This window comes from Vicugna pacos, chromosome 11 (genome assembly GCF_048564905.1).
Source record: "Vicugna pacos chromosome 11, VicPac4, whole genome shotgun sequence".
Taxonomy (NCBI): Eukaryota; Metazoa; Chordata; class Mammalia; order Artiodactyla; family Camelidae; genus Vicugna; species Vicugna pacos.
Window position 1 is genome coordinate 102,095,471 of NC_132997.1, and position 51,810 is coordinate 102,147,280.

A 51,810-nucleotide genomic window follows, 5' to 3' on the forward strand; every position below is an offset into this window, starting at 1 on the left:
GGAAAACTAAAATCTCCCAGACACCTCCTGGCTTCCCCAGGAGAGTGAATCAAAGAAGAAGAATATACAGCTGGGGGCAACACAGGGCGAGAAGGGGTCCTGTCCGAGAGGAAGATCCCAACAGAAAGACCACTTGCTCAGATTGGAGTTCACCCTTCACCCTGCCCACCCTACGCCGCAGGGAACAGGCGGCCACAGGAAGTCCACGGAGGCAGCAGGCGATGGCTCAGAGCTGCAGCGCCCAGGTGTGGCAGAGAAGGAACGATGTGCCACGGGGAGGCCTGGTAACCCTTTTAACAGAAGGCAGGAGCCTTCTAATCCCAGCAAAGCCGTAGGAGGACCTGTCGGGAACTAGAGGAATTCTCCGGAAACTCTGCACGCTTGTATGTGCCTCCCTCTCCTGGGGCCAGAGTGGGTCAGGGAGACACGTTTCTCCACTTACCCTTTATCTTGTCCTTTATGCGTCCTGTGTGTTTGAGACATGTGACTGCATACATTCACATACATACATACGCATACGCAGAGAGCAGTGGCGTCGCCGGTAGGCTATGTCCCCGCCCGGCTCTGACGCCTCCGTACCCACCGGACCCGCGCTGGGACTTCCGTCCACGAGCTCCGCCGGTCCGGAGGTGAAGGCGTTCGGCCGCCCATCTCAGGCAGGAGGGAGGCGCCTCCTCCGCCTTCTGGTCACCCTTTCCACGTCTCCTTTGGAAGGAGACACGACCCGCCAGGCCAGCCGGCCGGCCCGATTCTGTGTGGGGACGCTCGCCCACACCGCCCGGCAGCAGGGGACACACACCGACCCCTCCACGCTCGCCCTCGTCCTCCCGGGAGGCCGTCTGCCACAACCCCAGGCCGTGGGCCAGACCTCCAGGCGCAGCCCCACGCCCAGCTCAGAGGGGCGCGCGGAGCGGAGCGGGGCTGACGCGGGGGCGCATGGCCCGGCGCCCCTGGCTCCATCTCCCGCCCGGCTCCGCGCGCCTCGAGCCCCGCCACGCTCCCCGCTCCTCCTCCGGCCCCGCCCCGCGACCCCCGCACGCCTCCAGTCTCCTCCCCTCTCCCCGCCCCGCTTCCCTGGCCCGCCTCTGGTCTCCTCCCCGCTCCCTCAGCGCGGAGCCGCGGGGACGCGAGGGGACCGACCGGGACAGCGCGATGGAGTCGAGAAGCCGCAAGGCGGAGGCCCCGGGCCGTGGCCCGCGGGTGCTGGTGGTAGGCGGCGGCATCGCGGGGCTGGGCGCGGCGCAGAGGCTCTCTCGCCACCCGGCCTTCTCGCACCTGCGGGTTCTGGAGGCCACAGCCCGCGCCGGTGGCCGCATCCGTTCGGAGAGCAGCTTCGGTAACAGCCTCTCCCGGAACTCCTTCCTAGAAATCCTTCCTGGAACTCCTTCCCGGAACCCCTTCCCGGAACCCAGTTGGTGCCGCCGGAGCTCTGTCATCTCCTGGCTCTGCCTGCGTACAGGGTTAAGGGACCCGGAACCCTTTTCTGGTCCCTTGAGTGAATCCCCGCCGCGCCCCACTTACTTAGCCAAAGTTCGCTGGTCCCCGAAACTTAGCTGCCCACTGTGAGCAGGGCCGGCTCCTGCCGGGGAAGGAAACCCATGGCCCGACACAGTTGCCCACGGTTCTGCCGCCGCAGGTAGCTCCCCCTCCAGCCTCGGGGTTTCCCATAAATGTGTCTCTGCCCCAGGCCTACCTCTGTGTCCTCCTTTGGCAGCGCGGGCCAGTCTCCCCGCCCCCCCCGCCCCCCGCCTGAAAGGCCTTGCCAGGAGTCTGTGGTCCTCAGGGACTGCGCGGACCTCTGGCTAATTTTCAGAGCATATTTGAAAGGGTCGAGCTGGATGCGGTCCCAGAGGAGGGCTTCTGGGAAGGAACCTCAAGGTGGCATCTTCTGCGCCTCCCAGGTGGTGTGGTGGAGGTTGGTGCTCACTGGATCCATGGCCCCTCCCAGGGCAACCCCGTCTTCCAGCTGGCTGCTGAGTTTGGGCTGCTGGGCAAGAAGGAGCTGTCAGAGGAGAACCAGCTGATCGAGACCGGAGGTCACGTGGGCCTGCCCTCTGTGACCTACACCAGCTCGGGGGGAAGTGTGAGCCCTGAGCTGGTGGCGGAGATGGCCGGTCTGTTCTATGGTCTCATAGACCAGACCAGGGAGTTCCTGCACGCGACCGAGAACCCCGTGCCCAGCGTTGGGGAGTTCCTCAAAAAGAGGATCCATCAGCACATGGCCTGCTGGACAGAGGACGAGAAGACTAAGAAGCTCAAGCTGGCCATCCTGAACAGCCTGTTCAACCTGGAGTGCTGCGTGAGTGGTACGCACAGCATGGACCTTGTGGCCCTCGCGCCTTTCGGGGAGTACACTGTGCTGCCAGGGCTGGACTGCACCTTTGCTGGGTATGTGTGTACCCCACCCACCCAGACAGCCCTCCGTGCTCCAGGACCCCCCATTCCTCCAGGGGCCCCCATGCCCTCAGGGTCCCTCCATGCCCCCCAGAAGTCCCTCCATGCCCCCAGGGGCCCCCATACCTCCAGGGTCCCTCCATGAACCTCAGGTCAAGCTTTGGAAGGCAGGGGATGGGTGGGAGGGACAGGGGGCTGTTTGTCTTCCCTGTTTTACAGAGATTGGTCATTTATTTCCTGAGTTTTGCTCATTTATGAAAAAGAAAAAATTTTTAAGAAGAAGTGATTAAAAGAAGGAACTGTATCTCATAATGCTTTCTTCCTCCCATGGTCAGGCGGCCCTTTGCATGGAAGCACCATGTGAAGGGCTTCAGCCTCAGAGAGGGGCAGGCAGGTGCTCCTCTGTGGTGGGTGGCTGTTTCCCACCAGGCACTCACAAGACCCTCCAGGCCTGTCCTGCTGGGCTCTCCCCGGTGTCACCTCTGGCACTGTGGCCCGGAGGCCCCAGTGACTGGGCTAGAGCCCTGGGCCGTGTGAGGCCGGAGCCTGTTCTCCATGAGTGCCTGGGAAGCTCTGCGCCCCTTTGCTCACTGAATCCTTGCGTTAGAGCTGGAGGCATGAGGCCCTGCCTCCTTGCCGTCCTCCCTGGCTGGGCCAGGCCCCCGGGTCAGGACCAGAACAGCTCAGTTCCCCTATCTGGTGTGAACTTGGAGGGCTTGTTCCAGAGAGTCACCTCCAGGAGCTGGTCCTCTAAACCGCGCCAACCCCTCTGTCTCCAGGGGCTACCAGGGGCTCACGAGCCGCATGATGGCCTCCTTGCCCGAGGATGTGATGGTTTTTAACAAGCCTGTGAAGACTGTTCACTGGAATGGGTCCTTCCAGGAAGCCTCTGCTCCTGGGGAGACGTTTCCAGTGCTGGTGGAGTGTGAGGATGGAGACTGCTTCCCGGCACATCATGTTGTTGTCACCGTGCCCTTAGGTAAAGCCCACTTTTCTGTCTGGTTTCCTCCAGTTCCCCATCCCAGTGCCCTGGCCTCTGGCTTTCTCCAGCCTCACTGGCCCTGGGGTGTTTGTGGGCTACTAAGCTCACATTTTCATTCGGAGTTTCAGATAGAGTTACTCTTTTGTGCTTTGCAGCAATCATGTGCTTTGGAATTAAGTGTTTCACAGTAAGAGAAAATGCAGGGCAGCAGGTGTCTTGATCCTTTTGGGGTAATTATGGGAGAGTTGGGATGGCCTTGGGAGGTTCACCGAACTGCTTCCTTAGACATGGAGCAGGTGTGAAAGCCAGGTCTCAGGTTTAGGTCCCGGTAGTAATCGAGGAAGGAGTCCCATGTATAATCCTATTTAATTCTAGATCTGATGCTTTAGACGGAAGCCTTGGAGTAGCAGCTGGCAGTGTGATGAAAGATGGAGGTGGCTGAAGGCAAGCCGTGCCTGCTTATCTCATTTACTCCTCGGGCAGCAGCCTGGGGCACGCCTGTCCCATCCCCTGTCTGACAGATGCCAGCAGAGCAAAGTCACTTAACTGCCCAAGTTCACCAAGTGAGCAGGTGCCAGAGCTGATGTAAGAGGAAGAGTGAGAGTCTCCGCCCGCCCTCCTCACCTCCCCAACCCCGCCGACCCCGGCGCGCTGCCCACCTGCCACATCTGTTCTTTACAGCCACACCATGTTTTCTTGTATATAGGTGTCAGTGTCATTACTCCATGCTGGTGGAAATTTGGGTTGTTTTCGTTTGTTCTGTTGCACACAGTGTTGTACCTGTACATTTAAAAACACTCGTGGGCACATACTTGTAGGATCAGTTCTAGCAGTGGGAGCTGCTGGTTTAAGATCTGCACAGAGAGGGGCCGTTTCCTGCCGGGTTGTTTTTGTCCTTTTTTTAGGGACCTGCGAGATTGGCTGGTGCTTCCCGTGTTTCACCCCCTTGTGGTTTGCCTTTGGGCTAAATGCAGATTCATTCTTATGCAGCTTCTGGATAAAGTCATGTCTATTTCGCTGCCCCTCTCAACCAGTCCTGGAAGGCTCAGGAGTGAGAACTGTCCCTGCAGAGCAGTTTGCGGCTGGTGTGTAAACTATCGCCACCTGGCCAGATGTTCACAGGGCCTATCGCATCCCTCCACTTTGGTGCTGGCTGCCTGAGGCCAGAGTCGGGACGGATGACGAACGGCCAGCCTACGTGGCTCCTGAGAGACTCCTTCCCGGCCTCTCCTGACCGGGTCAGGGAGTGTGCCCACGACGGTTGATTCCAGTGTCAGAGGCTCATATAGTGTAAGCCCCGTCCAATTATGAATTCCAGGTTTTCTGAAGGAGCATCTGGACACCTTCTTTGAGCCTCCGCTGCCCAGTGAGAAGGCAGAAGCCACCAGGAAAATAGGCTTTGGGACCAACAATAAAATCTTTCTGGAGTTTGAGGAACCCTTCTGGCAGCCGGACTGCCAGTACATCCAGCTGGTGTGGGAGGACACGTCGCCCCTGGAGGATGCCACCCTCAAGCTGCAGGACGCCTGGTTCAAGAAACTTATTGGCTTTTTGGTCCTGCCTGCCTTCAAGTACGTACACATCCCTAGCTTCTGTGAGGTGCCCTGGGTGTGAGCTCTGACTGTGGGTCCAGCAGTGTCGACCCTCTGTGAGGTGTTTCTGGAGGGCTTGACAGGGTGGGGGTCCCAAGGGCATCCTAAGGCATGGGACAGACACCTGGGCCCACCCCCTGTGGGAGTCAGTGCTAACTCAGGATGTAAGACCGTGGGTAATTTAGGGAGGGAGGGACTGGCTCTTCCAGCAACATCATCGCACAGCGTGTTGTGCTCAGCTGGCGGATGTGACTCCAGGTTTCCACGCAGAGACTTGGAGGGGTTGGGGGCCACATTCTCGGCCTGGAGGCGTGGGGAGATGGATACATTTCCACGGCCCGCCAGCCTGGCTCACCCCCATAACCATGAGAGCAGGGTGCGTGGGCTCCTGCAGCCTGGGAGGGGGACGGCTGTCTCCTCTGCATTGAAGATGCAGCTGACATCCAGGGGGTTGAGGACGGTCGGGCAGTGATCAGTGACTGGCTTGGCCAACTGCTCCAGGCTCAGGATGTCGACGACAATGGTCCCAGGGACCCTGGGCGCCTTCGTGGGACACGCCATGGCCCTGGGCAGTGACTCTCACACTGTGGTCTCAGGATCCGCCTTTTCTACTCTTAAAAATTATTCAGGATCTTAAAGAGCTTTTGTTCACGTGGGTTATATCTGTGCATTTATCACATTAGTAATTAATCTGAGAAATTTAAAAATGTTTATTCTTCAAAATGACAGTAAAGCTATTCCACATTAACATAAATAACACTTTTGAACAAAAAACAACTGCATTTCTAAAACAGACTTCAGTGAGAAGAGTGGCAATGTTTTGTCTTTTTTGCAAGTGTCTTTAGTGTCTGGATAATAGGAGGTAACTGGAACCCATGGCTGCCCTGCATTGGTTCCGCGGTCTGGGTGGAGTGTGTGAAACATGCTGTAGACCTGTGCTTGGGAAGAGGAGTAACCTTTACTTGGTTTCAGATAACTGTGGGTGTTCTTTGGTGCTGCGCCAGGACTCAGGAGGTTGAAGGTAGCTCTGTAGAAGTCAGCTGCAGTGTGGAGCCTGAAACCATTTGGTGGATTTTGCGTCTTACTCTGCCTCTGTTTGTCTGTCTCGCCCTTTGAATGGTCTTTAACCCACCCACGTTTCGGTCATTCGGAAAGTAAGGATTCATGTAGTCTTCCAAGTGCTGAAACATTTCACCGTACAATGTGAAAAATTAAATTTATTACCACCACCCCTGGTCCCAGAAAAGTCTGCGTTGGGCCGGCTGAACTGTTGGTGGCAGAGGCAAGTTTCTAAAATTCTAATTTTTGCTCGAGAGCCTCAGTTTTGTCATCAGCAATAAATACTTGCTGTTGTTTTCCTTGTAAGAGACACACTCTGCTAATTTTTGAGAAAGTGTCTGCCAGATACCCAGGCCCCAAACCCCCATTTGTGAAAGATGCAGTGGTCCACTGGCGGCTCACGTGTGCCTGGTCCCCCCCATCCTGCCACGTGGGGTGTTAGAAAGACTTGCTCTCAAGGCTCAGGACTTGATGCGGCTGCTTCGCGGTACGCCCTGCCACGAGTGGGGCGCTCCCCTGCGCGTGGGTCTGCTGGCGGGCTTGTGCCGAGGCCCCGGCTCTGCTGAGGGCGGCTGTTCCCACCATGACTCCTGAGCACCGGGCAGATGTCGGATGGAAACGGCAGACCTGAGAGTCTGACCGAGCAGCCCCTGGGAGGGTACCCCGAGAGTGGTGCCACACTTGGGAGCCCAGCACTGTTCTCTCCATGCAGGTCTGCCCACGTGCTCTGCGGCTTCATTGCTGGGCTGGAGTCTGAGTTCATGGAGACACTGTCGGATGAAGACGTGCTCTTGTCTCTGACCCAGGTGCTTCGCCGGGTGACAGGTAGGGGCCTGGGGGCCGTGGCACCACCTCCGCCCTGGAGGCTGCTCGCTGATGGGACCCAGACTCCCAAGGGTGAGGGGTCTCTCCTGGGACAGTCCTCCTGTGCTAGTGGGCCACCAGGAGTCCTGGTCTCTGAGGACCAGAGTGACTCTACAACCCCTTCCCACTTCTCTGTTCTAAAATCTGCCCCCAGGATGGGTGTGGTGTCCTTGACGAGAGCTTCACAGATGAGGTGCTGCGGCTCCGGAAAGGCAGTGGTGCCACCCCATGGCCCGGTGGGGAATCCAGCCTCCGCCCAGGCGGTGGCGGCCAGCAGAGTTGGGGGACCGGGGAGCCTCTTACTCGCACTCTCTGTGCCTTGGGTTTTTTCCCAGGCAGTTTCTCTGATTAAGTGAGAGGCTCACTGCAGACGTCCAGGCGGATGTTGGGTTAACGCGTGCGCCTCTGTGGTCCAGGGAACCCGCAGCTCCCCGCACCCAGGAGTGTGCTGAGGTCGCGCTGGCACAGTGCCCCGTACACCAGGGGCTCCTACAGCTATGTGGCCGTGGGCAGCTCCGGGGACGACATTGACCTGCTAGCTCAGCCCCTCCCTGCAGACGGCAAGGAGGCCCAGGTACGATGTGGGTGCCCAAGTGAGGGCACTGGGGTCCCCACTGCAGGGTCCAGAGCCCAGGACAGTCCTGTGAAGGCTGGGAGCTGCTGAGGGATGTGGAGACCTGGGACTCTGAGATTCAGAGTCCATTTCTTTTGGAAACTAAGAGTAATTCTTAAATGTGTTATTTTTATCAGAACTATACATGCTCAGAGCTTAAAGCATCAGAGGACTGTCCGCTGCCGGCTAACAAAATAAAAAAAGGACCTAATGTAGCATGCTGGTGGGGGGCACACCGTGGACCCTCCCAGACTGTTCTTCTGGCTGATTCTGGTCTCTGAATTTACCGGATCTCCAAATAACACGCTATCTACCACCTTCTACAAAACATGTAATTGTGGGAAACTTTCCATGTTACAAAGGTGGGCAGAGCCTTTGAGCTCCTGTCTCCGGTTTCGTGTCTGTCTGTTCACGGCATCTTGTGGCGCCGCCTGTTGTCAGGCTCGTCCCACAGGTGCTGTAGCTTTGTCTGCAGATATTCCCGTGGGCATCTCCAAAAGATCGAGGACACACTCTTAAAATACATCACCATAACCGTGTTGTCATATGTAAACATTCACGGTTGCCCCACACCACCCAGCAGTCGTGCTTGGTGTCCAAGTCTTGTTTGGTGGTGTCGCTCTTGAATTCTCAGTTTTAGGCATGACTGGTTGAATTCTGACTAAGTCACATCAGTTTTAGTGTCCCTGCACTCCTCTCCCCGCCCTCCCAGGTGTGATGCAGTAGTTCTGGTGGGACCTCCTCACTTCCAATGTCTTCTTTGCTGCGGGCACCGTCCACACCTGGGCTGTGAGGGGCCACAGTCTCTTTTCCAGGGGTGGAAACAACCACTTTCCTATGCTGACAGATTCTGTAGGTGGGCAACGTGGGACGGCTTGTTTCTGTCCTGTGATATCTGGCATCTCAGCTGCGAGAATGACCCACTAGGGGTGACTATGGGCCAGGGCAGAGGTCCTCTGAGGCTGCTTCTCTCACATGTCTGCCCTGGCTGGAGGACTTGAAGGACTCAAGCGCCTGCCCTTGGCCTCTCTGTGTGGCTTGGGCTCCCTCCCACCGTGGCGGCCCAGGGCTCCAGCACCAGCATTCCGCGGAGTGGGCACTGCTGCTCCTGTGACTGAGTGAAGAGGTCTTGCCTCACTAACTGGACAAAGCGGCCACAAGCCTGCCCAGATTCAAGGTAGAGGAGTGTCCAAGACTTCACAGCAGTGCAAAAGCCCCATGTTGGGTGCAAAGTGCTCTTTTGGCAGCCACGTCCCTCGGGGCTTTGAAGATGCTCCCCACGTTGCTGCTGGGAGGTCCGAAGCCCTTGTGATTCACCTGGTTTTCAAATCTCCAAGGAAGCAGGAAGAGCAGGAGCCCCGCACTTGCTGGCAGTCACTCCGCTTCTGCTGGAATTCTCTTGAATTATCACAGCTTTTTTTTCTCCTTTTCGCTTTTTCTGGATTTTGCTCTGTGTTTTGGGTGATGCTCTCCATGCTGCATTCTGTGCTTACATTTAATTCTGGGTGTGCTGCACTGTTGTTGCTCTGTTCAGTGTAGCAGCCGTGGTGCTGGCCCTGGTGTCCTGGTCACATCAGGTGCGGGATTAGGGGAAGAACAAAGCCCCACACCCACCCCACACCCGCCCCACACCGCCCTTGGCCGTTGGCCGCAGGGGAGAGGCGTGGGGCCTGTGGCCAACCCAGGCACACACCCTGACCCCACCCTTCTTTGCAGCCCCAGGTGCTGTTTGCGGGAGAAGCCACACACCGGACGTTTTACTCCACCACGCACGGGGCTCTGCTGTCCGGCTGGAGAGAGGCTGACCGGCTCATTGCTTTGCAGGACCCGCATGCCCAGCAGCCCGGACCCAGGCTGTGAGCCCCCTGCTCACTCTGAGCCCAGCTCTGCCACTCCGGAGCTGGGGGTCCTTTCCTCTGATGGACGACGTTCAGTCTGGCTCGAGACTGCAGATGTTAGTGTCACTGGGGGTCAGCTGTCTCATTTCTCAAGTCGCTGGGGTCCCGCCAGGGCTGGGCTCGAGCCGAGCGTGAGGTCTTCCTGGAGAGAGAGACATGAGATGCTGCTGCTGCCGCGGTTGCTGGAACATAAAGTGTGTTAAAGCATCCTGTGTCCAGAGTTGTCCTCATGGCTGCGGCGTTCATCACTCTGCCTTTGTCTTGCCCTGGGCCCTGGTCACTGCAGGGCCCTGTGCCCCTTGTAGGTGGCTCACCTCCCCCCAACACCCCCTCACCCTGGGTGTGTGAGGCCACGTATCCCTGAGTTCTCACTGCTGGTGGCAGTGTAGCTGCTGGCCCTCCCCAGTGTTCCATCAGCAGACACGTGGTCAGGCACCAGCTGCCCCTGGGCTGGGTGAGGGCCAATGAGTGGGAGACAGAGGGCAGTAGGGCAGGACACCCTGTTCTGACCTGGGGCCCCAGGTTTCCTGGAGGAAGTGAACAATGAGGCCTGAAGAGGAGTGGGGCACCCTGGGCAGTATTGGAGGGAGTGTGGGAGTGTGTCCAGGTACCCTGGGTGCTGTCCTCAGCTGCCCCAGTCCTGCCTACTGCACTGGCAGTGTCCCGGGGAGCAGGCTACAGGGGCCCTGCTGCAGAGCTGAAGGGGGGACAGAGGCCTCACGGTGAGGCCGGCAACGGCCAGTCTCACGGCTGCCAGGCCGAGCTTGAGTGTCTTTGCAGGACTGTCCTGGGGGAGGCGGTGCAGCTGGAGGCTGGCACTTTGGATTTAGAGTTGAAATCTGACTACATTTACGTGGGCTGTTGGAACACGAAGAGAATTTCAGGTTCATCGCAGTAATAGGTTTAATTCAGCAGAACAGCAGTCAGCATTTGCAAAGAGTTTGTCACATTAAAACCCAGAGTACTTGACGAAGAAAAGCAGGGTATTACACTGTAAATTCAATTTAAAATATTTGAAAAGTTTAACCAAGTTTATAAAAAGGGACCAAATATTGACATCGGACTGCTAAAATCTGTTACTTATGCTCGGGATACGCTTACGGAAGAATTAGGAATTTTAAAGTTTAATGTTACTGAGCTCAAGACCCTGAGAACGCCGGGACTTTGCGGGTCCGCCCCCGGCTCGTAGCCCCGCCCCCGGCTCGTAGCCCCGCCCCTGGCTCGTAGCCCTGGCCCGGCCCCGCCCCCGCCCGGGCAGCGTTGTGCGCACGCGCGAGCCGCGCCGGAAGCTTGGAGCGCCGGAACCCTTGTGCCGGGTCGCGGGGCTGGCGGAGAGGTCCGCCGAGGGAGCGGTCCGTCGAGCGAGAGGCCCGCGGGGCCACTCGGCGCGCAGGACGCTGCGCCATGAAGCTGTTCCCACGCCTGTGGTGCGACGCCGCGCGCGCCGCGTGGCGGGAGAGCTTCGCCCTGGGCGGTCGCGACGTGGCGCGCTGGTTCCCGGGCCACATGGCCAAGGGTGAGGTCCGGCGGGTCGCGGCGGGGCCTGCACTGTTTACCCGGCCGCGAGCGGGGCGGGCTGCGGCGGGCGTCTCGGGCTGGCCTGGTGCCTGATCCCCGGCAAGGCCCTTCTGCCGCTTGGTTCCCCGAAGCCTTCTTCTGAAAAGATACACTTTCCTGAACGGTATTTTGAGGACTAAGTGAAGTGGGGGTAGGAAAGCACTTTGCAAGTTGTATTCAGCTGTTTAATCATCTCAGCATCTTTGAAACTATAGATCGAGTCATTGTTGTCTTTTGTCTGAACCTCTCCGGGAGTTTGCGTGCTTGTCAAAATTTGGCCCGAAGAAGACACCTGGGACGGAGTCAGCCCTTCTTAGTGTTAGGGGTTGCCTCGCTCCTGCTCCTGCTCCCTCTGGTGCCTCTGGTTCACCGCGTGCCTGCTCTGCCGGGCTCTGTGCAAAGTGCCCTGCATGCTGGGGTTCAGGAGGGACAGGGCACCCGCGGGTGGTGGCACTTGGGAGGGGGAGAGGGGGTGATGTAAGATGTTTGGGGATGTGCGCAGATGACAGGGCTTGGCTGGGGAGGGGAACACTGCAGGAAAAGGAGCTCTGTTACTTTTGTTGCTTGTGTTGTCTCTGGTTAGGGGTGAGTTCAGTGCTGTGTGAGTGTGTGAGCCGTCCAGGGTGAGTGGCTGAGGTCGGTACCCATGATGCAGGAAAACGGATGTGGGGCGTGAGGAGGGCCGAGTCCCAGGTCCCGGTTGATCCCCTGGGACGTGCCCCGCCAAGTGTGGGTCCTTAGCTTCGCACAGGAAAGAATTCAACTGCGAGCCACTGTTGAGTAAAGGTAGATTTATTTAGAGAGATACACACTGCATAGAGTGTAAGGCAAGGAAAGGCCAGGAAAGAGGTGTGGGAATTGGGTGCCCAGGTTAGAGTAAAAGTAGGTACACACTCCACAGACAGAGAGCAGGCCATTTCCAAAGGGGAGAGAGCGGGCAAGGGGCCACTAGGCGAGGTGGTATCTCTTTTTATGGTCTCAGTAGTTTCACATGCCTACAGGTGGGATCAATCCAACTGCCCTGGGGAAGGGGCTGGGATTCCCGGGGATTGGGCCACCAACCATTCTTTGGCCTTTCGTTGGTTAGCCTTGGGGCTGTCATGGCGCCTGTGGGCATGGTATTTGATCATGCTGTTACAATGAGCATATAATGAAGCTAAAAGTCCACTAGAAGTTAAACCTCTTAATCCTCAAGGCCAACTAGGAGGTGAATCTTTCACCGTTTTGGTTGCTGTCACTCCTTGAGTGGCTGTGCCTGCCCCCTTCCCTCCTGTCTCACCTACAGCACCATCTCCACACGGTATTGAGGGCTCAGTGAGTATGCCAGTTGGTGTTACTCTGTTTTATAGATCAAGACGCATGGAGGTTAAGTACCCCAGCTAGAGTCACGCACTTGTAGGTGTGGCGGAGACTGACAGGATCTGGCCTGACCCTGTGAGTGTGGCTGCCCCTCTGGCAGGGACCTTAGCGGCTCCTCTGAGCCACCTGTGTTGAATTTGAAGGAGGCTCTCAGTGAACAGTTACCAGCTGTTACTGAGAGCACTTCACTCAGATGTATTCTTTTTAGCTTGTTTGTGATGGTATGTCATTCTTGACATTTCACCTTAAATTCTCTCTCTTAAAAGGCCATGGGCCCTTCCCTGAGGTGTCCTTCTTCTGTTTTCCAGGGCTGAAGAGGATGCAGAGCAGCCTAAAGCTGGTGGACTGCATCATCGAGGTCCACGATGCCCGTATATCCTTTGGGGATTGCCATGTTTGGTCTCTGCCTGTTTCCAGGTGTAGGGCGCCTCCAGCTCTGGGAGTTTCCTGCGTGAGGACACAGTAAAGGTGTCTTTTGTCATGCTAACTGGTGATTTTGGGAAGGCCCTGTTGTAGGCTGGTTAAGGTAGGTGGAGGGTTAGGGTCAGGGTCAGGGTCAGGGTAGGTGGAGTTCCAGGTGGGAACCAGCCTTGATACTGGAGGTTAGAACTTTCAGTCCCACCCTGTGGCCTCAGGGAAGGCAGCGGGGCTGGAGGTTGAGCTCAGTCATCAAAGGCCAGTGACTCAGTTTCACCTCTGTGGTGAAGCCACCACAAGAACCCAAAAGGATGGGTCTGGAGAGCTTCCTGGTTGTTGAGTGGGTGGAGATGGCAGGGGAGCACCTGGAGAAGGTGGGGAAGCTCTGGGTCCCTCCCCACACCTCACCCTGTACCTCTCTTCCATCTGGCTATTCCTGAGTTATTCGCTATTATAATGAACCTGTAATCTAGTAAGTAAAGTGTTTCTCTTAATTCTTTGAGCCACTCTGGCAAACTGATTAAACCCAAGGAGAGGTTGTGGGGACCCTGATCTACAGCCCGTTGGTCAGAAGTGACAGGCGACAGCCTGGACCTGCAGTTGGTGTCTGAAGTGGGGGGAGGGGCGTGAGGCAGTCCTGAGCCCTTACTGTGGGAGCTGACGCCATCTCCAGGCGGGTGGTGTCAGAACTGAGTTGCATAGCAGGACACCCAGCTAGTGTCGCAGAACTGTTTGGCGGTGTGGGAACCCCCCAACCCCACCGGAAGTGAGTGCACAGTTGTAGTGGGGCAGGGGAGACCCTTCCGAATCAGGCAGTGCTCAGGACAGTTCCCTGTCCCTCCTCTGGTCCTTGCTCTGGTCCAGGCAGCCACCACAGTGGTCAGCAGTGTCACCCGTCATAGTTGTTGGCATCGGAAGCATTGGTTCTCAGTTCTCGTTATACTTTAGAATTCCCCCACGAGGCTTTTGAAGATACTGGTATCCGGGCCCCTTTCCAGGCCAATGAATCAGCATCTCAGTGTGGGGCCCAGAAGCTCCCCCTTGATACACAGGTAGCACCGTGGGTCTCAGACTCTGCCTGGCACACCCACGCCTTCCAGGCCAGTACAGCAGTAGGATTCTCCAGGTTGGAGATGAACCTTGGATGAAAATGTTCCTGGCAGCCAGGCTTTCGTACTGTGCTTGAGGCGTGAGTTGGTGAGATGTAACAATGTTGTTCAGTAATGAGTGCACTTTTTGGACCCTGTTTTTGTTGTATTTATTTAAGCTACATTTAGGTTCCCCTTTTATGACAATGGTGTTGGTTGGAGAGTTGCTACATCTCTAAGGTGGAGGATGAGGAACCATTCTCGCCATTTCAAGGGCTTGTTAGAATTTCTGTGGTAAAGTGTTGAGTTTCTCTACTTCAGGCCAAATAGATCAATCCATACAGTATCTTGTGCCAGCCGAAGGGTTTACTGGCACTTTTATGTCTGAGTATTGAAAACCATGGAACCTGTGGTTGCTATTCTGGGTACCGTGACGAGAGGCTACCTCTCCTCCTTTTGGTCTCTAGACGTTCTGATTTCCCGTCTAGGACGGCCTGTGAGCCAGGCCGGAGGCTTCTGGGGTCTGAATCAGCACAGGCTGGGTTAGCCTCTCCGGGAAGAATGCTGTTTACGGAAGGTCCCTTTGCTGTGCGGGCGGGAACACAGCCACTTACCTGGGCACGTAGACCCCAGGCCTGCTGGAGGGAGGGTCTCACAGCTGGACTCCCAGGAGATGAACACTAGACCGGGGCTGAGTGCTCCCAAAATAAAGATGACACTGCCTGTGTTAGTGTCACAGGAGGTGGGACCTTACAGTGAGCCTCTGGGTCCCTGGCTGGGGGAAGAAGGCCTGGCGGTCAGGAGGCGGGCTCCCCAAAGGTCTCCGTGGGGACTCCCCAGGGTGGCAGTGGTGGTTTGAGATGTACTAGTTAGGACTTTATGGGAGGCACTTTTTTTGAGCGATCGCATCATCGTGACCCTAGGTACCTGGCAGCTAAACAACGATCAAGTTATGAAAACTTCCACTGAGCTTTGTTTTTGTTTCTGCTGCCGTCATGCTCTTTGAGAAGCCACACGAGAGCCACAGCTCGCCTTCCGCCACGTGTCTGCAGAAAGCGGTGTGGGGCCTACGGTGCACCGTGGCCCTGGAGAGAGTCAGGACAGGGCTGGGCGCAGCGCTGAGCTGGGCTGGTTGGAGCCAGCCTGCTCCCAGGCTCCCAGGCAGGGCTTCCTCTGCTGTCACTTCCTGCTGAGGATTTCCTTTTGTCGGTGCATCCGTCTGCATGACAAGACAAGGCAAAATAAATTAACTGTCTGGTAAAACTTTGAAGGAATTTTGCCTTAATTTCACTACATCCCGCTTTCCGGCCGCAACCCTCTGTTTCAGGAAACCCTCGGGCTCAAGCCTCACTTGCTCGTCCTCAACAAGATGGACTTGGCGGATCTGAAGGAGCAGCAGGTAATGCCTCCCACAGGGCTGTCAGTGGGTCACTGAACCAGTGTGGTGCTGGCTGGCCCAGGTGCTGGCTTTAGCAAGGGGTATCCCGATTAACTTACGGTCTGAATGATTAAGATGTGCACCTCTGACAGGAGATGGTCAGGAGGTGTGGCCCCACTAGGCCTTGAGCCCCTGGACCGAGGCTGCGGTGGCACTGACTTCCATGTTTTGTTTCACTTGCCTCGTGAGGCTAGTGGCTGCCGCCCAGGGCAGCACCGGCCTGGAGGCCTCCTGGCATGGCTGCATTGGCCCCTGTCCGTCCTCACAGGCCAGTTCCATAGCCTCCCAGACCCTGGTCTGACCTGCGGGCTGCCTTTTGCACACCGAGTGGTCTGGAAGCTGGAAGGCAGGAGCCCAGAGTGGCTCGGGGATTCATGCCAGCCAGGCCGGATGGGGAAACAGTGACCTGATGGGGGTGTTTCCCATTGCCCCTGAATAAGAGGAACGTGCAGGTTCAGGAATCATTATTCGTCAAGTGTTCATCTCTGCTTTTCTTGCTGTTGTCAGATCCTTCGTAAAGAGTAGGTGTTGAATCTTAAATTCAAGCCGGTTTCCCCCCTCAAGTTGTTAGTGGTGCGGAGTTTTTCCTTTGCAGCGGCAAGAATGGGTTTCTGGTTTCTCAGTTGCTGTGGTACATTGAGACACTTAAACCCCAGCCACAGGCCTATACAACAAGGTTTCCAGGGAAACCAAGTGCTGAAGCTGGAGCTCTTCGCTCATCGAGAGCCCCCGGCAGTCCCATCCTGCCCCGACGTGCGGGCTGTCTGCTGGGTGATCCCTCCTGCCGAGCAGGCGCGGCTCCCCGCGCTGAGGCCAGCCCACTTGGATCTCACCGCCGGGCAGTTGTCCTTGCCCACCACAGACTCTCCGTTTCTTTCATCAGTTGAGACTTGAGTCTTAATCATCCATCAATTGCTTCCGCCCCGAAATGCTAATCTTTGTGGAGTGGTGGGCACATTAGGCGACCTGACCTGGGGACACAGGGGTCTCACTTGGGGGGCAGCTGCAGTGCTTGCCCTTCCTCCTCAGGTGCTGGGGCTGAGGGCTCTGGAGGAGGGGAGCCCCTGCGTCTGCCTCTGCGCAGCGGGTGGGGACGCCCCACTTGACGTGTGGCTTCATGTGTGTCTCTGGTGGCCTGTACCGCAATCTGCATCGTAATGAATAAAATAAATAACTGAAACTAGTGGAATTAATGAATGACTTTCTTGTTCCTTTAAGTGAATCAGAAGCTGGTCAAACAGCACAACACTGGTTTTAAAGATAGAAGTCATAGGCTGAGCTGCTTATCTCTGAGACCAGTGAGTTCCTGTGAACCTAATTTACTTCTGGGCTTTTGAAGAATTACATGTACTTTGCAATCTGATTGGGCTCAAACTGTACTTTAAGGGGCGCTCCCTAGCAGGACTAAGGGGGTCGCTCAATGGGGGCTGGACCGTACGACGTCAGAGCTGGGAGTGACTCCAGATGACCTGGTTTAGCCTTCTTCCCCGTGTCCTCATGCGGAGCCAGCTGCTCAGGGCCACCCTGTGGCCAGGCTGCCCTCCTTTGCGGCCGTCGGCTCTGCGGTCTGTGCTGTCCAGGGTGCTCCATCGTCCCCTCGCTGCCCGGAGCTTGGAGGTTGGGCCAGTCCTTCGCTGGACCCTGGGCCTCAGTGGCTCTGAGCTGGCGAGCAGACCTTGGATCTTAAGCATCACACTGCCCGTCTCTTCATTCAGTGTTTCAAATGAAAATGTCTTGTCTTTCAGAAAATTATACACCACTTAGAAGGAGAAGGTCTAAAAAATGTCATTTTCACCAACTGTGTGAAGGATGAAAATGTCAAGCAGGTAACTTCTGTTTTGTGCTCTGATGCTTCTGCTTCAATAAGAAACACTGTGAGTTACCTTGTACTTCGTAAGAAGAGTTCTGGAGGTGATCCGTGGATTGCTTGGGTTGCTGGGCACACCTGTCTCCCAGTGCCGGGAGCAGCTGGGGGAGCAGAGTCAGGCCGTGGAGCGACGCTGGGTCATGAAGCGGAAGGGCTGCTGGAGAGTTCGCACCTTGTTCCCCAGCTGTGCCTGAGAAGTCCACTGGCCAGCGTGCGTCTTTGTTAGCTGGTGGTGGGGACTGTCCTGCTTGTCCTGGTGGGGGGACAGGAAGGGGCACAGGGTCCCCCAGTGCAGCCTGAGCCTGTGACGTGGATGGACCCGAGCAGTCCGGTGCGGGACGCTGGGGTGGCCACTGCAGGAGCGGAGGAGGGGCCAGGGCTCTGCAGGAAGGGGCCCGAGTATATCTTGTTTCTCGCAGATCATCCCGACGGTCACGGAGCTGATTGGGAGCAGCTACCGCTATCATCGAGGAGAGGTGGGTGGGAGGGCCTGGTGCTGGCCGCGGGGAGTCCTTGCTGAGGGGCCCAGGCTCAGCTGCTGAGCAGTGGGGGACCACCCCCAGCCCGTGAGCCCCTCTGTCCTCTGGTTCTCAGCGGGCAGGGTGATGCGGCCCCATCGAGGTGGGCAGGGCCTGCAGTGACCTTCCTTCCTGTTAAGCTGGCCGGGGCTTGCAAGTCCCTGGTCCCTCTGTGTGGGCCGGGTGGGGTCCAGGTGGGGTCTGGGTGGGCCCCTGACCCCTGCCCTTGTGCCTCCAGAACGTGGAGTACTGCATCATGGTGATCGGGGTCCCCAATGTGGGCAAGTCCTCCCTCATCAACTCCCTCCGGAGACAGCACCTAAGGAAAGGTACTTCCCAGGGCACATGACGCTTCATGGTCTGTAGGTCCAGCTGCTCAGGGGTCTCTGCACCCGGAGGACCCAACCGACAGCCTGGTGTGTGGTCAGCTGCTGAGATGGTCATTCCCTGACATGTTTTATACTTAATTAGTTTTCTCTCATTAAAATTAAACATCTCATTAGGATGTTTAATCCAGATGTTGGCGACCCTGTCCTCATTTAAGTCTCTGACCCACGGTGCTCAGGGCGTGACAGACACTTGGGGTGGGACGGGGAGGCTGTCCAGGTCGTCTCCGTGTTTCAGGCCTGTCCTTGGCTCCCAGCCTCCCTCTCCCCAGTGTTAAACCTTCACACCGAGTCTGCCACGGCTTTATTTCCTGCTTGAGAAGGTCCTTTGTGAACAGACCTGAAGGCTGAGCCATCGTCTCAGAGGCGGGAGACCTGTTGTCACAGGCTTTCATTTGCTTGTTTATTTTTCTTTACTTGTGGCTTAAAGAGCATCACTGGCCTTACATGCATTTAGTGCTGTGCAAGCACAACACTGCCTGTTCCCAGCGTTTTCCGTCATTTCAGACTGGAACTCTAGACTTAAGCAGTAGTTGCCCCCAGGCCCCAGGAACCTCTGGTCCAGTCTGTTGTGTGGCCCTAACAAATCTGGGACCTCGCAGCTGGGGTCACACAGACTTGAGCTCCTGCATCAGGTGTAACTCTTCAGGGCCCCTCCACGTTCATGAGTCAGTTTCCGTCTTAAGGCTGAATGGCATTCCGCCGTGTGGATGGACCACGTTTGTTTATCCCTCCACGTGCTGATGGACACACACACCCTTTCCTCCCGCACTGGTCCAGCAGAGGTGGGGAGTCTGCCTGGGACGCACCCCGGCTGCTGGGGCGGTGCTGGGGGCAGAGGTGCGGGCCAGTCCCACGGGGAGGAGGGTGATGCTGTCGGGCGGCTCAGGTCTGGCCGTCACGGTCATCCCTCAGCAGGTCTGGGGGCCTCCGGGGCCCCAGGAGGCGGTTCTGTCCTGGCGCGAGGAGTCACTGTGGTGGGCTCGCTGGGCCCTCCTAGGTTTCCATGGTTTCGTTGCTCATTCTGTCACTCACCTGCCCGCGTGATTAACAGACACTGACATCCCCTCTCATCTTGCAGGAAAAGCCACCAGGGTGGGCGGTGAGCCTGGGGTCACCAGAGCTGTGATGTCCAGAATTCAGGTGGGGCCCCCACCGCCCTGTCCGCCGAGCGCTGTGCCGTCCTCACACCACACTGGGGGAGGGCATGCGGGGCCCTGTCCTGCTAAGGAGGGAGAGGCCCCGCCGGCGTCTCCCTTGGGGGTGGCAGCCATGGGCTCCTGCTTTTACTTCCTCACCTCCCTTGGACGTGGGGCCCTGCAGGGGGCCCGCTGTGGTGCCGTGGCCATGCTGGGCGGGCAGGTTGGGGCCTCGAGCCCGGGGACTGCAGGAGGCCTCCTGAGCTCTGACCCGCCACCTTCCCTGCCCACAGGTGTGTGAGCGGCCGCTCATGTTCCTGCTGGACACCCCAGGGGTGCTGGCTCCTCAGATCCAGAGTGTGGAGACGGGCCTGAAGCTGGCCCTGTGCGGTGAGCCGGCCCCGGGTGGGCGGGCTGGCCGGCCTGGCGGGGCTGCTGCCCAGGCTCTGGGGCGGCGGTGCTGGTGTCTCGGCAGCGTGCAGTCCTGGCTCACAGCTGTCGCCCCGCCCCTTGTTCCCAGGAAGCGTGCTGGACCACCTGGTGGGGGAGGAGACCCTGGCCGACTATCTTCTCTACACCCTCAACAGGCACCAGCTCCTGGGGTGAGTGTGGGGAGGCGGGGCCGCCTCTCTGGGCACCTGTCTCATCGGGAACGTGACTCAGAAGCAGCAGCGTTGTCAAGCGCAGACAGACACGGCCTGCAGCAGTTTGACAGGATCTGACGTACAGGTCCACCTGTGAAACTGGGACACAGTCCAGAAAACCCCCAGTTTCTTGAGCTGCTCTGTAACTGCCCCCCGGGCCTCCTGCCCACACCTGCTCCCCATCACCTCGGGGGTCTCACGAATGGAGCCACACGGCGCTCCCTCCAGCTCGGTCATTTCTGGCTTCTGCTGTGTTCTGACATCGGTCCCTGCTGAGGGCGCTTCCCTGTGTGGATGGCGTTCTGTTTGTTCTCACCTCCAGGACGGGGTGAGCACTGGTGTCCCGTGGTGCCCCACACCTGTCCTTTGTCACCTGGAGGACGTCAATCCCAGGCTGTAGGTTTTCCCCAGGGAGGCAGCTCTTGGTCGCCCTGACTTCCTCTGCTCGCCCCGTCCTGCCTCGCTGACGGCCGTCGGTCTGAGCGCTGCCTTGGCTCTGCTTGGCTGCCTTTCTTCCTGTTCGCGCTGTTGTGGTGGGGGAGGGGGTCTGTGTCTCTTCCCCGTGGTCCCGGCTCTGTCGTGGGGGTGGGGACCCCAGGAGGTGGTTCTGTCCTGATGACTAGAGGCCTTCGTCCCTGGCGTGACCTCTGTGTCCTTCAGGGCCCTCTGCCCCGCGGTCTCCCTCGTGTGCTCCCCATCACCTTGTTTTGAGCACACGTGTGTCCTCACATTGAAGTGTGCTTACCTGCCGCGTGCAGCTGGGCCTTGCTTTCACCCAGTCAGACCCATTCTGCTTTCCTTTAGGTGTTCAGGCCACTCCCCCTGGCGTGGTCACTGGTGTCTCCTCGCCTCTATCCCAGGCTTCTCTTTTTTTCTTCCCTCTCTCTTTGGCCTTTTTCAGGTTAATTTTAGGTACTTTTTATGACCTTTGTGTCAGTTTGTTCCTGTAACTTTGGGGGAGGTTGTTGCAGGGTTTCCAGAACCTCTGTAGGTGATGTTGCCATGCCGTGTGGTGTGGGGCCTTCCCTCCGCCTCGTCTGCACCGGGGCCGGCCTTGGCGTCTCTTTGGCTGCTATGGGGCAGACACACTGTGCGTTTTGTGGCTCAGGGACGTAAAGTGCAGAATTCGGCCTGGGCGTTACTGTGTTCACGGCTTCTCGTCTGCTTGCGGACCGCCGTCCTGTCCGGGTTCCCTTCGACGTTTTCGTGGTGCAGGCCAGTGCTCGTCTCAGGTGTGTCTGTTCCACCTCCGTCTCTGAAGGGCGTCTGCCGCGCCTGTGAAGCCCCAGGTCCACGTCCTCAGGCCCGCGGGGGCGGGGTGCCCGCCCCTCCATGCTGCTCTGAGGAGGAGTCTGCCGCTCTGGGACACGCGCCCCTCTGGCTGCTTTCGACTTCTCTTTCTGCAGCCTTGGGTCATGGCGCTGGGCTGCGCTGCGGTTGCTGCACGCTTCCTGTGCTGGTAGTCCCTGCGTTCCTGCATCTGCGGCCGAGTAGCTGCATCAGCCACACCCTTCCCCCTGCAGGACTGGGGCCCCCGTGCCGCTTGCTCGCCTTCCCTTCTGCAGAGTCTGGTCTGCTTACTCCCTGCAGCATGTTTCATAGTGTTTTCCTCTGGCCCTTTGATTTGGGCCGTTCTTACAGATAATCTTCTGCGCTTCTCAACTTTGTCGCCACAGGGAGTGCAGTCCTAGTAACTGCTGTCCTGTCTCTGAGCTCCTGCATCTGGGGCGGTTTCTGCTGGCTTTCTCCTCGAGGAGGGTCTGTTTCCCTGCTGTGTGTTTCCTTTGATGGGAGGCAGGCGTGAGAACCTGACTGTTTGGGGTGATGGGTGTCTTTATTTTCCTGTGAAAATCCTCAGGCTTTGTTCTGGGACAGTTATTTGGAAATAGTCTGATCCTTTTGGGTCCTGTAAGATTTATCAGGTGGGCCTGGAACATTCTGCTGACTGAAGCAGGGCCCTGGGGCTCACGGGGTTTCCGTCGGCTCCTGGCTCTGGGGAGGCTGGCTGTGCCCCTGTGTCCTCCTGGGCGGTGTTTCCTGGCCTCTGGCCTCAGGGAACCTCTGCTGAATGTTGGGGCAGCTCTCTGCACACGTCCCATCCCGCCCCGCCCTCTCTGATTCTCTGGGAACCTTCAGGCCACCTTGGTCCTAGCGCCATCCTCTCCACCCATGGTCTTGGGCGTGGCCGGGCCTCCTCTTTCCCTGACTTATGTTCTCGGTGGCCTGACGTCCGGTACCTTGGAAACCGTTGTTTTGTGTATTTTGGATTATTTCTTCCCTTTTTTGTTATTTCTGATGGGGGTAGACCCAGCCCCTGTCACTTTGTTTCGCATGGAAGTGGTTTCCAGTGTCGTATCTTGCTTGATGTTTGAGGCAGTCGTGTGGACCCCGCAGTCCTGCAGTGTTTCTGTAGAGCATGGCAGCCTGGCTCCTGCAGGTGCAGGTCTCCGGCATATGTGGCGGGAGGGAGTCCTCCTCAGGGCCTGCTGGTCCAGGGACAGAGGAGCTGTGGGGCTGCTGCTCTGGGGAAGGTTGATTTTGGACCTGCCTTCCTCAGGATTGGCATCCCTGAGTCGGGGCTCCAGTGTTCACGTGGGGTCCAGGCCCGTGTTGTCAGCCGGGTGTGTGGCCAGAGGTACTCCCAGGGAGCCAGCCTCCCCCATCGTGCAGCTGCAGGTCAGACCCCATTGCCCGTCTGCCCACCAGACGTGCAGATGGAGAGGCAAGTGGACCTGCTGGCCGGGGTCTCCCGGCTCAGGGGCACAGGGAGGTGTGTGTCTGTGGACAACACTGGTCTCCTTCAGCTTCTCAGCCTGAGACGTGCCACCCGGCCCTGTGCTGGCTTGTCCACCAGGCCCATACCACAGGCCGCCGGGCCGAGCGGGCATGTGCAGGACAACCTGCGCTGGTCTGCTGGCCGCAGAAAATGCTGGTCAGACAGACCCGCCCGGCTGCCCGGGGGCACCGACGCAGCCCCAGTAGCAAACCGAGTGTGTACCGGCATGGGAGAGCTGGCCTCAGGGCCACTCAGGGTCGTGCGGGAAGACCCTGTCAGCGACGCGCCCGCAGTGGTGACCCAGGCTCATGAGGGGTCACTGTGGGCGGCCCTGGCTCCACGCTGGTCTCTGTGACCGAGGTCTGTGTGCAGGTACGTGCAGCACTACGGCCTGGGCGGGGCCTGTGATGACATCACCAGCGTGCTGAAGCGGGTGGCCGTGCGGCTGCGGAAGACGCAGAGGGTCAAAGTGCTGACCGGCACGGGTGAGACGGGGCGCCGCCCTGGGTCGGGCTTGGAGGGCCAGGCTCTGAGGGAAGGCAGCCTCCCTCACCCACCCTCCTGCCTTCCCAGGTGACGTGACCGTCATCCAGCCCGACTACTCCGCCGCCGCCCGAGACTTCCTGCGGGCTTTCCGCAGTGGGGTGCTGGGCCGAGTCATGCTGGACCGGGATGTCCTGTAGGGCCCCCTCGGCAGAGCCCTGAGCTGGTTCAGCAGGAAGGCCTCTGATGCCCGAGAGTCCCCTGTCCACAAGCCCCTCGCTGGCCACTGTACACCCAGGTCTCTGCTCCAGGAAGGAGGCCCTTCTCCGCTGCTGTCCCAGCCCAGCCATTCTGGGTGACAGGGAACTGAGCCTGGGACGTGGACGTCAGGGCAGTGGACCTCCCTGAGCAGTCCTCGTGTGCCTGTCCTGGTGAGGAAACTCACTCGTGTTCAATATCTGTTAAACGTCTTCTTGAGGAGAAGCTGGTGTTTTCTCAAAAAGGGGTTGAACCTATAATCTGTAATTTAAAAATTTTAAATTAAAAGGCTTGTCTCTGTGGTTGGCTCCTTCATTGTGGGCCCATGTGTTATGGCCCCTCACCAGAGAAAAACAGGACATGAGCCAGTTAACTGGTTAATACCTGAGGGCTCGTTGCAGGTTCCCGATGTGATGTCCTGGATCCTGCAGTAAGGAGCAGTCTTGTCGCCAGCGGAGTCTTTATTTTACTGCTAAAACGTGCAGACATGTAGACACACACGCACACACGCATGCACGGACAAGAGGTCCCAAGCGGCTGTGGCAGAAGCCAAGCACCACCTGTCCCCTCGGTGCCCCGGGGACTGCTCTCCTTGCAGCCTAGCTGTGCACAAGCTGGTGTGGTCAGCGGAGACCCCAGGCTTCCACCGCCTCTGGGCACCTTCTAGCTAACGAGGGCAGCAGAGTCATTCCCAGAGGCAGCTCTCAGCGTTGAGATCCCACCTGAAGGGGTCCAGGAACGTTTCCTACCAGCCTGCATCCTGGAAGAGGGCAGAGAAAGGGCCGGGGTGGGGCTGGGTGTGTCGTGGGTCAGCAGCTCCTGCTCTTCTGTGCCCGGTGGTGGCGTTACCTCCCTGGAGCTTCTGCCAGGGCACGTCCCCTTCCCGCAGGCACCCCTCTAGGTGCAGCCGTGCTGTGTGGCTGCCCCACACCCAGCACACTTACCAGTTCTTGAGACGACCCCCAAGCACCGCCTGCCTCCGGCCGGAACCCTGACTGGTGGGGTGGGAAGTACTCAGATTCGTGGCTGTGCCAGATCCAAGTGCTGCTGGAGTCTAGTCAGTGCGGAAAGCTTGACATGAGGATGATGTTTCTGTCCCGTCCAAGGCCTGCTGACAGCTCGCACTGCAGAGTGGCACGAAGGTCTGGACCAGCCACAGTCCGTGTGCAGGTGGGCGTCTGAGGCTGAGTATGGCCAGGCCGGGCCCGTCAGGAAGAACCGAGTTGCCCAAGGTGCCACCCTGGTGGGTTCCCCCGTTTGAGACTTTGAAATGGTCATGCTGCCTCCGAGGCCCCAGCCAGGGCTTGGCCACCACCTGCTGGTCTTTGGGAGCGTCAAGCTCGATCTGGGAGGACGGGGGTCATCTGAGCACCGCAGGCAAGAATGCTGGCAGTGTGGACACAGGAGGCTGCAGGGAGCTGCTTCCTGCAGCTTAGCGCCTGGGTCTTCAGAGAAAAATGCTCGGTCCGGGTCCCACAATAGCTTGGTGACCCTCCCCCTAACCAGAGATGTGTGCCAGCTGGGGAAAAGCAGAGGTGGCAGGGCTGCGGGGAGATGCTGGTCTCAGTGCTGGTGTCTGTCAGCTGAGTCCAAAGGCCCCCAGTCCGAGGGGTGGAGGCAGATTCTGGGAGGCAACCCAGCAGTGGGTGAGACTCTTGCCAGCACCAGAGACCAGGCCCAGGAGCCAAGCCCCAGAGCCGTCCTGCTGACGGACAAGAGGATGTTGGAGCGGGAGGACATGTGAAAGAGCCAGGAACCACGCTGAGCTTGTGGCCAGTGGACCAGGCTGGCAGCTTGAGGGGAAGGCACCCAAGAAGCAAAGGGCTGGGCAGGCCTTACACACGGGTGTTGGGTGCCAGAGGTGCACCCGTGTCAGGACCTGCCCAGTGTTTCTTCAGAGGCTGCTCTGGGCTGTGTCCTGACGGTCACAGGGTGTAGAGGGAGCGCAGCTTCCCCTGGGCCTTCGGCTGGAAGGCGCCTCACATCTGGTGGTACTTGCTAGGTGCTAGGCCCTGGCGAGGCCCGCCTCCCTCCAGGGAGTGGGTCTGACTGCAGCCTCGGCTCCTCCATCTCACTCGCTCTCGGCTTCCCAGGGGGCTGTGGGCTGGGGCCCTGCTGCCTGCCTCAGTTGCTGTGCCTGGGAGGGAACAGCGGCTGCCCATCCCTGAGCACCGACCGCCACGCTCATTGCAGAGTGTGAACCTGGAGCTCAGAGGGAACACACAACTCTTGGCATTTAAACAGAATGTTTTTTTTTCCCAAACTAGGTCCAAGAAGAGTTAAGTGACTTGTTTCAAGTCAGAGCAAAGTGGTTTTAAGTGAGCCCTGGCAGTGTGTCTCAGAGCATCTGCCCAGGGGAGAGCACGGTCCCCGGGCCATTCCCGTGAGCAAGTGTGTCCTGGGAGCCATCCAGAGAACTGCACGGTCATGCTTGGGCTTGGAAATCCACAGAGCCCTCTCTAGACAGGCAACCAGCATGCTGCAGACTGTGAGGGAAACCTCTCCCTCAGGTCCCCAAGACCTTGGTCCACAGGGACTGCTTCTGGAAGGAGGCCACCATGTCCTAGGGCTGTGGCAGGAAGAGCCACCTTCTGTGTCCAGGGTGGGATCAGAGGACCTGGGGTGGCCTGAACAGCCTGGCCTTGGCACTTCTCTTTGGCCGGTTCTGCAGAGTGGTGGGCAGCTGGCCGGGATGGTACAGGAACCGAAAGACACCCGCCTTTCTGGCTGGGGAGGACCTCCAAGTGGTAGGCAGGGCATCCCAAGGCTGATGGGCCAAGGCTCCCCTTGGTGGGTGGGGAGGCTGGGGAGGCGCTTGGGCAGGAGAGGGAACAGGAGGCGGCCTCCGGGTCCCAGTAGGAGAGGCTGCAGCTCCTGGCTGGACTGGCCTGAACCGCCCACGCAGCTCCCCTGGACTCGGAGGCCGTGGGCAGTGGAGGGAAGGGGCGCTTGGCGCTGGGTGGCCTCTGGGGTGGGCCGCGGCGCCTTTGGGGAGGGCGCGGGCTGGGAGCAGATCTGGCCCCAAGCCCAGCCGGGTCTAGGTCCTCAGCAGCCCCAGGGCTCCCAGGGCACCGCCCAGCAGCAGGCAGAGGCGTGCGCCGCGCGTGGGCCCCGCGTCCGAAGTCCACCACACCCGGTAACTGTAGACAACTCGGCTCGTTCCGTTGCCGCCGGGTGCCCCGTTCTCGTCGTCCTCCAGGCCCCGCTCCCAGGGCCCCGCCGCCCTCCAGCTGGAGCCCGCGGCCAGGCCTGCCGCCGCCGCGCCCGCCGCCGCCCCCGCAGCCACGCGCAGGGAGGAGCCGCCGTAGCGGGGCGCCGGCCTCACGCGCACCCTCGGGGCCCCGCGCGCGCCCCCGCGCAGCCCTCCCCGGGCGCTGCCGCGAGCCCCGCCACGGCCACCCTTGGCCGCGCCGCTGTCGCAGAGGAAGGCAGCGGCCAGCAGCAGAGCCCAGCACGCGGCGGCCGTCCAGTTCATCTTCGTGGGGTAGAACCTGCCGGAAGACGGAGGAAGGGACCTCAGCTTCTGTGAGGATCAGGGAGCTCAGCGTCTGGGGACAAGGGGCTCAAGGCTGGGGGCCGGGGGCTCGGCATCTTGGAGACCACCCGCTCAGGGCTGGAGGGGGCTGGCAGGAGGGGGTGTTAACGCTGGAGGGTTAGGGGCCCAGGCCTGGGGTGGGGGCGGGATCTCGTTCAGTAATTGGGAAGGGGTGGGTGGGGGTGAGAGGGTTCAGCACTTTGGGGTTGTTCTGGGCCTGGAGGGTGGTCAGCAGCCTGCGGTGGCGTGAGGGCTCCGGCCTGGGGAGGGGCCTGCATATTCTAGGCTGCTCTGGAAGGGCTGTTCAGGCCTCCAGGACCCAGCAGGACCAGAGGCCACGCTGGGGTGGGGCTGTCTCTCAGGGATGGAGGGCCCCCGGGACCCAGATCGGGGTCTGGGGAAGGGACCAACGGTGAGCTTCAGCCCGGCTCTCCCGGGGCCCCTTCGGGCCTGGCTGGTCCAGAATCTGGCGGGGCCAGAGCCAGGGATTCGGGCCTCGCGGCTGTTCACACTGTGCGGACCCCTCTCCCGCAGCTCGGGCCCCAGGTTAGGTCCTCTTCTGTCCTCTCCCTGCCTCGCGCTCCACTCCTCCTCCGATCGCCTGTCTCACAGTTGGGGCGGGGGACCCGGACCGGATGGCTGGAAGGGCAGGCTCCCGGCGCAGCCATCTGGGCATCGGCTCGAGCCTCCTCCCCGGCCCCGCCGGTCCCCTCGCGGCGCCTCCGACCTGGGCCCCGCGGTGCCAGCCCTAGCCTCCCAGTCCGTGCCCGGAATCTGCTGCCCGCCTTACCCGCCACGGGCCTCGGTCGGAACCGCGGGCCGGGTGGCCGCTCCAGGGACTGCGGCGGAGCGGTAGGGAGGGGGCTGTAGCGGACTGCTCCGCCGAGCCGCGGAGCCTGGATTTTGCGTGGGGCCTCCGCCCTAGGATTGGGGGCGGGCAGACTCGGAGGCTCATCCCCTGGGAGACGTGAAGGGAGGAGATAAAGGCGGGCTTCTCCGAGGTGCAGCCCCTCTCGCTGCCCAGCGCCCCCATCCTGCTGCACCGGAGCTGCTTCTCTCGCCCCTCCCCACCCTCCCCCTCCCCCATACCACGCAGCCTGCCCCACTCCGTCTACAGCACGCGGTGCGCACCCAACCTGGCTGTGCACCGTGATCCCCCCTCATCCGTCCTCCCCCCAACCTTCCCACACTCCACCCCATCCCGCCCACCTCACCCTCTTCCATTCCTCATCTTCACCCCTTCCCAGGTGGGTGTGTCCCAGACACAAGGGCCGCAGAATGCCCTGTCAGACCCCGAGCTCCTGATGGTGGCGCCCAGAAAGGAGAGAGCGGCTCTCCAGGGCTGCAGGCTGTCCAAGCCCAGAGCAGCAGGCCCCCTTCCAGGTTTGGGAAAGGGGGGGCCCCCTCCTCCTTCCCTGCAGTGCCCACTGTTCAGGTTGCTCCAGGGGGTCCCTCAGTACGGCCCCTCCACTGCAAGGTGACCTGTTACTCGACTGCTCAAGCCAGCGGGCTTTCCCTGTCCCTGCTGGACTGCACTCTGGGATCACGTCTGAAATGGTGCTGTCTTGCTTTCCAAGGTTGGTTTGTCCTCTGGAACCTCTTCCCTTCCCACCCGTGGACACGAAGCCTTCATCTCAGCTACTCCACCTGGAGACACCAGGCCCTCTTGATGGGGTCAGAAGTGGGCACAGGGACCTCCTGAGTTGCAGAGAGTGGTTTACATGGTACCGTCTCTCTCAGCTTCCTTCAGAGCCTCATGGTCCTCAAAGGCTTTGCGTTGCCACCCTGCACGCTCTGCTGGGCATTCTCAGCCCTTGTGGGTTTCACGTGACACCTGGGCCAGTGGCATCTCCCAGCCAGTCCCCTCGGCTGTACCCCAGGGCCAGCTGGCACCTCCCCGGGAGTTCTCAGCTCAGGGCACTTGGCCTTGAGAGCAGGGACTGCTTGGTGATGTGTTTTCCCAGAAGCTAGATGGCCACATGGGAATGCCCAGAAGATATTTGATAGTTACGGGAATAAATATGTTTCTATCTTTAAACTTTCTGGATAAATTAGAAACATTTTGAGAATAAAACCCAAGCTTATTATTTTAAATTATAACTTCTGTTAGGTAAGGATTAATGAGAAAGCTCCTATACCTCAGCTTTTCTAGGTGAGGCTGGACCACAGTGTTTTTCAAATTTCTGGCAAGTAAGGGCTGGAAAAAGCTGGCATTTGAAGATGAGATGGGCCTGCTGTCTCTAGGTCCACTCAGCTCCCCTCCTTCCTGGGGCCTGAGGGAAACCACAGAAAGAAATTGTTTGGCCTTCAGGAGATTTTTAACCAGTTTCTTGGCTACAAGGTGGGAGGAGGGTGTGGGCTCTTCAGGCCCAGGAGGAAGCCCTCTTGGAACAGAGGGGCAGTGAGAGCCGCCCCTCCTCAGGGCCCCACTGCTGTGGCAGAGGATGGCCGGCAGAAGTTGGGGCAGACCTGGGGCTTCCTCCAAGGTTTTCAGTGTCTGGTTAAGCCCCTCCCTGGTCCCACACTCAGAACAGCCCCCAGCGAGTTGCTCACCCGGAGGAAACAAGGGAGTTTCTCTCAGGAGACCAGGATGCCCCAGGACGCCGGGCGCAGCGGGGGCTGCAGTGGACAGTACTCTTTTACCTCTCGGCATCCTTTCCCCCGTTCTGCTCAGAGAATCCACCGTGTGTCCCCTGGGGAGCCAGCCCCCACCTATTTTCCACCCGCGGCTTCTGGCTGTGACTGCCCCTCCCTGGGCCCTGTGAGAGGTGTGATGTGCTGCAGTCTGAGCTGCTCTCCGCCCCAGACTCCGGGGGGAGGAGCTTGAGACTGGCCAGAGCAGGCAGACAGGACTGAGAGAGGAAGGGAGGTGTACCCCGTGACCAGGGGTCAGGCAGCGCCAGAGCTGACAACAAGGACCTTATCTGGACGAGGTCTTTCTGTCACCTGTACTTAGAAGGCCTCCCCATGATGACTGATCCCTGCCCCCTCATTCTGACGGGCCCTGCAAACACAGGGAACTCCCAGGCGGCCCTCCTCCCACCCTTCGTTTTAAAGTATGAACAACCACCAGCATTTATCAGACATTCAGAGTAAGAAAGTCTGCAACGCAGCAGAATGCAACCAATGTAAAGAAACAAAGAAAAAAAGGCTCAAGAAGTTTGAGGAATTAGAGGAAAACCTAAAAAACAAACATTAAAGAATAATTCAGTTCATAGACTCAAAGACTGGAGGAGATACTGCAGTTGTCTAAGAACAGGATGCAGCAATGAAGGAATAGCTAGAGACCAGGAAAGAACTTCTGAAAAGACAAGCTTGCAAGAAACAGAACAACCAATGGGAGAACTGAATCATAAAGTTAAGGGAAGTTTTCTGGGTGAGCAGCAAAATGATGGCAAGTGTGAGAGGGCCCAGTGTGGGGCTCTGAGGTCTGACTGACGGTTGACCGAGGAGAGAGGGCAGGGGAGACTTGGCGGCACCACGTCCAGAGGCAGGGGCATGGTGTGAGCAACCTTTTTATGAGACCCTGAGCCTTTCCTCTTAAGACATATCAGGGAAGTACAGGAAAGAAATTCAGGGCACTTTATGTCTGAATATCAGTGTGGAAATTCTACATAAAACACAAGGCCACTGCCCCCAGCGCTGCATCCGGACGCCGTCATGGCCAGCTCGGGTCCAGGTGGTCTCACGTCATCACACAGGTCAGCATGCATCACTCATCAGTGCACCGTGGGGGGGGGGATGCGTGTGGTTTTCTGAAAAAAAAAAAAAAAAAAAAAGCAGACAGAGAATTTCACTTCTTAATTTTCAAATGTTATTTTTATTGAAATATATTTGACACACAACATTTTGTAAATTTAAGGTGTCCAGCGTGCTGATTTGAGACATTTACATGCTGCAATATGATTGCCATTGTCAGAGCATTTGACTTCCATCTACATTCATTTGTGCAGAAGAAAATGCCAAGAAAAGTAGTTGTAGAAATGAATTTTTTAACTTGATGAAGGCTCTATTTCAAAAAAACCCTCAGCAGATGTCATACCCAATGGAGAGCCCTCAAATGTGTTCCCTTAGACAATAAGAACAAGAAAAGCTTCCCACTCTCACCGCTTCCATTTGTGACGGTAGAGTCGGGTATGAGCCCAGAAGAGGGGGGCACTGCAGCTGGAGAGGGCCTGAGGGTGCATGGGGGCTCTGCCCCACAAAGAGGGGCTAGGCAGGGCCTGCCTGCTCTCCCCTCCCTTCCTCTGGCCTGGACTGTGGACTTGGTGCTGGGGTTTGTGGCTGCCATCTGGAGCCTGCAGGGTGCTGGACACGCAGGCTCAGTGGGCAGGTGGGAGGTGGGGGGAGCGTCCTGGGTCCTGGAATCTGCCAGTCCTGCACCCACCATGGTCTGACCTCTTCTCCCCGTTGGTTTAAGTGAGTGCTACCTGGATATTCTGGGTCTGCAGCTACATGAGTGTCTTGGAATTGATAAAATAGAATTTCTCTACCAGAAGAAGAAATAGCTACAAAATAGAAAATAAAATGCCATTCATAGCAGCTACTAATTCTGTAAATAACCTCCCACAATGCAAAAGCTCTCTATGGCAAAAGTAAAAAACAAAATCATTAAAGAACATGAAAGAAAACCTGGATAAATGGGGGAGGAACAAAGACAGCACAGCTTGATATGGTGAGTGGCCCTTCTCCGCAGCAAACCCCCAAACTCAATGAAATTCCAGTAAGACTCTCAGGAAACTGCTGGTAGCTGAACTGAGTGTCTACCATTTGTACGTTGAAATCCTAACCCAGGCACCTCAGAGTGTGACTGTATTGGGGGCAGGGTCTTTACTGAGGTGATTAAAATGGGGTCACAATCGTGGTCCTGACCCAGCGTGACTGGTGTCCTTGTAAGCAGAAGAGATCAGGACGCAGACGTGCACACAGGGACGACCACATGAGAGCACGGGGGAAGGCGGCCCATCAGGAGCCAAGGAGAGAGGACTCCGAGGAACCCCACCCTCATGACAGCTCGTCTGCGACTCCTGGCCTCCAGAGCTGGGGGAAGATGGCTTTCTGGTGTGTAAGTGGCCCTACCTGTGGTGTTTTGCTGCGGCGTCCCAGGCAAGCTAATACAGAGCCCAGGGGTCCCTGAAGCCCACGTGGAGAAGTAAAGGCTGAACAGAAGGAGCTCCGAGAAAGACGACCGGGGAAGACGGCCCCGCCGTACCAGACACTAAGATGTCGCGGCGTCCACGGAGGTAGCCCTGTCCTGGTGGGCCGGATGCAGCCCAGTGCGAGAGAAGGGCTCGCTGACAGACCTCGCGGGAACTTGTATGTGTGCACAGAAATGGAAGCAGACTGAGAATTTGATAGAGAACGGGAAACTATGAGAAGAACCAGATGGAAAGTCTAGAACTAAAACAGAGTAGATGCATAGAAAGATTTAGCAACCTGGAAGGTCTGAAGAAGACGGACCGTGCCGAGCAGGCTGCTGGGAGGTGGAGGGGACCCCACAGAAGGTCCACACACGCACCTTGGGAACAGAAGGAGAGGAAAGAAAGAATGAGGCAGACCTGGTGTCTAAGGAATAATCGCTGATAATTTTTAAAAATCGATGGGAGAACTTGTAGAAGCATGAGAGACTGCGAGCACGGTGACCCGAAGACACCAAGCTTCCAGCAGTGGGGGAACCAGTTACCTGCCCGCAGTGACGGTAAGACCCACAGGTGACCTCTCAGCAGCAGCAGGGAGCAGCCGGCGAAGCGGAGCTGCGGGAGCAGAGCCTGGCTCCAGCCTCGCAGAGCTGACAGTGCAGGGGTGGTCAGATGCTGAGAAGCAACAGATTAACGGCCAGGGCAGATCAAAGTCAGTGTCATTCGTACAGGACTAGAAGGAAGCTGATGCAGCTGTGTCAGCGACAGACACAGTGGCCTAAACCTAGAAGATTAAGCAGAAGATAGTACTGGAGACACTTCTTAGCAATAAAAGGTTTAATTTACAAGGTGATAGAACAATTCTAAATGTCATGCACCTAAAGACATAACCTCAAAATACAGAAAGGAAAATAGTGTGAAAGAGACTCACAGCACAGAATCATTTATGTGGGTTAAAGCACACCCACCAGGAACACAACGCATCTGCTGACAAAACACAAGTCCTCCTCCCGGGAGGCACGCTGAGCACTAGGCGCTGGTGCGGGGGGAGGGAGGGGGCTTGGGGTGTGTGGGCAACGGTGAGGTCGGGACAGCCAGGAAGAAGGGCCGTGCTGGATTAACCCGGCTTCTGCCCCCAAGTGCCAGGGGAGAAGCGGGGCGGCAGGTCAGGGAGGGGGTGCCACCTGCTCACTGGGCCCGTCAGGCTTTGGATGAAAAACATTCTTGTTTCTGAGGGAAGTGGCAGGTGCTACTAGTGCCGCCGGACCTGCCGGGAAGCCTGAGTCCACCGGCCAGCTGAGGGTGGCTGCAGGTTCCACTCCGAGGAGCTGGGATCTCAGGCAAAGGAGGCCATCCAAGTGGGCGCAGGGGCGGGGCACATGGGGCCCAGGAGGGCCAGGCAGAGGGGCTGGCCACCACAGAGACTGACCAGGTCCGAGGTGGAGTGGGACCTTCCCGGGAGCTGGAGATCAAGCTCCCCGCTGCTCAGGAGCTGTCCCCTGCTCCGGTGCTGAAGCTCCCTGGAGAGGCGGCAAGAGCCTTTGGAGCTTCAGCTGCTGCCACTGTGCTCCCGTCCCAGGGTGAGGGGAGGAGAGGAGCTGGCTGTGTGCGCGGGTGGGAGGGGGCCATGGCCTGCCTGGTGTGGGCTGATGTTCGTGAGCAGATGGCAGAGGAGGGCTTTGAAATTCTCCTGCTGCTGGTGCTCAGGAGCGGCCAGGGGTCCGGTGGAGTTTGGCCAGGGCCTCCCTGATGTCACGGTTCCGCAGGCAGTAGATGATGGGGTTGAGCAGTGGGGTCACAACCGAATAGACCACGGACACCAGCTTGTTGAGGTCAAAGGAGCTGATGGCGCGAGGCCGGGCATACATGAAGATGGTGGTGGTGTAGAAGATGGCCACGACCACCAGGTGGGAAGCACAGGTGGAGAAGGCCTTCTGGCGGCCGGCCCTTCCTGAGATCCTCAGCACTGTGGCCAGGATGCGGGCATAGGAGACCATGGTCACCAGCAGGGAGGTTGTGAGCACAGCCAGGGCTGCTATGAAGTCCAGCACTTCGATGGTGGTGGTGTCTGAGCAGGAGAGCTGCAGCAGGGGTGAGATGTCACAGAAGAAGTGGTTGAGGACATTGGGGCCGCAGAACCTGAGGCGGGAGATGAGAGCCGTGGACACGAAGGAGGCCAGGAAGCCACCCAGCCAGGCGCTAAGGGCCAGGCTCAGGCAGAGCCTCCAGTCCATGATGGCCGCATAGTGCAGTGGGCAACAGATGGCCAGGTACCGGTCACAGGCCATGGTAGCCAAGAGGAAGCACTCAGAGGAGCCCAGGGAGAGGAAGAGGAACAGCTGGGTGAGGCACCCTGAGAAGGAGATGGTCCTCGCCCAAGCCAGGAGGCCGGCCAGCAGCTTGGGGATGGTGACTGAGGTGTACAGGGTCTCCAGCACCGACAGGTTGGCCAGGAAGAAGTACATGGGTGTGTGCAGTTGGCAGCTGGCTCCGACAGTCACCACAATGACCAGGTGCTCCAGGACAGTCACCACATAGATAGTGAGGAATGACCCGAACAGCAGGGCCTGCAGATGGCACAGCTCTGGGAAGCCCAGCAAAATGAACTCTGTCACCAAGGTCTCGGTGGAGTTGCTCATAGCCGCGCCTGGCAGGGAGGTCACTTCTGAGCACCCTGGACAGCAGAGAGATGCAAGTGTGATGTGTGCTGGGCCAGGCCCTCTGCTTCACTGAGCAGGCGGCTGGGTCATGAGAGCTAGGTGGGGGCACTGTCACCCCTTCTCAAAGCTGCTGCAGCAGCACTAACATGCCCCCCACCTCTGAGTCCAGCACACGTGGTACCCAGAGCTCACACCTGGCCAGTATGTGCAGATACACCTCTTCCTTGCACACTGAGGTGGAAGCTCTCGGGTGCATATTCTTCTCTGCCCCAACACACAGGCACGTGGACAGGTGTGGGAGTGTGCATGCTCATACACACACACACACACGCACATCCAGGTGCATGCACACACACATCAGATGCACAAACACCCAGTCACATAGGTGGCGTGTGCACACAGCAGGAGAAAAGACCCAATCTGCCTGGTGTGCCTTCTTGCCCTGTGTGTCTGGGCACTTCCCTGTCCTCATCCATGCCGGCTCCAGGGGCTGCTCCTCCATGCTGCTCTCCGGCCAGGTCTCCCCAGGGGTTTGCGGGGCTAGGGTGGGAGGGTTCCTCCCCGTCTTTGTCGTACCACGCGGACCCTGCCTTGAGCTGGCCTGATCTCTTTATCCTGTGTTTTCTGAGCAGCAAAGTAGCCTTTGAGGGATGGATGGAGGCAGTCACTCAGAGCCTCTCAGGGGTGGCGGTTTGGGACTTTGGTGCCAGGACACCCAGGAGTTGGGTGTCTGAAGGATGGGCAAGTGGCAGGGAGGCGGCAGGCTGGGGCAGAGCCGAGCAGGGTTCACCGCTGGTGGGCAAGGGGCTTTTGGGTCCTCCTGCCCGCCTCCTCGGCCCCTCTCCCACTCTGCATGGTTGGTTGGAGTCTATTCAGCAGGACTGGGGGTGCTGGAGGCAGAGGGAGATTCCTGTGGGCAAGTGTAATTCTTGGGCGACCCTCAGGCAGTTCTTCCTACAGTTTATCCTCCCTGCGCAGCAGCTGAACTGGCGGCTGCTCCTGGCTCACCTCGAAGAGTCTGGAAGACTCCCCCACTGGCAGTGACCCAAGCTGAGCCCCGCGGGGAGGGGCTGCGGGAGGGCTCAGAGCCGGTGGTGGGTGCAGACCTGGATGCGGAGGAGACTGAGGACTGTGCCCCAATCCCTGGCAATGTGGCAGAAGAGCCTGGTCCTGTGAAGGGTCTGCAGAACCTGGGTCCATGGGCCAGCTTGGACCCAGGGAATCAGGGCTCCAGGAGCCCATGCCCCGCTGTCTGTGCCATGCAGCTTGATGGTTGGGGGCACCGGGAAGGTGCTGTCCACGTAGTCTAACCCAGGCCCTTGCCTCCAGATCAAGGTCACCGCCAGCCTCCCTACCCCCTTCCCCTTGCAGAAGTGCACCTCTGTGTCTCTGCAGGTCTGGAGTGAAGGTCTGGGGGAAGCACAGCCTCTCACTGGGTCCTGCTGCCTTGGGACCCAGGTAGCTTTTATGGGGCTCATTAATGGCCTTGCCCCCCCTCCCCCATCTTCTGGAGGATTCTTAATTGCAAATCCTCACCCCTGTGAGACTCAGAGCAATTCGTGGAGGCGTCTGCAGGGTCCATGGAGGGAATGTGTCACTGGCTGGGCTCCTCTATGGGGCCTTCCCACCTTCCTCTCGGGACACGTAGAGCTTTGCCGATTACCTTGCTCCCGGCTTCAGGGCCCTTCCCCTGAGGCCCAAGGGGAGTGGATGCTGCCCAGTATCTTTCAGAACATCGACTTCATTTTATTTCTTTTCCATGCATAGCACTTATTTATTCATTTAGTTAGAAAATAATGTAGCAAACTCTTGTAAACCTACTCTCAACTCAAGATCTAGACCATGGCTAATTAATGACCCCAGCTCCCCCATCTCAGAGGGACCACTCACTGGGATTCCTTTGCTGTTCAGAGCATCTTCACGATAAATAATGCATTGCTGAGTTTTGCTTGTGTTCAGATGTTATTAACAAAGGGTATCACGCTATATGCTGTCTTCTGGGTCTTGCATTTTTTGGTGCTAAGATTCTTAATCTTCTTGATAACTGTACTGAATTCATTCTGACACCTGCATCTGCATCACAATTCATGGATTTGTGTTTTGTGCACAGCTTCCGATCGCCACGTACCAGTGTTTCTCTTGGAGCTGCATGGAGGACAGGAGTGCTGGGGGTGAACTTGACATGCAGCTTTACAAGAAAACGCCACATTCTTTCCCCAAAGTGGCTGCACTGTTTACACTCCTATCCTTGAATTACATTCTCTCCAGCAGATGGAGTGGTGCAGTCCTGAACCTCGGCCAGTTTAGCTTGTGAAGATAGCGTCTCACTGCGCCGATGAATTGCCTCTGCCTAGTTCCCTTGGAGAGGTTAGTGTCGACGTGTGCTTCTGCTCCCGTGAGACCTTCTGTGTGTGTGCTTTGCCCATTTCTCTCCATGGTGTTGTTCGCTCCTTACTGGTTTGCAGGACTTCCCTATACATCCTTTTCTAAATTTCTTTATTGAGGTGTAATTTACACAGTGAAGCGCACAGACCTTAAGCGTTAAGTCTGAATGCTCACAAGCTCGGAACTCACACCTCATCAAGACACAAACTTCCTTCACCCCAGAATGCCCCGCACACCCCTCTGCAGCCAGCCACTAACCCCACTTTGAGGCAACCCCTGTTCCGATTCTTTCTTCGTAGATGAAGTTTGCTTTTCCCTAGGGTGTAACAGAAGTAGAACTGCATAACATCCCCTCTTGTGTCTCCAGCTTCTGTCAGCGTGGTTCGAGGCATGTCCGGGCTGTGTGTGCCTCTTCCATTGTGTAGATGCACCGTGGTTATCTGGAAGGTGCTGTTAGATTCCCAAATACTGGGAGACTTTCTGGAGATGTTTCTCTGTTACTGATCTATGTTAATTTCACTGTAATCAAAGAACATACTTTGCATAGTTTTGAATCTTTTGAGATTTGAGATTTGTTTTATGGCCAGGAATCTGGGTCTATATTGGTGAAGGATCTGTGTTCACCTCAGTGCTGCTGGGCGGGGTGCTCTGTAGACATCAGCCAGGCCAGGCCGCTTGACCGCAGTTTTCAGTCTCCTATGTCCTTGCTGATCGTTCTGTTATTTACTGAAAGGGGGATGTTGAAGTCTATGGCGATGGTTGTGTCATGGTCTTTCTGTCTTTCGGAGTCTATTGGCTTCTGCTTCATGCATTTTTAGGCTGTTACTAGGTGCCTAAGGTTCGGGAGTGTTTTGTCCTTCTAAGGAATCGGCCCCCTTCTGTGATGACGTCACTCCCCTTATCTCTGGCAGTATCTGTTTCTCTGAAATCTCCTTGGCCCGATGTTAATTGTTTCCAGCTTTCTCTGATTGGTGTTAGCACGGTGCGTTTTTCACCATTCTTCACCGTGAGCCTCTTTGTGTCTTTCTGTTTAGATGATGCTTCTTGTAGGCAGCACACGGCTGGGTCTTGCCTTTGTGTCCAGCCTGACAGCCCCTGCCCTTGGCCTGGGGTCTCTGTTCACGCTGAGTGGGGTTGCTGATGTGTTTGGGTTTCAGTCTGCACATCGCTGCTGCTCATTACTTGTCCTCTCTGGCTTTGTATCCTGTGTTATCTTTTCCTGCCCTCTTTGTGGTTGTTTTTTGTCACCTTTGCTCTCCTATTGCCTTTAACTCTTTGTTTCGCTACCTGAGTAGTTGTTTCAGGGCTAGCATTTGTCTCTAACCTGTCAGCCTGCCTCCAAGCGGGGTTTTCCACCTCATGTGGGAGGACCGAAGCAGCGTGCCCCTTCCCCTGTCCTCCTGGCCTTCGTGCCATTGTTGTCCGGTGCTTTATTGTCACATGTTATAAACCCCACAACACGTTGTTGTTATGTTTGTTTATACAGACAGTCGTCTTTCAAAGAGAATTAAACAGTAAGGAAAACAGAGCGTATTTACCCACGAAATCGCCATTCACTGTGCTCTTCATCTGTGTGGGTCTGCGGTTCCCTCGGGCATTTCTTCTTTCTTCTTGGAAGAGTTCCTTTAATATCTCGTGCAGTGCTAGCCTGCTAGTGAAGTATCCTCTCAGCTTCTGTTCGTATAAAAACACCTGTATTTTACTTCGGTTTTGAAGGTATTCTCCGTGTACGGGAGTCTGGGTTGACAGGGCTTTTTTCTCTCTGTGCCTGAACGATGTTGTGCCGCTGCTTCCTCACTTGCGTTGTTTCTGGTACGGCATGTGCTGTCATACTCACCTTTGCTCCTCTTTATATGACGTTCTTCTGGCTGCTGTAAGAATTTTCTCTGTCATTGGTTCTGCACATTTGGTTGTGAGGTGCCTGGTGTCGTTTCTGTTTTCCGAACTGAGATTCATCGAGCAACGAGGACTTGTGGGATTATAGTTTCTGTCAAAGCTGGGAAGCCTCTGGCCACTGTTCCTTCAAGTATCTTTTGTCTCTCCCTTTCTTTGGGGATTCAGTTACATGCGTGTTAATCTGCTTGAGGTTTTCCCACAGCTCACTGATACTCTGTTAACAAAAGTTACTCTCTTTCCTTTGTGTTTCGTACTTTGATAACTTCTATTGCTATGTCTTTGATTTTTTGGTCTTTTCTTCTGCAGTCTCTCCTCAGCTGCTAATCCCATGTGGTGTATTTCCCATCGCAGGCCTTGTAGTTGTTGCCGCTGGAAGTTTGGCATAGGTCTTTTAGAATATCTTCCATTAAAAAGCTAAAGCTCTAAACTGTTCTTAGAAGCAATGAACAGTACACATATGTAAATTAAAAAACGTGCAGTGTATTGTATACATGTATTTGTATGTAATGCATTGTACATGTTCAGTCAGATTGTATCAATTTTACCTAAAAAAGAGAGAGATTACAACAACAGTGTCATCAAAGATTTTAATATTGTCCAAGGTGCCACATCAGAATTGATAGAAATTTCATGGTCATTACTTCTTTGTCATAGAATGATGTTTGCCAGGTTGTTAGAAAAATAGCCTTAATAACTAAAGAAATGCAAAGGGAAAAAGGCCCCCGAGTCCCTGCTTCCCTGTCTGAACGTATGGAGCACAGCTGGAGCCCACTTCAATGTCCTTGTCCAGTTCTAATTTTCTCTATGCTGCTCCTTTGCAGAGAACTTTTCCCTCTGTCCCGAGCGCTTGGCAGTCCGTTTTCTGTCCCCATAATTCTGGCTTTCCAGGCTGTTACATAAATTGTGTCAGATGAGTCTGTGGCTTTTGAGTGTGGCTCTCTTTACTCAGCGTGACCCGTCTGAGAGACCCACGCGGTGTGTGTCCTTCACTCACTCGTTTGCTGGGTTGGTTGTGCTGTTCACTACTAAAGTTTGGGAATTGTTGATTCTGAATATAAATATTGTATCAGACACTTGGTCTGTAAGTGTTTTTCAAACCGTGTCCTGTATTTCCATTCTATTGATTGTGTCTCTTGAAGATCAGACGCTTGTAATTTGATGAAGTCCAGCTCATCATTACTTTCCTTCATGGATGTGCTTGTGTTACTTCTAAGAAATCTTTGCCGAACTCAGGGTCTCAAAGATTGTCTTCTTATGCTTTCTTCCAGAGGTTTTACAGTTTCAGGTTGTATGTTCAAGTCTGTGATCTACCTCGAGTTAATTTTTGGATAGGGTGTGACTGTAGACTGAAGTTCGTGCTTTGCACGTGGACACCTGGTTTTTTAGCACCGCTTGTTGAAAACTGAATTGCCTTTCCACCTTTGTTGTCATCAGTCGCGTGCGGTCTGTTTCTGGGTTCTCTGTTTTCTCCGTTTGTCTCTGTGTTTGTCCTTTTCCTGATACCACGCTGTCTTGATTACGGCAGGTCTATGCGCTTGAGACCAGCTGGTGTGAGTTCTCTGACTCGGCTCTTGGTTTTCAAGGTAGTTTTGGCTCCTTCAGTTCCTTTGCCTCGGCTTGTTGATTTCTATGAAAAAATTCTGCTGGAATTGTTATTGGAACTGCATTGTGTACAGATCAGTGCAGGGAGAATGAACATCTTTACAACATGGAATCTTCCAATCCAAGAACATGGTCTCTCTCTCCATTTTTTTTGTTCATCTTTGATTCCTTTCATTAGTATTTTGTATTTTTTTTTATCATGTTTTGCAAATATCTTTTCCCAGTTTATAGCTTCTCTTTTTCAGTTTATTTAAGATGTCTTTTGAAGAACAGAAGTTTTTAATTGTTCAAAATTATTTTAGAACAGTTTTAGATTTACAGAAAAGTTGCAAAGATAGTGCAGACCCCCACACCCCAAAGCCAGTTTCCCCTAATGCTGATGTCTTACATCGATTAGTGTGGTACCTTTGTTATCATTCGTGAACCAGTACTGACATGTTATTATCAACCAAAGGCCATACTTTATTTGGATTTCCCTAGTTTTGACCCAGTGTCCTTTTTCTGTCCTAGGACCCTGTCGAGAACGTTTGGTGGTCATGTTTCCTTGGGTTCCTCTCGGCTGTGACAGCTCCCCATACTTGCCTTTTTCTCATGGCCTTGACAGTTTTGAGGAGTTCAGGTAATGTGTTTTATAGATTGTCCTCAAATTGGAATTTTTCTCATGTTTTTCTCCCGATTAGACTGGGATTTTGGGTCTTTGGGAGGAAGACCACAAAGGTAAAGGGCCATTTTCATCACATTGTATCAAAATACACACTGTTAACGAGTGCTGGTGTCGACCATGATCGCCAGCCTGAGGCCGTGTGTCAGTCTGTCCTCAGTCCAGTGGCCTGGCGCTTTTCATGCTGTCCCCTGGAGGGAAGCCGTCACATCAGCCTGTATTTAAGGAGTGGGAAGCCACGCCCCTCCCCCTGCGGAGGGAGTCAGCACCTGAGTTCCTCGGGGCTCTTCTGCGCGGAGGATGTGCCTGCTCGCCCCCCTGCTGGCTGTATCCAGCCACGTGCTTGTATCAGGACAGACTTATGGGTATTTACTTCATGCTTTGGGTTATAGTCCAATATTATTCTAATTGTTTTGTTGCTTAAACCATCCCAGCCTTGACCCCCGGGAGCTCAGTTCATTCCTGGGCCCCTTTGACGTGCCCCATCGTTTAGGCCTTTTCTTTCTGCACATGTGACTAACTTTCTGCATCTTGGAGATGCTCTGGGTTCTTGTCCCACCCCTAGAATCAGCCACTTCCCCAAGGAGCCTTGGTGCCTTTTATTAGACAATGATATTGGAAACCAGCCCCTGGCACTAGATATGCCTGTTGCTGCCGGCGTGTTGTTACTTCTAGGCCCCTCAGCTGACAGAGGAAGGGGGTATATGTGTACTAACCTGTGTGCACACACATCTATAAACATTTCTGCACGTGACCGTCTGTATCTCTGCTAAACCGAACGTGAGATCTTACTGAGGTCTCCACCTCGAACCCCTCGCTGCATGGACCAGCCTAGCCTCCTCCCCTTGCTTATCTGTAGTGTCCACTCCGACAATGAGGACTCTGGCTCCCACCACCCACCATCCGCTGACTTAATTGTCCAGTCCCAGTGTACCTGCGGGGTGGCGTCAGAATCGTTAACCAGTACGCGGCAAGGAGGAGCTTTATCACTAGAGCGCAGTGCTGCGTGCTTAGTCCTACAGACGCCGCTCATTCTCAGGGTTACTTAGACCAGCACCTCGACACCCCACCCGCTTCAGTGAGGTTGTTTCGTGCATATCTTACGCAACTGAATTGTCTGCCACCTTTTGCATTCCGTCCCAGAGTCCCCAGATCTCATAAGTGATTAAAAAAAATTGCATCCATTAAAGTTCATTTTTTGTATGGTAAAGTTCTGTGGCTTTTAACAGAATCATGTATGCACTAGTACACTCTCATACAGAATAGTTTCACTGCCCTGAATATCCTCTGAGCGTCACCTGTTAAACCCTTCCTCCTCCCCACTGACTCCCTGGCAAACACTGAGCTTTTTACTGTCTCCATAGCTTTGCCTTTTCCAGAATGTTATAAAATTGGAATCATACAGTATGTAGCCTTTTCAGACCTTACTTTCAGTTAGCAACGTGCGTTATAGGTTCATCCAAGTCTTTGCTTAGCTTGATGGTTCATTTCTTTTTGGTGCTAAACAACATTCCACTGTATGTACGTATGGACCAGTTTATTCGTTTATCTATTGAAAGACATCTTGGTTGCTCCTGGTTTTGGGTGATTATGGATAAAGCTGCTGTAAGTTTTTGGGTGGGCGTAAGTGTTCAAATCAGTTGGGAAGATGCCTAGGAGTGTGGCAAGACCATGTTTATCTGTTAAGAAGCTGCCAAACAGTCTTCCAAAGTGGCCTTGTCATTTGCGTTCCTGCCAGCCATGAACAAGCGTTCCCGTTGCTCCACGGCCTCGCCACCGTCGTGTGGTCAGGCTCTTTGATTCTAGCCGTGCTTACAGGTGTGCAGTGGTATCTCCTTGTTTTAACTTGCAATTTTCTGGTAACAAATTTTGTTGAACATCTTATCCTAGGCTTATTTTCCATCTGTCTGTCTTGTCTGATGAGGCACTGAAGGACCTAATTCTAACAGTCAAAATTTTCAGTATTTTTTTTTACGACTCACATTCTTTTAAAGAAAATTCTTGGCTACTCTGAGGTCAGAATAGTATTCATCTGTATATTCAGATTTTTGACATGCTCTTCTTTTCCCTTTTTCATTGAAGTGAAATTCATATAACATAAAATGCACCACTCACGGTGCACAGTTCAGTGGTGTTCAGTACATTCACAATGTGCAGTTGTCACCTCCACCCAATTTTGGCACATCTCTTCACGTCCATCCTTCCTTCCTCCCTCCCTGGCCCCCACAGCCACCAGTCTGCTTTCTGTCTGTGGATTTACCTACCTTAGGTATTTTGGGAGAATGACTCATACACTGTGGGGCACTTTGTGTCTGGTTTCTTTCACTTAGTTGATGTCTTCAGGATGCCCCGTGTTGTAGCAGGTGTCAGGACCTTATTGCTTTTTATGCCCGAATTGTATTCCATTGTAAGTCCACACCACGTTTTCTTTCCCCATTCATCTGTTAGGGCTGTTTCTAGTTTTTGGCTGTTGCGAATCATGCTGCTACAAACATCTGTGTACAAGTATCGTTTGCCTGAGCAGCAGTTTTCAGTTCTCTTGGATTTCTGTCTAGGAGTGGAACTGCTGGGTCATGTGATAATTTTACATTTAATGTTTTGAAGGAAAGCTAGACTGTTTTCCACACAGGCTGCACCCTTTTGCATTCCCACCAGCAATGTGCAAGGATTCCAGTTTCTCCATATTCCCACCAACACTTGTTATTATCTGTTTTTTAAAGAATATATAGCTGCCTAGTGGGTGCAAAGTGGTGCCTCATTGTGCTTTTGGTTTGCATTTGCTTGATGCTTGGTGACACTGAGCATCTTTCACGAGCTTTCACGGGTAGGTGTACATCTTCTTTGGTGAAATATCTATTCAAGTACTTTGCCCATTTTAAAATTGAATTGTTCGTCTTTTAGTTGTTGAGCTGTAAGTGTTCCTTATGTATTCTGTATATTAGACCCTCATTAAATGTATGATTTGCAAATATTTTATCTCATGAGTTTTATTTTCAATTTCTTGATAGCGTTCTTTGCTGCACAAAAGATTTTGATTTTTATGATTTTTAATTCATCTAGTTTTTCTTTTGTTGCTCTTGCTTCTGTTTTTTTTTAAATGTAGGAACCTTTTGCCAAATCCAGAAAGATTTACTCATATGTTTTCTTTTAAGAGTTTTTCGATTTTATCTTTTATATTCTCACTGCTGATGCATTTTGAGTTAGTTTTTGTGAACAGTGAGAGGTGGGGATCCAGCTCCATTCTTCTGCAGGTGGACAGCACCATTTGTTGAAGACGCTGTTCTTTCTCCATTGAATGGTCTTGAACCCTTGTCAAAAGTCAACTGGCCTAGATCTATGGGTTTATTTCTTGACTATCAATTCTATTCCGTTGATCTATGTGTCTATCCTTACGTGAGTACTGAGGACTATAGCTCTGAAATCAGAAAGTGGGAGTCATTTAACTTTGTTCTTTTCCAAGATTGTTTTGGCTATTTGGGGCCCATTGCTATTCCATACTAACTTGAGAGTCAGCGTTTCCGATTTTGCATAAAAGGCCGTTAGAATTTTGGTAGGGATTGCGCTGGGTCTGTAGGTCGTTTTATGTGGCGTTGCCATGTCACCAGCATCAAGTCATCTCATCCATGAACATGGCATGTCTTTCCATTTGTTTAGGTCCTCATTAATTTTTTTCCATGATGTTTTGTAGTCTTCAGTGCACAAGACTTTCCCCTCCTTGGTTGTTTATTTCTAGATATTTTATTTTCTGCATGCTGCTGTACATGGAATTGTTTTCTTAACTTCCGTTTTGAATTGTTCACTGCTAGTATATTACAAAACACTGCTGGTTCTGTGTGTTGGTTTTGTTCCCTGAAACTTTACTAGGGTTTCTTCTATCAACCCTGGTACGTCTGGGGGCACAGACTCTTTGGGATTTTCTAATAAAGGGTCATGCCATCTGGGCCGGGAGATAATTTTACTTGCCCCTTTATGAACCCGTTTCCTTGCCTAGTTACTCTGGCTCGTGAGGACCGGCATTCCTGTCTTGTTCCCGCTCCTAACTGTCTTCACCATCAGCTGTGGTGTCAACCGTGGGTTCTTCATAAACGCCCTTTGTCATGTTGAAGAAGTTCTTTCCTGTCCCTAGTTTTCGGAGTCTTTTTATCATGAGAAGATGTTGAACTTTGTCAGATGGTTCTCCTGCGTCAGTTGAGCTGGCTCTGTCCCCACCTTCCCTTCTATTACTGTGGTGTAAATACTGATCTTTGTGCCTTGAGTCCCCCCTGCACTCCTGGGATGAATCCCACTGGTCATGGTGCATAACCGCTTAATATGCCACTAGATGAAGGTTTCTGGTATTTTGTCGAGGATTTTCTGTCTGCGTTTGCAGGTGTTGGTGTGTGGCTTCCGTGTGGTGTTTGTCTGACGTTCCTCTCAGGCCGTGCTGGCCTCACGGAGCACGTCAGGAAGCGTTTCTCCTCTGTTGGGGGGATGTTTCGAGAAAGACTGCTGTTGACGGTTCTCTTTAGTCGTTTGGTGGGGCTCAGCAGTCCCGGGCCTGGGCGTTCTCTGCTGGGACGTTTTTGCTAACTGACTCCATCCCTCACTTGTTAGAGGTCCCTTCAGACTTTCTGTTTCTTCTGAATCAGTGTTGGCGCTCGTGTGTCTAGGAGTTTGTCCCTCTCACCTGGGCCGTCTAATCTGCTGGTGCAGCCTTGTTCATAGCACGCCCTTGTCTTCCTGCTGATTTGTGTGAGGGCAGTGGCGATGTCCCCGCTTCATTCCTGATTGACTTGGTGGTGTCTCTCTTCTCTCCACAGTCAGTGTAGCGGAAGGTTGGTGTTTTGTCGATCTTCTCAAAGAAACAACTTTTGCTTGTTGATTCTGCTCCACTTGTCTGCTCCAGTTTTACTGTTTTCTCCTTTCTGCTGGCTTTGAGTTAAATTTGCTCTTCTTTTTCTAGTTCCTTAAGGTGTTTTTGTTTTATGGTTTTAGATTTTTCTTATTTAAAAACTTCGGTGTTTACACCCGTGTCGTCCCCTGCAGTCACGCTGCGTCTTTCTCAGGTGGCTTCACAAGGAGACCCGCACAGAGCACCACGCTTGCAGGCGGACAGTTTGGGGGCAGCACAAACACCCACTGGTGGGTCCGAGTGGAGGGGCACTGGCCCGCGCGTGGGGTTCCGGTGGGGGCCAGGCAGCGGGCAGGGCCTGGGAGCGCGCTCCTGGTGCCACGGGATGAGACTCGCACGTCCTCGGAGCGTGTGAGCGCCTTCGTGTTAAAGCGAAACACAGCCCGGGAAGTGCCGGGAGGCCTTCCCTCCAGGCGTTCTGAGGGGTGACCTCCTGGTAAGGGCAGCAGGACTTTCCAGCTTTCTATCTGTATGGCTAAAATTCCCTAAAAAGACTGTATATTTATGTATCATTTTGAAAAACAGTCATGAAGTAATATGGGATCATGAAATACCAATTATTGACACAGAATTTTTCTTGCGTGACTGCTTAAAAATGAAGATTATTTTCACCACCGCTGCCTGTTGTAATTAAAACATGGCTCTATTTTGTCTCCAGCTGTTCTTAAAGTTCATTCAGGTAAGAAGTGTATTTCTAAGCTGTTGACTTTTCTGACAACGCTCAGATAATGCAGGTCCAGCTGTCACAGAACACAGGCTGTCCTGGGAATCTGGGTGTCTGGACAGACACGCCCCAGCCTGGGCTCCTGCTGTGACCGTGGGTGCGGGGCAGGCGGCTTCCTGCCCGTGTTCCACCTGTGAGCAGCAGAAAAACCCACCTCCTCCCAGAAAATGTCCGGATCCCAGTCCCCAGAGCCTGTGAAAGTGCTTCAGAAGGTGGAGCAGAGGCGAGGGCTGTGGGTGGGACTGGGTCTGCTGGAGCAGGGAGACCACTAGACCATCCCAGTAGGTCCAGGGCCATCACAGGCCCTCAAAGGTGGAAGAGGAGGCAGGAGGTCAGTCAGAGGAGACGTGACTACAGCGTGTCACTGAGACACTGGCTTTGGAAAAGGAGGAAGGGGCCACGAGCCAAAGAAAGCCGCGGCCTCTAGGGACAGAAGAGGAAGGAAATGGGTTCTCCCCTCCCCAACCCCCAGCCTTCAGGAGGGAGCCAGCCCCGCCCCCCCATGTCAGCGGAAGAGGCCTGTTCGGAGCCCCTAAGCTGCAGAACTGTAAGACAACACATTTGTGTTGCTCTAGGCCACTGAGTTGGTGGTGACTTTATCCAGCAGCCAAAGGAAGCTCACCCACGGTCAGATTTCCTCCTCTCCAACTCAGGAGCTATTACGGGGTGATGGTGGGGGTTGGAGGCCTGTGGGGCAGGGGAGCTGGGAAGCCAGCTTTGTGCTCACTATTGGGGCCAGGCAGTGGGACGCCACACCCTGTGGCCCTTTCCTGGTCTTCCCTGGCTCCTCTGTGGACCGCAGCCTGCACTCCCAGGATGTCCTGAGGTGCGTCCATTCACAGCCCTGCTGTCTTCTCGGTGCTTCTGGAACCCCAGCGGCAGCATCTGGCCCAGAGGAGCTGCCACCTCCCTTCCCTGGTGAACTCCAGGCCTGTAAATCCTGGGGTGCCACCCCCCAACTCGAAGGCCACTCCGGACCCTCACTGTGCCCCCAGCTTCAGGGTTCCCACCAGGAACGCTCTTGTATAGGCGGACCCTCCACCCCGCCCCCAAAGGAGTGTCTGCACAAACCCCCTGCTCTGGGTTCTTTATACTCTCCTCCAGCCAGGTGGGAGCCCAGACTTCAGGCCTGGTTCTCAGATACCTCTGTGCACCTGCACGGCCTCTGGGGCCTTGTGTGGTGTCTGATTTCTGTCACAGCAGTGTCTCAGCTGGGGTGGAGTCAGGGCAAGTCCCATTTTAACACTATGGGAATATTTTCATTCTGCTTTAAAATACCCACTGCTGCAAGAGCATGTATCTCCATTATTACAGGAATGAAAACCCCTGTGTTTGGGCCCCAGGCATCCTCCCACTCATGGCCACACTCTGGGGCAGGGCTAGCTGGGAGACACCAGTATCCCCATTGCGGAGAAAGAAGGGTGTCCTGCTCAGTCCCATGCTGGTCGGGGCCCCGGGGGCTGGCAGGCCTGTGGAGGCCTTGGGGGCACCCGCTCAGCATCTGGGTCTGCTTTTCTGGGGACCTCCACCCCCGGGCTTTGTCACCTCCTGAGTGGTCTTGTCAGTGGGAAATTATGGGTCTGAAATGCCCTTCTTTATCATAAGGAGATTTTCAGACAAAATTTTTGGTCAAGGAATGTTTGCAAAGGCATTAGTTGTAACAAGAGGAATGGGAGGTCTAATTGTTGGACGTGGAGAAGTTGAGGAAGTAACTGAGGTGAGCCTGCAAAATCCTAGGCAGAGCCTGGGGCCAAGCCTGTGTGGCGGTGGCCCCGTGGTGGTGCTGGAGTCCCCAGGGTGGCGTGACACTTGAGACCAGGGTCAGTGGTCAGTGTACACCTGTCTGCCAAGGCGCCCCTCGTCCCTGGGACCCTATCAGGACCCACCCTGGCTGATGGTCACCTGCAAAGTGCTGATGGGGGAGCAGGCTCAGGGTGGGGCGCACCCCCAGCACCTCCCAGGACTCCAGGCCTGGGCACCCCATGACTAACAGCCCATAGCCCGGCCCAGGCCGTGCATCCAACTCCCTGCACCCTGGTGTGCCCTACATGTGTGCCCCGGAGCCCTGAGGGTGGGCTCTCCCATCCAGCCTACAGTAGCTCCTCTTTTGAGTCATAGCCTCCTCCTATCCACACTGAGCTGGGGGGCCCCACCTGAGGGAGCAGCCTGGCCAGGGGGGATCAGGCAGGAAATAGCCCCCAGCCTAGGGGTCCTGGAGCAGCAGTTCCTAGAGGGCTTGGGTGGGAGGGGGAGGGGGCGGTCTATCAAGCTATGGGATGTCCTTGCAGAGGGGATGTTTACAGAGGGGATGCTAAGAGCACCCAGTGTCCAGTGTGCAGCAAGGCCACCCACACCCAGGGGTGCCCGGGGCTGCTGTCCCGCAGGTGCTCTTGTGGTGGGCCCTGGCGCAGGGCCCTGGGAGACACGCCAGTTGGGGACTGGCCCTGCATCAGCTGCAGTCGGGTTGGGGTGAGAAGTGGTTACCAGGTACAGCACAAGGACAAGGGCCCCTCAGGAAGCCAGGCGCCACCGGGGACGCCTCCTCTTGGGACCCCTCCCAGGGCCAGGCTCTGCCAGCTGCATAATTGGCTAGAGGGTCCTGTCAGGCCTGAGCCCCAGGGAGGCCAGACAGAGGGCAGAAGAAGCGAGCGTCGGAGGGCTGCCTGCTGGGCATGGGGCTCACCCTGCTGCTCGCCTGGTGGTGGGTGGGCAGGTCAGGGGCGTCCAGGGCGGGGAGTTGTCCTCACTGCCCTGAAGTGGGGCACTGGCTGTCTGGGCTGTGAGCCGGGACCCCTGTGGCCTTACATCTGGGCTCCTGGCCAGCACATGAGCTGACAGCCAGCGGGGCTCAGTGGAGACGCTGCCCCGGAGGAGGTAGGGTGGCAGGTGAGGCATGGCCACAATCTGAGCTGAGGACGGCGGCCTGGGGACAACAGCAGGGGCGTGCTGGCTTCCTGCCCACAGGCCGGGGCTGTACCCCACCCAGCAGGGCCAGTGCTGATCTTGCTGAGGCCCAGAGCCAGGGCTGCATGGACAGAAGAGTTTGCAGAGTTAAGGCCCAGGCAGTAGGCTGAGGGACGGCACTCAGGTCCTGTGCTGGTGGTCGGTCAGGGCCCCTTCTGGGCAGCCAAGATCCACCTTCTGGCCAAGGCTATGGACTTGCCAGGGAAGCATGAAGATTTTGGCTGCTCCCTGTGGATCCAGAGCAGTCCATGTCCCCTGTTCCTCTTGCCACGTGTCCAGAGGAGGTGGACAGCAGAAAGGAAGTGACTCAGCCAACAGGGGACCTTCATAGGCCAGTCAGAGGGTCAGCTGGCCAGAACCAGCACTCCTACCCAGAGTGACCCTGTCTGGAGGGCCTCGGTGTCTTGTGCTCAGCCTCCTGGCCTCCAGGTTGTTTCAGGAGGATGTGACCTGCAGCCTCCTCAGACCCCTTGGGTGAGTGACCCCTGCATCATGCTGCTTCTCCACGAGCTGAGCTGCAGGTAGATTTCCTCATCCCTCTCCCGTGGTGGGCTCACAGTAGGATCCCTCCCCCCATAGTCCCGTCTTCTGAGCCTCAAGAGACCCTTGCAAGACGTGGAGGATTCTGTGTCCTCATTGCCTGTGCACGAACCACACATGCACACGGGGGAGCAGGCCAGCTGTCCTCCCCTCCAGGGCACAGGAGGACCTGCCCACTAGCTGCACAGGGGAAATTCGGGCAGGAGGGCTGTCAGAGCCCCCAGGCAAGGCAGGCTTTGCAGAGGTGTCTTTTCTCTTTCTCTCCGTCTCAGTGATGATCTGCAAGAGCGAAAACGGCTTTCTAAAGGAGAGGCTTATCTGGAGTCAGGGCTGAGGAAAGCAGGGGAGTTCCCAAAGGTGAGGGTCCAACACCCAGGCAGCTCCTGCTCGTGGTCCAGTGCGGCCTGGGGGCCACAGGGCCCAGGGCTGGGGAGCAGCGCTGAGGACCCAGGCCCCAGTGCAGCTTGGCAGGGGTCTGCGCCCAGCCAGGTGTTCAGAGGAGGGCAGGCAAAGACTCCCACCCTCAGGACAGAGCACCATGGCCAGAGAAGGGGCGCTGTCCTTCCGGGACAGGGCCCATGGTGGCCCCACTCCTGGGACCTGGGCAGGGGCACTAGCCTTGTCTGCACTGCCGCAGATGCTCCTCTGGAGTTTTGCTTTGGTCTGAGCGCCAACTGCACGGGTTCTGGCCTGAGCAGGTGTCCTGTGGACATGGCTGGAACATGCGTCACTTTCTCTGGCTCTGATTAAGGACAGCTGCACTGGCCGTACTGCGGGGCTGGGGACGGGATGCAGCCACGTGTGTCGGGGCCATAGCTGGTGAATTAAGAGCATGCAGACTGTGACCTGCTGACGCAGGAGGCACAAGCCACCCCAGGGGGCTGGCAGGTGGCTCCCTCCGCACCTGAGTTCTCACTCTGGGGAAGTGACAACCCCGTGTCTTTCTGAGAAGGTGCAGGTTCTATACCGCACCCAAAGGAAGTAGAGGCACAAGGTTTATTGCTTACAGATCCCAGACTGGGGTGGGGAGGATGAGGCCAGGGAAGGGCAGTTCTCAGTCCAGGTCGCCAGCGAGCAGTAGGTGGACAGCAAGGGTAGGAAGCGCCCGTCACTCATGAGGTGGTTGGGGCTGAGGCCAAGTTGGTACTTTGTGGCTGGACTCTGAGGGGTTAAAGACGTCCTGGAAAAGCAAAGCAGGAACTTGGGCTGAGAACCCTAGGCTCCTTCCTGATCCGTGTCCAGACTCTGGTGTGAGCAGGGTGGTCACAATGTGAAATGCCTGGGCATCAGTGGCTGTTTTCCATTCACATAAGGGACCCCAAATGCATCAGGAATGGGGGTGAGTGCTCCACAGTTACAGGGCTGATCTGGGTAGTGAGGGTGCACACACGTCTGCACAGCAGGTGAGTGTGCATGCTGTGTCCACGGGTGTGTGGTGTGTGCACGTACGTGTGCGCGCACATGGGCGTGTGAGTGACCGTG

General features: G+C 55.9%; 4 protein-coding genes across 6 annotated transcripts; 2 read left to right on the forward strand and 2 right to left on the reverse strand.

Moving 5' to 3' along the window:
* Nucleotides 1-1,075: 1,075 nt before the first annotated feature.
* PAOX (polyamine oxidase) lies at nucleotides 1,076-9,496 on the forward strand. Its single transcript, XM_006207475.4, has 7 exons — nucleotides 1,076-1,336; nucleotides 1,902-2,388; nucleotides 3,174-3,373; nucleotides 4,695-4,947; nucleotides 6,740-6,852; nucleotides 7,308-7,465; nucleotides 9,221-9,496. The coding sequence occupies exons 1-7, from the start codon at nucleotides 1,153-1,155 to the stop codon at nucleotides 9,362-9,364; spliced, it is 1,539 nt and encodes a 512-aa protein (XP_006207537.2). The 5' UTR covers nucleotides 1,076-1,152; the 3' UTR covers nucleotides 9,365-9,496.
* A 1,196-nt stretch (nucleotides 9,497-10,692) lies between these two features.
* MTG1 (mitochondrial ribosome associated GTPase 1) lies at nucleotides 10,693-23,632 on the forward strand. Of its 3 annotated transcripts, none has more exons than XM_072972190.1 (11): nucleotides 10,693-10,918; nucleotides 12,627-12,691; nucleotides 15,118-15,222; nucleotides 17,007-17,087; nucleotides 17,548-17,604; nucleotides 17,885-17,975; nucleotides 19,114-19,175; nucleotides 19,465-19,561; nucleotides 19,692-19,773; nucleotides 22,964-23,076; nucleotides 23,165-23,632. In XM_072972190.1, the coding sequence occupies exons 1-11, from the start codon at nucleotides 10,807-10,809 to the stop codon at nucleotides 23,272-23,274; spliced, it is 975 nt and encodes a 324-aa protein (XP_072828291.1). In that variant the 5' UTR covers nucleotides 10,693-10,806; the 3' UTR covers nucleotides 23,275-23,632. The 3 variants fall into 3 exon arrangements, with proteins under 3 accessions (XP_072828291.1, XP_072828292.1, XP_072828293.1); XM_072972192.1 differs by lacking the exon at nucleotides 10,693-10,918 and adding an exon at nucleotides 10,951-11,083; XM_072972191.1 differs by lacking the exon at nucleotides 17,548-17,604.
* A 143-nt stretch (nucleotides 23,633-23,775) lies between these two features.
* On the reverse strand, nucleotides 23,776-27,775 carry SPRN (shadow of prion protein). Its single transcript, XM_072972193.1, has 3 exons — nucleotides 27,658-27,775; nucleotides 24,277-26,823; nucleotides 23,776-24,092 (listed from the first exon to the last, which is right to left on the reverse strand). Exon 2 carries the CDS (start codon nucleotides 26,805-26,807, stop codon nucleotides 26,370-26,372), a length of 438 nt encoding a protein of 145 aa, XP_072828294.1. The 5' UTR covers nucleotides 26,808-26,823; nucleotides 27,658-27,775; the 3' UTR covers nucleotides 23,776-24,092; nucleotides 24,277-26,369.
* Nucleotides 27,776-33,708: 5,933 nt separating this feature from the next.
* On the reverse strand, nucleotides 33,709-34,712 carry LOC102545968 (olfactory receptor 6A2-like). The gene has a single exon (XM_006207477.3). The coding sequence runs from the start codon at nucleotides 34,642-34,644 to the stop codon at nucleotides 33,709-33,711; it is 936 nt and encodes a 311-aa protein (XP_006207539.1). The 5' UTR covers nucleotides 34,645-34,712.
* Between the last annotated feature and the right edge of the window lie 17,098 nt (nucleotides 34,713-51,810).

Bases quoted from the DNA above. Each gene is read 5' to 3' on its own strand.
- LOC102545968 (XM_006207477.3), bottom strand. From the start codon at position 34,644: ATGAGCAACTCCACCGAGACCTTGGTGACAGAGTTCATTTTGCTGGGC.
- SPRN (XM_072972193.1), bottom strand. From the start codon at position 26,807: ATGAACTGGACGGCCGCCGCGTGCTGGGCTCTGCTGCTGGCCGCTGCC.
- MTG1 (XM_072972190.1), top strand. From the start codon at position 10,807: ATGAAGCTGTTCCCACGCCTGTGGTGCGACGCCGCGCGCGCCGCGTGG. The intron at 17,605-17,884 runs GTGGGTGGGAGG...TTGTGCCTCCAG, and splicing joins ACCGCTATCATCGAGGAGAG to AACGTGGAGTACTGCATCAT. The intron at 19,774-22,963 runs GTGAGTGTGGGG...GTCTGTGTGCAG, and splicing joins AACAGGCACCAGCTCCTGGG to GTACGTGCAGCACTACGGCC.
- PAOX (XM_006207475.4), top strand. From the start codon at position 1,153: ATGGAGTCGAGAAGCCGCAAGGCGGAGGCCCCGGGCCGTGGCCCGCGG. The intron at 1,337-1,901 runs GTAACAGCCTCT...TGCGCCTCCCAG, and splicing joins CCGTTCGGAGAGCAGCTTCG to GTGGTGTGGTGGAGGTTGGT. The intron at 3,374-4,694 runs GTAAAGCCCACT...TATGAATTCCAG, and splicing joins TGTTGTCACCGTGCCCTTAG to GTTTTCTGAAGGAGCATCTG.